A 72,089-nucleotide genomic window follows, 5' to 3' on the forward strand; every position below is an offset into this window, starting at 1 on the left:
ATGTATTTAAAAATTGCTATCATATGGTGTCATTTTTGTCTAAATACAATCAGTGCTTCAAGGCTAGGTGTCAGACTTATTCTAAAGACTAACTTTCCAACCACAATGTATCACTAAAAATTTGAGTATTGAAAAAAGTACTCAAAGATAGCATTGACTGAGTTACATTCGTTGTCATGGTATCTGTATTAAAAATTTTCAAGAGCCTAAAACTGAAAACAACATGACCTTTAGGACTTCTTTAGTCGGCATAATTGTTTGACAAGATGAAGATTTTTTGGCATTAAGAAGGTTCTGCACTGCCAAAAGGGCATTTCATCCATCTATCCACACTTCGGCTATTGATTCTGGTCTGGGCTGGGATGGCAGCCTGCTTAAACTTAGTTCATACTCAAAAAGTAACCGGTCATCCCAATACGTCACAAGGCAAAAGGTTTTACAGCTGTTACAAGCGGCCACACTCAAAGTTGGAGGGAAAAGTCTTCTGTCATAGAGAGGGACGTGACAAGTAACAAGAATATGGGGATAACTGCGCACATTTTTAGACAGTCTTTCCTGGAAGGACTCTATAAGTCCACTCACTGCTTGAAATGAACATTACTGTCAGACTGACGGTTTCATAAAGTTACAGAAATTTGTGGACACAGCCCTCTTAAATTCTGAGCCAGAGAGGTGTGAGGGGGAGGGGTCTCAGATGCTGTTCACTGTACTTTTAACATTTAAGAGCAGCAGCTTCACCCAAGCTCCTTTGAGATCTAAGACCTATCTGAGTTAAGAGTTAAAATATCAATCCCCAGTCATATATTTGTATGTCAATTATTCACCCTGTGTTACACTGCGTTCAAGCAAAATATCTTTTCTTTTTCTGGCATGCCTCCATGGTCAACAAAGAATCCAAAAAAGATGAACATATATGATGGATAGAAGTCACAGGGTTCCACATAAACAACAAAAAAAAATATATCAAAACATCATTGTCAAACACAACTCATTCAGTATAATCCAAGTCTTATTTATCCAACGGTATGCTCAGTACTTCCCCCTACACATGCAATGTCATTAAAAACTTACTTTTTTAAACACAAAAACAGTCTCATGCATGGACAAGTCCAACTCCTGCACTGTTAATTTAAAAAGTCTTTAAATATTACAGTTTTGACAAAAAACACTGAGCATACAACTGGATAAATGAGATCTGGAATTTGCTTAACAAGTTATGTTAGAGTCTGTAAACAAATGTTTTGATATAATTTTGCTCCTGGACTCCCATGACTTCAATGAACCTAGAATTTTTTTCCAGTTTTAGGTACTTCTGTCACCATGAAAGCATGCAAATTCAACACAAAGCAGGGTGTGAAATTGACATATAAGTGATTACTTGTAAGAGGAGGTATTCATTCAAAAACTAGACTGCGCTGACTTAAAACACTGATATATTTGTTTCAAGGATTTTTTTTTTATCTTGAGTCTCTTAGTTTTACTAGTTTGAGATTAGATAATATTAAATTGGCCTGAATTGTATGTCCATTGCCATTTTATACGATATTACTTTATATTGCACAGCATTTTTTGCAGTATTTTTTTCTGCACTGCAATCACAGGTCATGGCTATACTCTTGTGTCTTATCTCTCCTGTGAAGGTTTAGGAAAGAGGAGATTATGAAATACTCTGAAGCCGTTGAAGGTGAATGATATAGGGAATGCTGGAAAGACAGAGAACAGAGAGAAAAGGGCTATATATGTTTTTTTTCTTTTCTCTCACTCTGTCTCCTTCTCTCCTGAAGTCCAGCCGGTTTCCTGCTTTCCCAGAATAATGCACAGTTTATGAGGCAAGCAGAGGGCCATGCTTTATAAATGGCACTGTCGAAACCCCTATGCGTTCTTTCTCTCTCTCTCTCCTGCTTTGTCGCCCTCCTCCACTCTCTATAGCAGTCCATGGCATTTGTGTGCATGCCTGAAACGTTCTGTCTACTGTGGATATGCAGAGGCAGGGAGGTGTTGGGTCGAAGTGGCACAGGCATTCAGTCGTGGTGGATCTTTTACATTTTGAGGCCTTTTTGCATTCCTACCATATTAATCTCCTCCTTTGCCTCATGTCAGCACTTTGGTAGAACTGTCACACTTCCCTTCTCACCCCCCTCAGCTTGCCGTGAAAGGGTGACTGGCAAATTGTCACCCTCTCCTTGAAAAGTTCCCTCTTAACACTTCTCCGAATATGAAGGTTATTCCGTGGAAGAGTTCGCAAATCTTCAGACGACCTCTGTCTCGTCTTACTCAGGTTACACCTAGACCAGTACGTTTGCATTTTAAAACAATATTTTAACACGAAAACAATCTCCTTACTCACAAAGGTTTTAGCGCAATTTAAGAATTAGTCTCTGTCTATTCTAACACACCTGAAACACATATCACATGACCATCTTGTAACCTGGGGATGCGTGCACTGGTGCAAGGAGCAGAATCTACTCTACTACTCTATTGGAACAGTTATTTTTGCATTTCTATTGTAAAAAGTTGTGGCTGGTACCAATACAACTGTCATCCCTCTGCTGAGGTACAGGTGGAGCTGGAAACACTGCAGTGTGTTGATGGTTGAGAGAGAATCATCAGCCTTGCTCTTCAGTGCACAACCTGTTTTTTCTAAACATGGATTTTGACAGAGACTATCAAGACTGAAGCCTGTTCTTGTTTTGTTCTGAAAATGTCTGAAAATTTTCAAAGGGTGATCAAATAGGTGCAGACCCTTTGCATCAGCAAGAGCTGAATGAAGCAGTGAGAAACAACAACCCCGTCTATATTTTAGTTAGTTATTTTAGATATTTTAGAGTTGTTCTGAGGTGGAAATGCTAAAGAAATCTAGGGTTTAGGTACGTGTCCATACAGGTTATGTACTCATTCTAAGGGTACTACACCAAAAGTGTTTGGTGGAAGCCAAAATATGACAGAGAGGGCAAGTTCTTCACTTGGACTGACGATGAGGTAGACCTGTTACTGGTCAAGACGGCAGAAAACAGATTTGGAGTTGCTGCAAACCAAATGCGGCAACATACTAGAGCGGTAGTGGGAGCATTATTCATAGCTGGAGGAAGCCATGGGAAAAGACAAGCACAAACAAGCAGAATGCAGTCACAAAAGATATGTAGACCAAATTATGATATTTTTGGCTGGACACACTGACTCCATCGGGAACCGAAATGTGGGTGCCTGCCTCATCGCTTCCAGAAGTCTCCCTTGTCACCCATCCAGATTAATAGGCAACCTTAAAATATTTATTCTAAAATGGGGTCACTAGCATTTTCAAAGGTCTTTGTTTGGGCTGCAGCAGTATACCAGTTTTAAGGTACACAGTGGAATAAACATTGACGGTTATCATACCATTTACGTTTGCTTATCTACGGTATTTTAAAAAAAAATACACCTAGACGGAGAATCTCAGCTTTATTTTTTAAAAGGGGGACTTTTTACGAATACTTGAATAAAAAAGATTCCAAGTTTTAATTTTAATTTCCAAGTTTTAACCAAGTTTTAACTGAGTTTTTTCCAAGTTTTTGTTTGTTTTGTTTGTACAACCCACAAAACGCCTTCTATTTAAATTCAAGGGCCATTGTAACTGATTCTAATGAGAATTGTTTAATACCATGTACCATGATACCATGAAACCATGATATTTTCTATGACAGTAATTGCACCGTGAAACACTCATACCGTTGCAACCCTTGTCACCATTTAAGGGGTTCCAAAACACCTAAGTAGTGGACGCTAGCGGCTAACATAGCAACAGTTAAAAACAAAAACAAAAACTCATTGGTGTGGATACAGATAGAGTGTTTGCCTTGTTTCTTACCCTGCCGTCAGTTAGCTCTCACCCTTTCCTTTCTTTTCTCTTTTTAAACTGTCTCGTCTTTGTTGGGTGACTAACTTCTTGGAGAATGAGGGTGGAAAAAATGCTTAACCATCCTTAATGAATATCAGAGTCGGGTGTGTCACATGTTTGTGATTCATATCCTCTGTTATCTCAAAGGCTCTATTCAACACTACACGAATCCCAAACATGATGAAGAAGAATGAAAGAAGGCTAGTCTGAGGTTTGGCCAGGACCTCTGCTCTCAGTTGGAAGAACTGAACTGAAAAGGATTCAGCTTGACAGTAACTTCCTAAAGTTCATTTATTACAAGTCAAGTAGGCTATACTTAAATTCATCACAGCTTATCATTCTGCCAATTAATCTTTTTTGTGCTGTCTTTCGTTTTTCTTTTTAATTATTCCAAGCAGCCATTTGTTTACATTCATTTCCGCAAGTTATAAAAATTCATTAAGCAACTTGCTTTTGTTGTATAGTCCATCACAGAGATCAAGCCACACATAACTGCAGACTTCTCAAATCATCCTCCAATTAAACTTGACAAATCTATTCTCAAAGCACTGCCACTTGACTGCCCTCAGTGTCAAATGATGATGTTTCAGGCGTTAATATGCATCAATATGCTTCAATATACATCAAATGCAGTTTGTTGAACAGCATCTGAAAACGCCTTCGCAACACTTTTTTTTATTATTCATCACTCAACTACTTCCATCACTTGCAACATAATGAATGCCTTTGAAGAGAGACTGTCAGACACTCTTCGCCATTATCTCCAATTGAACAATTATCACGTCTTGTCCATAATTTCGAGTGTGGCAATTTAGAACATCCATAAACACTTTTCCCTTTGGATGTGGTTGACCAACACTTATAAAAGTACGATCGTATTACATATTAACTGGCTGTATTTCTTAAGGAAACTTAGGAAAGCAAAATTCCCCTGCCAGGTTCTTGTTAACTTTTACAGAGGAGCTACAGAAAGCATCCTGACAGGAATCATTTCAAACTGGGATGTGCACGGCTCAGGACAAGAGGGTCCAACTGCGCATAATTAAAAGCACCCAGAGCATCATAGGTACCCATCTAACGAACATCGGTAATATCGGTGAGATACCTGTGCAGAGCCCAAAGGACACTAAAAGACAACATCCACCCAAACAAAAGCCTGTTCACTCTACTGTTGCCAGAGAAGCAAAACAGTATCCACTGTTGTATCACCAAACTACCCAGTTTGTGAAACTCCTTAACTCATCTTTCCTCCATAACTAAAATTACTGGTTGCATGCCTCAATGAACCAGTCAAGTTGCAGTTACAGTTTACATTCATGTCTTTAAAATCATGGATGTTTAGCACACATTTCCCCCCCGACAACACAGAAGAGCCGAACAATCAGCACAGTTTCAAGGTGGACACCCAATTCAGTATCTAACTAAATAGATATGGTGGAGAGATATGGTGTTGAATAACGGGGGGGGGGGGGGATTCAGAACATTATGATGTCAAAGTGAAGCTGATCCTGAACCTTTTGATATAAAATGTCATCCTATTAGACATTTGTGTGAAATTTTGTCATCATTAGGCAGTGAATTTCTTTGCGAGGTTACACTAACCTTGAACTTGGCCTTTGACCATCAGGCCTTTTTGAGATATCAGGCTCACGAAATGAGATGGAGGCACAGTCACACTGACCTCGAACTCTGACCATCAAATTCTAATCAGTTCATCTCTGAGTCCAAGTGGATGTTTGTGCCAAGGTTATAATGTATTTCATAAGGTCTATAAACATATATCTGCATATCAATATAAATCTGTGGGCAACAGTTCAAGATTGTGTTATCAGATTAGCTCTGATTTATGTTTGTTGTCCATGTCTTATAAACCAATCACATTTGAGTGGCCTATGGTCACCTGCAGTCAGAGCAAAAGAAGCAGAACGCACTGGCTAAAATGCAATCTTGGTACCCATTGGCTATCATCTGAAATGGCTGCTTTCTAATTCATCTGAATTCATATGCTCATCTGTTTATAGAGATTTAACCGGTTTTTGTATTCATGTTACAGAACCCGGAAGTTTCACTTAAACTCGGCTCTCGAAACACGTTAGGCAGTTAAAACTTGGTATGGTCCTTCAGTTATGACAAACACCACAAACAACATCCCAGGCATTCTCTCACCAAAAAACCCTCAAGAGCATGCAGGCATGCAGCACACTCATGTAACCAATGAGAGGAATGTGTGCACACTCATCTGAGAACACACACACACACACACACACACACACACACTCCAAAATCAAAGCAGGCATGCATCACACATACAGTGACTGAGTGGAATGACGTGTTAGGTAAGAGCTACAGCGTCCTGTGGTCCTGCTGCGGAACATAATAAAACGCACTTTGATTACATTCCTCAGTGACCGTTTGTATCCCACTTTCCATTCTCCTTACCGCCAACGAGTGTTTTATGCACAGCTGCTCTGTTTTCATGATGCAGGGCAGCGATCTGGAGCCGGTGGGGGTGACTCACCCATGATGCATCCTTTTGATGTCCTGAGCCCAAGACCTCCCAACATTTTATGTCCCACCTGCCACTTAGGTTAGAGGTGGGGGTGGTGGAGCACAGATCAGAGAGGAGGGGGTGGGGGTATTAAAATAAAGACATATAAAGAAGGCTGCAGAATCGAGGGGGACATGGAATAACGTTATGTGTGGCTAACGTGTTTAATGATCTGTGAATTATTGCATGTACATGTTTAACGAGGAAGGGTTAACCCTTTGATGGCCGCAGTCCAGGTAGGTGCTGTGTCTGACACAAAAGCACGGAGGAGTTGCATCATCTCATCAGAGCTTAGACATGTCCTCAACTGTCCCTGGACTGGGAGAACTGGAGCCACAAACTGGGAGATGCATGGAGAGCCCTTCCTTTGTATCTGCTAGTACTACTGTGGGCAACTAAGTTGAAATGCTTTGCAGAAATGTTTTTTTCTAATATGTTTCAAATGTATTCTATGTATTTCCCCTCCTTTTCTGAGTCATTTGTGGTTTTAATTTTTTTTTTTTTTTCCATTTCTACTGCCTTGTTCTTTTCTTTAATCTTTTTTCCTATTCTTTTTGTTATGTGTGGTACTGTTTGTTTTGGTTTGTGGAATATAGTCATGCTGCCATTTTGGCCAGAATGCTCTTGGGAGAAGAAAAAGAAATCTCAAGAGACCACCCTCGTTAAATTTATGGTTACATAAATTAAGGCAACCGTGTTTTATAAATTTGAAACGACTTTTTCTAGCTTTGCAGGCAACCAATGGTTTCAGTTGTTTCTTTTCCCTTAATTTTATTTTCTTCTTTTGTGTCTTAACTGGTTCATGCAGTATAATCGTGCTCAGCAGGACTCTCTCGGAAAGAGATTCACATCTCAAGAGAAGGCTTAAGTTACTGTTTAAATAAAATACTTATGTCATTCAAAAATTCATCTCCTTTCCTTACTTTTCTTCATTTGTGGTGGGTGGTGGTGTTTGGACCATTAAGGTTATTGTGAAATAAATAAATGCAAATGTCTTTTTTATAAACTTAAACTTTATTTTCGCTAACGTTCAGGCTGCTATTGGCTTCCATCCATGTCTTTTCTAAACGTTTTCCTCTTTTATTCTTTCCCTTCCTCATTTTTTAAAATGTCATGTCATTTTCATGTCAAGAGATTTAGATCAAACAGACTGTCCTGGTGAAAATGTATACTCAAATAAATCAATGCCAAAGTGTTTTATTTTGATTTATTTATGATTTTCTCCTTTCATTAAATCAGCCACAATGCTTTTTAAATGTAACCCACTTTGTTTTGTACCGGTGCATGCACCTTGGTGGGCAGGACTGTCTTAAGAAAGACATCTTGCAGATCTCATGTGGCCATCCTGGTTAAAATCAAGGTCAAATACATAGTATAAAACAAACAAATGCATCACCTAGTATTTAGCTAATATTTAGCTAATCTAAACTGCATCGTGACAGCTTAAACACCAGTCATTTGTCAGTCCCCTCTGCTGCATTTTGGTGGAAAGAATTGAGGAGTAAAATAAGCTTGGCTGTTCTCTGTTCGATCAAGCTACCAGATGATTTGACCATAATGAATTTCTTTTTAACCCTTTGACTGCACAGCTTAGAAGGCAGGGCTTCAGCCCATCTGCAGAGTAAGCCATTGGTTGTGATTAGATGACTGACAGACTGCACGGCTGAGCAGTGATTGGCTGCTGAAACCTCCTGATCTGTCTCAACCAGTCCGTGCTGGTCAGGTGACTGTGACACTGCAAAATCAATGTTATCAATCTATCCTCACAATCAGCAGGACCACCGCTAATGGGGAAATGAAATGTATCAATGCAATAAATATTTCCTTTTTCTCTCCTATAGAAAAAAGACGAATTTTACCTCCTGCAGCTTGTTTGTAGTTTATTGTGGATTTGATTCATCATAAGGCAGCTTGGGGATCGAATGGGTTTTGAGCTCTTTAAGTTTCCTTTTAACTCTTGGCCTCATAAACACTGAGCCATTATTGAACAGACATGATCGTCACAAAGTACTGCAGAGGCACAAACTGCAGGTTTCTGATGCCTCTAATTTCAGTCTGACTCACAAACGTCATCAGATGACGTTCTCTCTCCTGTCTCTCGTCTTTTGTCAGCAAAATCAAGCCTAATAAAGCAAAAGTACCTTGTAAATAAAGTTGTTTTGACACTATTTGACGGGAAAAGAACCTCCACTTGTTTGGCAGTGTGTATGTGAATATGTGTCCGTGTGCGTCTGGGTGACGTGAAACGTCTTTTATCACATCCTGATACTGCAGAATTTGTGGTTTCTTGAACAATGAAGAGGATGTTTTATCACATCTAGAAATCTGTGTTACTCAGACCTCTTACTGTTTATCCCTCTCTGCACTGACTCACACACATACACACACACGCACGCACGCACACACACACACACACACACACACACACACACACACACACACACACACACACAGTACTGAGGTTAACCTATCACTTCAGTTCTCTGATAACATGACTATTCTGTAAGACTATGTATGGGTATGTACGGAAAATTACAAATATTTGAAGCCATAGGAGCCCAACACACAATTACTGTGGTTACATGCATAAAATTGAAGGAGACAGACCTAAAGTGGAAAAATAAGTTTCAGCTCCCGGTTATGCAGGTATAGCACAAGGGAAATTCAAGCTGTTACATGGCCCGAGGGACATTTGCATAAGACAAACAACTTAAAAACAGGGTTGATACCAATTTAAGGCGCAGAAACACAAAACCAACATCGGAGAACTAGCAGCAGTTGCACACACCAAAACCATAGTCAAACAGCATGTACGCTGCATCTACATGAGAGGAGATTCCCCTCCATACCAGAAGACGGCAGTAGTTTGTAATAGCTGTTCTAAAAGGGAAGCCAGAAGCTAAAAGACCATCTTGATGCTAGTTAGCCAGCTGGCACATTAACAACACAATCTAATGTTAAAGAACAAGGCATATTTACTATGCACCGATGAACAACAACACAAACCACCAGGAAACATTTTTTCTAAAGTGCTCAATGGCTAAAGAGAAACAGTCTTACCTTATATAACAAGCTTGTTTCGACCTCATTCCCTCCTGACTTTAGCTCTTTGTTTACTGTCCTCACTTCCGTTTCTCTTCTCGTGTGCTGAGCTGAATTGCCAATCAGAGCGATTTCACTCACCAATGGGCTCCCTCTGAAAAAAAAACAGACTAGTGTCAGTGAGTACCAACAGTGCAGCGATGACAGCAGAGACACTCACCAACGGCTGAACATCGACCGATGGCCAACGGTCAGCCTGGTGTATCAGGGTCTTTAGGTTGGCATGATGCATTGTTAAAATTCCTTGAAGCTACTAAGCCCTTAAGAATCATCTCTGTTCATCAAAATTTAAAAATGTTTTCCGTCAAAGAAAAAACTCCCATCACACCTTAAAAAGGCTTATATATAGCCTAACTCTATACCTTTGCCTTATTTGGTATGTGGATTTGGTGAGTGGATCTGTGAGTATTAAAATTAGTCCCGTCTTTATCTCCACTAACCCCTCAGTTGCTCACCTGTAAGCTGAAGTGCACCTGCTCTCCTTTGACTTATCACTTTCTACAACCTTAAAAACAGAACAATAGATACTTTAAAAAACGACTTAATCAAAGAGGTAATAATGTGTTGCCTTTGTTAGATAAACCTTGTTCCCCAATTGCCAGCTCATAATATGTCTGTTAACATATACATATATAAAAAAACAATACAAAGATGTTAACAAAGTAAAAAACTTGATTTTCATTGGGAGGGGATCTTTGGGAGGTCTGTCGTTTTTTTTGTCACCATCTGTGCCCTGTTAATGTATGTCCTCAGATAACCATAATTCCACTCTAAGTCAGTAAAAAATGTAAAATACTATCAACCAAGACAAAAAAATAAAAATAAAAATACAGTCTGCCTTCAGAAAAACAAAAAAGAAATTTTCCTTCAAAGGAGTACACTGCCTACAAAATGACAATTTTTGCATCAGTGAGTCACACCGTGTTACCTTGAATTTTTTAAGATAACTTTTCTTTTTTTCTTGCATGCCTGCACATTAAATGGCAAACATACTGATTAACTAATTGATTGGGGACCAGGTTCAACACACAGCAAAACTACACATGAATTTGAAAAGATTTAAAACTGAACTGAAACTTACCTATACTCTCTTCAAAACCAGAAAATGCATGTGTTTGGGAGGTACTGAGCAGACAACTGGTTACATGAGACTTGGATTATACTCCCAGAGTTGTGTGAAAGTTTGTAAAGGGATGTTTTGATGTAGTTTTACTGCTGTTTTACATGGCCCCCAATCAATCAATGAATCAATATGTTTGCAGTTTTCCATGGAGGCACACAAGAAAAACAGTTTCCTTCACGAATTCAAGGTATCACAGCATGACTGATAGATTTACACATGGTCTTTTTGTGGCTGAGGTTTTCCTTTAAAACGGCAAATGTAAGATCCCTGCATGGGCCACAGCACAACTCAAAGACAAAGAGCTAACAAGAGCTGACTAAAAGTAGATCAAATATCTCATGTCCTCTGTTAAAAGCTGCACTTGAAGACACAGACCTCAGCCAAAGACTGCATCCGCTGACTGCTGATATTCCAGCACGCTCTGTTCTTATGAGTCTTTGCAATTCAAAATGTCAATTCAAGAATACGTTTGATAAAAAATTTGCAACTGATACTGGAGTTTTTTTTGTATTTCCAGCCCACATTCTTTTTGCTTGCGGAAAAAGAAATGAAATGTCAGAGAAACAAAATAGAAACCACACAAAATGAGTGAATAAGCAAGTGGTGAGGGCCAGCTACAGCCAAAGTCAGGGATGCCGCAAGAACGGCAAGTGATGGTCGACGGCCACAGACGTCCAATGGCGGCCCATCGACTTGGTGTACCAGGCCCTCAACACATCGAGTCAAGTCGCTTTGGTTTTCAACAGGGAGGTAAGTGTTTTGTGAAAATCTGAAGTTACTTCTTGGTTAATTTACCCTGCTGCTCAATTCTAGCACACTTCCAGCCTCTCCAGCGAGTGCACCACCACAGACACAAACACACACACACAAATTCTGTTTTTGCACACGTTATGTTGACGTTGCAGCTTGGCCTCTTGGTGTGAAAGGCCTGGCTCCAGAGCACCATGTACTTTTGCGGCAACGAGCGGCACTTTCAACTTAATGAGGCCATGTACTGCCTGATTCATTTACTCCAAAATACATGTTGTGGGGACGAGAGCAGTGTGTCATTAGAAATCACTTGACTGGGACACCCGAAACAGAAATGTCTTCTTACTCTTTTTTTCTCATCCTCAGAGACAAAGGCAAAGGGAGACAGGAAGAGGGAGGGATGAGGAGGAGGATGAGGACTGAGAGGGGGTGAGGGGTGTCAAAAAAAGTGTGAACTCCTGCTCCTTTGTGACCTGTTAAAATCACTCAGTGAGCATTCAGGGTCAGTGAGGACGAAGGAGGGAGGGGAATCCGTTCTTTCTCTGCTCGGCAGGGAACAGCTCATGCTTGACTAACTCTTTGGATCCCCACTGAGTCAATCTATATGCTCTTTCTTCTCCCCTTGTATCTGATTCTGAAAGTGTGTCAAAGCCAATCATTATGTTTGTTTCAGATATCACTGACCTCTGTGTGTGCGCGCGCGGATCTGTGCGTGTTTGGAAGCTCCGGGCGTTTTTCTCATGCACCGACCGTTCAGCATCGTACCCAAACCGCATTGCAGAGTCTCTCTGGGAAGCACAGCGTTTCTGTCCAATGTGTTTTGCGCTGCATGCAGCTCCAGAGGTCTAATTATGCTCGGTTTGAAAGCACAGACACCCCCATGTCAAAGGCAGACTCTATAAATCACACACAGTCATTAGTGGGAAAATATGCTTTTTTTCTATTCTTTTGAGGGCTTGGCAATACAACATAAAGCCATGACAAATAAAAGCAATAAACTATTTATTGTCTCGGGGGTAGAAATGGTTACATCTCTCCACACAGACAGGAATGGCATTTACGCAAACGAATTGGCTGTAAACGCTTTTTATTTGAAACCCAGGATATAATTAGAAACTTGTGGCTTTCCAAGAAAGGATATGTATGTGTGTGTGTGTGTGTGTGTGTGTGTGTGTGTGTGTGTGTGTGTGTGTGTGTGTGTGTGTGTGTGTGTGTGAAAGCGTGTTTTTTTTTTTCTCTCTCTCACTCACTTTCGCGTCTTCATTATGTCAAGTAGCTCCCAAATATTTTGTGTCAGAAATAAAGTTCACATGAGAAATTTCACAGGTGGTCGTGGCAAAAATACATTAGACTATATGGTCAGGGGTAAATATGAATCTGACATGTACCAGTTGTTCAGCAAGAAAAGAAGCACTCAGGTTTTCTACCTGCAAAATAGTTATCTACTTTATGTGTAAATCTTAGCTGCAACTGCAGTTGCAATCACAATATTTTTTTCTGCAATTTTTAATACTAAAGACAAATTACTGGACATGAAGCCAGATCATATTTATGTTACACATTGTAGCAGGTGACAGCTGATACAAGCAATATGACTTCATTACTACTACATCAGACAATTGTTGTCCTTATATTTTTTATTAAAACTACACAATATGATGAATTTCTTTAAGACATACTGAAGTTGCTCTCCATCTGTTGCATTTCTGACGAAGTAGCTGCTCACGGTGTGTTTGCTGCCCCCAGTGGTCAGCACATTTCCACTCATTTTGAACTGGGACACAGGTGTAAACACAGGTGTTCCAACACAGCCCTCATCCAACAGCATCTTAAATCTCTTTTCAAAGAGGATGAAATTGGATGCAATATTTGTCTTCTCCGAAGTTTATTCTTCACACAACCACTCCCCACACTTTTTATGTCTAGAACCAAGAGGAAGTCCTTCAAGGGGTCCGCCATCATCTCAGAATGTACGCCACAACAAACACAAAGAAGTACAAAGTCATAAATGTAGGATTCTTATATATGTTGTACATGTATTATGATTTAGTTTATTTGAAGCAGACTGAGGCCGTGAGGATGGTAACTTTTACTAACTCTAAAACTGCAGTGTGAGCATAGTATAACCGATTTTTTGAATTTTTCTTGGCAATAAAGTGGAAAATATAGCATACTCTCAAGCTGTCTGTCTGACATTTATTTGACATTATTCCATCCAGCAGACCTGTGAGGTTTTGATACTGATAGTGGATGTACATGTACTGTGTTTTTAGTGGTGAAATGTCAGCATTGGTGGGCAAGGAAATTTCTGTTATACCAGCTCACCTTCACAGCAATTAAGGCAGACCACAAATGAGCTACAAACTTCCAAGTGACATAAACATATATCAGATCTATTTCAACTGCCAAATAAAAAAAAGATCATGCTCAAGACTATACAGGGGACTCCAGAAGGGCAAGACTGTTAATACCACACATATAAAACAAAAGTGGGAGAGGGAAAATAACACTTGTATCCCAGAAGTAGTTTGGACGACATATTGTGAATTTCAGTGGAGGACATCAAGCTCAACTGAATGGAGGACTTTTGGCTGGAAGAGTCTATAGATTTTTTATTACACCTGCTCAGAAGTCCTGCCACGCAGGCAATACCAGCTGCTGGAGGAAGTGTGGCTCCCAGGAAGCCAACCATTACCATTTGTTTTGGGCCTGTCCAAAAGCAAATGCTTTTTATCACAAGATTTATACACAATTTGTGACTATCTCCACATGGCAACTAGAAAACAGGATAAGTTGGACACTTTTTTTGACAATTTGAAGGGTTTGAAACATCTGTAACGCAATTCTGGAGAAAGATAATTGATTGTTGAGTCTAGGTTGTCAAATACAGACGACCTTGTGTTGGCGGTCTGACTGAACCAACAACCCAAGGTCATCAATATTTGACAACGTCAGAATGAGACTCAACAAAGATGACTGTATCTTTCTCCAGAATTACACACTGCACATTTAATTGATTGTGGGACCACGGACTACTTGATTGTTTTCTTTTTATAATGAATTTGTGGTCACGCAAGTCTCTGCTTTGTCTGCACGGGTTTGTTGTCTTTTAAACTAATGTGCAGCAGTTTGTTCACTGACATCTCAATCAGAAATCTGTTCTGTTTCCACAGGGTTGGTGTGAACACAGACTGACGGACTTCTTCCTTGTAGGCAGCTCTGCAGTGTTGTAATGCAGAGCAGGTGGAATGGAAACACAACCTATAGGAGGAGGCAGCTCTTCAGAGAGAAGTCTGCTCAGATGGTGATATTGCTTTCACTCTCGGCATCTCTATTACTGCTCCCCCCACTCCCCACAAATCAGATGATATGATGCACGCAATGAGCCCTTCCTCCCGTCTCCCCCGTCCCCCTCGTCATCCCTCTGCTGCCAGACTCTCACACAGCCTTCCCAGCACTGCGAGAGGACCGGGATGTGACCATGCATGAGTTACACAAGATTAATCTGCTGTTTGATGGGAAACGTGTTGTTCTCAACGTCTTGCAGGGGCAGATAGATTTAAAAGCTGGAGTGAGATTACATTTTCATTCTTCTCTCTTTTTCCATTGCTGAAAGAGGAGCAGTGTGTATTTACTTTACCAACCTACTTTACTGCCACTTCCCCCTCCGCCACACCACCACTGCTGCCTCACTCTACCGCTCTGTGAAGCGATAAGCAGGGGGAGCCATTAATTTCAACCCCACACACCCTCTTTCTCACTCTTCATTTAAACAATCTGCAGAGCTCAACATGCCCTTTACAGAATCACTGATGTGAGGAGCACCCTTACGTGTGTGTGTGTATATTCACATACAGTAAACACACACATACATTGGGTTATTTAAAGGAATAATCTACTGGAAACCCATTTCTGACTGTTAAACACTCACCAAGCAGTCTGTTTCCACTTCTCCTCTGTCCATTTGTATGCCCAGTATGTTCACAATACTCCTTACACAATAATACTAAATAAGGTTAAAAATAGAGCTTGAAACATATTACTGGCTTGGTTCACTGTTTACTGTGACTAAAGGCAGCATCGCAAAGTGTTCATACATGTAAAATATTGGGCATATTTTGTTAAAATATGGCTAAATATCCTCCTTTTCCATCTAAGTTAGTCTCAACATAGTTGCAGCCACAGAGTTAACTGGCTAACTTTTCTAGTGATAAAGCAGAAGCTGTATGTTTCTCCAATTTTGGCAAAAATATTTGGCAAAAATATTTGTTATGAATGTCCTGGGCTTATATAGAGACAGTGAAGAACTCAATTACACTGCAGGAGTGATGTTTGATTTTCAAAAAAGAGAAAAAAGGCTTTGAACTTTCTAAATCAACACGAGATAAGTATTGGATGCTAAAAACATCCAAGACAACTAATCATTTAGAGAATTAACTGCAGAAATTAGGGCCAAGACTTCCTTTTCCAAAAGATCAAGACATCATTTTAGATAATCTCTTGGAATAGATATTTGCATCTGAATGCAGATACATTAGAAAAAAACTCGTGGGGTGACCTCTCGCTCAACTGGTAGAGTATGCGCCCCCATATGACTGAGGCTTCTACAGCGGCCTGGGTTTGAGTCCGGCCTGTGGCCCTTAGCTGCATGTCATTCCCCCTTCTCTCTCCCACCTTTCCTTCCAATCTCAGACTGTCCTACCAATAAAGGGAAAATGCCCCAAAAAATAATCTTAAAAAAAAAAGAAAGGAAAAAACTCGTCATTAGATGGTAGCCAGTGGCTTACACGGTTGCTTTTCTGCCAATGTGTTCCGCCTCTTTTGCTCTTCACACAGACAGCTCTTTGTCAAACATGATTAGGCAATACAACTCAGACTACAAATGAAAACCAGAACACTTTCGATACCAAACTATTGTTCTGTTGCCTACAGATCTGCCCACACATGCACACATCTGTTTAAAGAGAGCGACAGAAAAATAAACTGACTGACTAATTTTGCTAATTCAACACGCATATCTGCAGCTTTAGTGCGTTTTTGTACCAATGTACTGAGAATGATGCTGTTGAGTAAAAAAAGCAATTATAGGCTCTGGTAAGTTGTTACACTTTATAGATTAACCACTGAGTAAAATGTTGGCTTCAGCCTAAATGACGAACATATCGCCTGAGCTGAAGGATCTGATAAATTGGGGGCCTGAAAGGTAGCTCCATACACCATCTTACATGTCGAACATCATGGCCACACCTAAGTTTTCCTATACAGCCTGTCACCCCCTTCACATGTACGACACAGAAGTCATCCATTAGGCCACAGCTAGGTGCTGCTCGGAGCAGCTCTTAGCTGCCTAAGTGCAGCATTTAAGGCACGTTGCGGTTGAAGGGCTCCACATCACGACCTAATCAGTCACCCGCAATCCAAACAGCACGTCAGGCGCGCAGGTTTAGCAGGCGGCGGGGTTCAGCCAGAGCCACTCTGCAGCTGGTGTGCAAGACATGCTGCCTTTTAGCCCATTCTGGCACACACCTGCTCAGTGTCAGGTCAGGCTCCAACATGTGTCAAAATATACAGGGGCTACATTCATACATAATGGGCTGTACTCTGGCCTTTTTGGCAGCGCTCTCCACAGCACTAACACCTGTCCCTTTATCAGGGAGAAAGAGAGAGAGGTTGTTTTCTTTTTAGCTTTCATCTTCTGATTTCAAATCCATAAGCTCCCTTTGCTTTTCATCATCCCCCCGTAATAACATTTTTTACATTACATGTATTGGCTAATGCTTTCACACAAAAAGAATTACAATAACTGCAGCCAACTGCATGGATACGACCCAAAACTGCAAGAATCCTGCAAGTTTTAAACAGACACTTATCCAAATGCCAAAAACAAAGAAAATTATACTGAGATAATTCTTTGTTAGCTTTTTCCTTTTTTGAGTCAAGTCTCAAGTCTTCACCATCAAACATCTTTCAAGTCTTTAAATGCTGCCCATTAATGAAGCAACTTTTTTTCTCTTTTTCTCTTATGTGTTATTAGTGAGGGGGTTTAACTGGGAACAACTCCTTTTGGTGCACATAGGCATAGGCGTGTAAGTTTGTCAGGCCTGGCTGGTGCTGTCTGTATTTTGTATTTTCCTATAAGGTAAGAACTAAACATAAATGGTTTTGCTCTCAGTTCTCAAATTAAGTCAAGTCTCAGAGTTACGTGTCTCAAGTAACTCTCACAGCAGTCAAGTTCATGTGGTCAGGTCTCCATCTATGTGACTTCATCCTGCATTATTTTACTGTGTTATTTGGCCACTGGGACACATTATCACTCAAAGCTGTTGTGATAAGCATGAGGGCAAACTGTCCAATACTTACATATCTAACAGACAATGAAATTTATGTGAAGACTTGTTTCTGTCCACCTGATGAATGTAAATCAAATACTCTGCTTTTAACCTCGTTTTGGTCTCTGCCAACTCCTGAGGGAAATATGAGGCTCTTTAGCTGCTAAATGCAACACTAAGTTCACTGGCTAATTGTTAACTTTGTCTGTTTGCAATTTGCTGCTTGACAGGTGGACACTTCCAGCCTTTACTAATTCACAACCACTCCTTGCCCTGTCTTTACCATCAGACAAGGGCGCCCCACGGTCCCTTGAGGTCACACTTACAGGAATGTGAGCTCAGAACTGGGGACACTTGATGAGAATCCACCTGCAAACACATAGTGACAGGGCTAACTGTTAGCATCACACAGCTACCAGTACTGACAAGTCGAGCTGTTTCCTGAATTTGTTGGTAAGTTTTAACAATTGCTTCTTTTTCAGCACATGCTAACCTGGCAGACATTTAACTGTCTGTTCACTGGCCTGGCAGGAGAGCACCTCTGGGGCTAGTCCTTTAGCCCTGTGTAATGGCAGACACAGAAAGTTCTCTCATCTGGAGGGGTGTCAGATGAGTTGGAACATCATATGAGTGTGTGGTCCTTTCAATGTGCCATAAGCATAGACCTCAAGACACACTGAGGAGATGTTTGGTGGATTCATACTTGTCCTTCAGCTGTCTACTTGTGACACCCAAGACACACACACACACATATATATATATATAGAGAGAGAGAGAAAAATGGAGTTGTGTAATAATTCTTTGCAGGTTTATCACCAAGAGCGACATGTTTAACATTGTATAAATATATATATGTATATATATATGTATATGTGTATATATATATATGCACACACATATTTAAGAACAACTCCAAGTTTGAAGTAAGTCTCTGCCTGTCTGTGAGCTACAGGATCTGGAGTACACGTCTAGCTCTCCGGAGGTGACATCACCACATGTGACATGCTTGGTGCAGGTGTCGTCACTCCAAGATTAGACACCTCTCTGTGTGTCTCTCCCCCACAGTGTCATGCTTTTCTTCTGTCTGCACTTCTTCCTTCAGTCTTTGGTTTTAATCTCAGTCCCAATTCCAATGCAATCCCTCGAAAGTCATTTCTATACAATCTGTACTAGTCAAATAGCCACTGTGCCCCAGCCCTGTGTAAGTGACAGAAAACAGATGGATCTATTCTAGTCTGTTAAAAGTTGTATGAACTGAATTGCTGGCCTTTTCTTGCTACCTACCTGTGGTTACAGTTAGACTTTGTGAGAGTTAGGTTTAAGATCTCAATCCTCTTAGTGAGGACTTTGTCTTTGCAGCAAAACTCTCTCTGATCCCGTCCACGCTGCAGGGCCGCGTGGCTTTTAGAAAGCATGGGAGCGTGTCAGAAGCGTCTGTGCCTGGTGAGCAGCGGGCCTGAAGATTTCTGAGTGGCGCTAGCTGGGTATGTGTGTCAGGACAGGAAGGGGAAACTGATCCTCTTAGCAGCCTGGAATTGGCCCACTCTCAGGAAAGTGTCACTTGAGTTGGTCAACCTGAGAGTGCCAGGCGAGATTGTCTAGCCTTGTATCTCCTTCCCATAGCAGCCTCTTCCTCAGCCCTGCCAGCCGTGGGAGGAGCGCTGACCTAAAGACAGTCTGGGACTGTGAGCACATGACTGTGATCTCTCCTCAGTATGCTGCTAAGTATGCCGTACCTGGCCTCCAGGCATGAGTTCAATCCAGAGTGCCACACTGCCTGTTTGACCAATTAGAGTGAGCCTCTGCTGGGCAGGGCTCAGGCCTCCTACTGAGAGCTGCCAGGCATATCTAACTGCAGCCCAAACAAACAGCGCAGGCTTCACCACAAACACATCATAACACAGGCTCGAACCCTAACCTCTTTGCTTCTCTTTGCTCCCACATGCAGCTGTCTTGATTAAAAACCTACAGCTAGTTAACATTTTTTTCTCTCTCTTTACCTATTTAGCTCAACACGTCCCTCCTTCTGTCTTCCTCTTCTTGCCTCCAGATGTTTCTCTCACCATGTCATGCAGACAGTGACAGAGAGCAGTCAGGTCATGTTCATTCCATCAATTTATTGAAAACAGATATAACAGGAAGAGTTCATTCCTGTAGAGCAGCCCCCCCCCCCCATTACAGCAATCAATAAAAGACGGGTGGTTTTAAAAGCCTGCGTAGAATTTGATAGATTTCAATGAAAGCTGCACCATTATCTCCAGGAAAGTGGTGACATGTGCTGTGTTAGTCTAAAACATTATAATGAGAACAAATCATTTCTGGAACATTTACTCAAATGTCAGTACTTTATTGTCCAAAAAGTACATACCCATGTCAGTATGATGGTCATTGAGGAAAATGTGGAAACTTTCAGGTTTAGCCAGGTTGGAAAACACATAAAAACTAAACAGGACTGTATTGACACAGTTGTTTACCTGCTTCATATCCACAGAAAACCTAAAGGGAAATTCCAACTCTTTCAGACACAGTTACAACAACAATCGGCCTTGAACTTTCTGGAAAGTGATTCAACTGTCAGTCCTAACCTCAAGACAGTCGAATTAATGGGGTCTGAGGATGGTGGTTAACAAGGCAGATGTCTACCACCCAAGTTGGCATCCTACATATGGTTACATCCCCTCTTCGTTGCTCTACTCAAGTGAAAAAAAAAACAGTCTAAAGCATTAGGTGGTAATACTAGATGTCAATTCTGACTATGATGGAAGCAGCAGATTTCCAACATCTATCAACTAATCCTCGTATTTTTGTACTGCAAGTTTACCAGATTTTACTACATGCTGTGTACAGTCTTGTCGTTTAAAGGCCCTAAAACCTCCCAGATGCAATTATCACCCTTCAGAAATGAACCCCGCTTCATTAGCCCATCTTCATGTTCCCCCATGACGGAGGAGGCCTGTCCTCGCTGTCAGCACCCCGGCTGAGTTAAGGAGCACCAAATGATTTTCCTCAACACGAAGTTGACAGAACACATTATTTATGCTTTTTTTCCCTTGAAAGCCACAGTCAACATCATTCAACAAAACTGCATTTTAATCATTCTCCTGATCGGAAAAGCAAGCCAACTGTGGACAATAAAAGCAGTGAGACACAAAGCAGACTATCTAGAAACATTTGGGCTGCGTTATGAGGATGTTTACCAAATTGAAATGGATTCTGTTGATAAGAAAGGCCTTCGTTTGGCTGCTTGAAGGAATGTTTAATTAATTTCAAATCTGTCAGCCTCTTGGAATGTGCTGAATCCTGTACGGAAATATCTTTAAAAGAAAACATATGATGAAGCAGTCAACAATTTTTTTAAAAACCTTGTTGACTGTGAACATCCATCAAAGTTAAACGGAGCCACTTCCTGCTTCAACTTTGACTTCTATTAACATAGTTGTCTGCACACTTTTCCTGTGCACTAAAGAATTATTGAGTTTTTGTGTGCACTGTCTGGATAGAGTTGCTTCACTGTCTGAGATCACCATGTTCTTACAACTCTGCAATAATTACCTATCATAAATCAGAGAATTTAGGAGTGTGAAAATTTAACAAAAAAAATCTTTAAGGAATACTTCAGCCACAAAATGACCATTTGTTTATCAAGTGGTATCAAGACTCTTTAGGCGGCCAAAATGTTACAACTAACTTCAATGAATTGCAAATACACTGAAATAGCGACTGCTACGCCAACGCATATACTCTGTGAATGTGGGCTTACGCCATGGTTATCTTACCTAACCAAAGTTATTGCCATGGTAGTGACTGGTAAACAGACAGCACCCAACTGTCACTCAATGCGGCCATGGTTCTAATAATACATAACTTTAATCCTTAACAACAGTTGAACAGGTGATTTATGTAAAAATGATTCCCTATATAGTTGACATAAACATGGAAATTAACCAAAGTTGGGCATTTTAACATGAGAGTCTTCGTGGAATGACTTATTCTCTCTTGGACCCTCAAGTGGCCATTCGAGGAACTGCAGTTTTTGGCCCCATCATTTTTGTATGAGTCTGTTAAGGTTGCAGCTTGATAGATTCATACAAAAGGAATCACTCTCAACCATCACATATGACCAGCTACAAGTGTATGATGGTGCAGTTATCTGCAGAGACCCTGCCCTCTGCCTGTGTTTGCTGTGTTTGGGACGTTCGTGGGCACAGTGTACAGGCGTTTTTGAGACTTTGTAAAAAGGTAATGACTAGATACAAGACCATAAGCAGCACTCATCAAAGAGGAAACTAAGAAAAATCTCAGACATGGCACTGAAAAATGCAAATATAAAGAGGTGAAACGGCAAAACCTTAAGCAGGGGTTGGCTTTCACTTTTGTTGGCAATACTGAACAGTAGCCACAGTACACCTTTAACTCGTGATTACTTACTGGTTATTTTCTTAAGTTTTAAGCCTCATGTCACAGTGCTAATCAGCAGATTAGGTTTGCTCTTTTGTTTCTAGGGCTAAGCGATATGACTTTAAAATAATATTGTGATATGTTAAGACTATATCATGAAACACAATGTATTTCTAGATGATGTTAAATTCTCCAGTTCATATGCTGCAAAAATTTGCAGTTTGCACTGGTGCTCCATGGTTGCAAAATGTGACCAAATAGTCATGGTCAGAAGCTCTGCAAGAGCCCTTCTTTTTGTGTGTGTGTCTGTGGTAGGCAGAGAGCTGTACAAGAGAGCAAGACAACCAAAATGCTGATGGATTATAAAAATGACTTAACAATTTATATTTGCTGTTTGTGATATAGTCATTTTATATATCACACATGGAACAAGCCACAATACCTTGAGTATGTTCAATATATCACCCATCCCTAGTTGTCTCTCATGCCTTCCTTAGGCCACATGATGACAACTAAGCTATTTCCAAGACAACAAGGCAAACTCTGTCCATTTATGAAGACTGTGAGATTTTGTTAAAAGTTCTAGAAAACGCTAGTTGACCTTCAGTTAAGATTTTTTTGTTCAAAGAAAGAAATGATGACCAAAATTACAAAAGTATGATCCATAAATAGAAAACAAAACATTAATTCATGCATTAGCTGTAACTGCTTATCCCATTAAGAGGGTTGGGCTGGAGCCTATCCCTGCTGACATTGGGCAAGTACACACAGGTACACCCTGGACAGGCTATCCGCTGCTATCACAGCGCTGAGGCATAGAGACACACAACCATTCATGCTCACATCCACTCTAAAATCAACCAACAAAACAATTTTCTGTCAGTTGACTAATATATTAACACTGAGTGAATAGCTGTTATATAAAATCAAATGCCAAAGCAAGATCCACTGTAAGCAAACCATAGACCAACTGTAACACATTGCAGTAAACTTGAAAGTCGTCCAACTGTCTAAACACTAAATAACAGTGCTGTCAACATGATGCATGATGTGTAGCATGTAAAGTGGCTGTTTTTTGTATGAAGGGATACGCAGTTCATAACGTGGTCAGCGAGCGCGGCGCGTGTCGACGGTATAGCTCACATATGAATACAGCATATGTTGACAGCAAGAAAATTTGCTGCTCGAATCACTCGTGGAGGAAGGAAACAAATAAATCTGTCCAGATCCTTTCGTTCCCACAAAACCTCAAATTATAAAGTGCATTGTGCCAGTGTTACTGAGGACCGTCATCGACTTTGGGTTTCCAATTAATGATTTATGGCCTGAAATGTGCTGCATTGTGGGAATGTAATGCAAAGGAATGTTGACGGAGAAAGAGACGCTGTAACGAAGGAGAGATTAATAACTAGACAATATCAGTTTCCTTGAGGGGGAGAAGACAGACGGGGTGAGAGACAAAGGTGCACATGCATGATGAAGACAAGATCGTTGAGTAAGACAAATAGTATCTCTTATTGCACTTCGCTGAGACGATGCGATGCAGCTGGGTTAAACATGTGGTTTGGGAAATGAGACGTGTGGGTTTGTGCCAGCAGTTGTCTGATTTCATTTTGTCTTTGCATTATACCCAAACTGTCCTGAGGCAAATGTCAACACATGCCATTCTGACCCTAAAATCTGAAGGAGGCCAATAGATGTGCAGGACAAGATAAATGTTATGTTATGTCCCCATTGTTTGATTTTTACCACATGCTATCTCTTCTGCGTTGCATGAAATTTGATCAAGCGAAATTGTCATAAATCTTGAAAATGTCATGCATTGAGGCTGTTTATATATTGTCTGCAGACTGGTTTAGCAGCTATCTTCAATGAGGGAAACAAGAACAGCACATCAGGATGAACCCTGTCACCTTTATGGTGTGACAAAATAAACTTTGATAGCCCTGTATTCACACAAAGGAAGCACAGTCTCTCAAATGTGCCTTTTTGCTGAATTCGTTTAAATAGTAAGGTCGCTTTAGGTAAATCATACCCTGGACGGACGGGCAGACAATAAACAAGCCAAAGGTCAGAAGCTGAATATTTCAGACATGAAAAAATGCAGAAAGAGAAAAAAAATGTCAAGTAATAAGAAAACTAATCTTAGCCGGAGACGTTTTCTTGCTATTCCGGGGGTGTTTCCTTACCCTCTGCTTGTTTTTCATAATGCAGTCTCAACACTTTTTCTGCTTCTGTGGTGGAAATCACACAATGGCCGATACTGATTGCTTTATTTTCTCAATGTGTACCCCCCTCTCGCGTTTGTTATTGTAGAACAGGAGGATATGCCGGACAGGGGGGCAATGCTGAGCCTGCAGAATCTGAACATTTTCTTTCTAATAATTTGAAATGCTGCAGGGTCGAGGGGGGCCATACAGGAGGGAAGGTGCAGGGGGTCTGGATGCTTGCCGGTGGGACTCATAGGAGGGGAGGGAGGGGGCAGGGGGAGCTGGCGCAAAGTGCCAGATCACCAGGTCTGCTTGGGGTATGTGAAAGGTGAGCAGGCTTCTGAAACTACTTGGGCGAAAGGGTCAGGTATGCAGTCTGGCCTGCACGTGCGCGGGAGCCGTGGCTGGTGTTCTGACTGACATGTGCATCCGAAACACTGCAGCTTCCACAACCCAGAACAGTAAAGCAATACCTTGCTGGCTGCACCCACCACTAAGCATGTGGTCTCACATACACACAAAAACACACAAGTTATATGCAAAGAAATTATTGTTTTAGTGGGTTAACATGGAGGCCACCTACACACCTGCCCAGAGGAATGTTTTATCAGTATTGCATGTGGGGGGTAATGCCAATGGCATTCACTCACATACCTTTGATGCCTGCAGGGGATGTGGCCAGTGGTGTGGAAACCTCTGCAGGGTTGAAAACAGTCAACTGAGAAAAAATCTCTCCTGGTGCAGCACATTTCTCTTCTGGTGGAAATCTGCATGCATGCGTCTTATCTGTAACATAAAATATATTAATATTACTCTGAGGAGAAATATAACCAACACATTCATGCTAAATGCCATCTGCAGCTCACTTTACTTGCCTTTATTTTGACAAGAGGCCACATTTCCAGACATACACATTTGCATTGTTATCAGAACAGGGTAAGGATGAAAGATTAACAGTCCTCAGTAATTTGTTATAAGGGATTGAACGAGTTGAGCGTTTGAGCGGCTCTCTCTTCAGACTGGATGTAGCGGTCCCTCATATCGGGGCTCTCCGTTTACATTATTCATACGGAGGAGGGTGTGACTTGTTGGCTCTTTTTTCCGCCTGTATAAAACGAGAAGTTCGCGTAAAAGAAAATACAGATGGAGAAGGCTAGCCGGCTCGCTGTGTCACAGAGAGTCCCCTTAAGCCTACGTGACAACTCACATACTGTCCCTTTGTGACCAGCTTAATCGGCAGAATGCCCGCTCTCTGCGTGCTTTGTCTCGCCGCCGCGCTGGCTGCGTTCACCCGGCTCGCCGGCACCGTGGGGCCGGTGGTCCGATGCGAGCCGTGCGACGCCGGGGCGCTCCTGCAGTGCAAGCCCTTGCCGAAGGACTGCGCGGAGCGTGTGAGGGAGCCCGGCTGCGGCTGCTGCATGACGTGCGCCCTGGCCGAGGGACTGGCTTGTGGAGTGTACACGGCGCGCTGTGGCTCCGGCTTAGCCTGCCAGCACCAGCCGAGGGAGATCCGACCCCTGCAAGCTCTGCTGGAGGGACGGGGAGTGTGCTCCAGGGCCGCGTCCAAAAAGCTCAACAGCATTCTTATACCGCCGCAAAAACCAGGTGAGAAGCGGTGTTTTGGTTTGCGCTTATCATGATTCATAATGTTGTTGCTGTTTTTAGTGCGTGTGTTATTTAGTGGCTCTGACAGGAGCCCTCCAATGAGATGTTGCTGTGAGCTGCCCGGGGAGTTCCCTGCTTATGGACAAAAAAAAAACAACGATGAAGTGCATTATAATGATAGTGGATGAGATGCTTAAACGGATTTACCAGAGATATAAGGCAAAAATAAACATGCACAAAATGTATTGTGTGGGTTGTTCAGCAGCCTGCCACAATGTAAAACATAATACCTAGCCGTGGGGTTTTAGAGGGGAGGCTTGACATTGCACAGTGATGTGCTCGCCTGGGTTAAACAAATCCCATAGGCTCCTGAAAGTTTGAGTGGATAACACCGGCAATGGCTTGGAGGTTTACGCAGCAATTAATCGCTGCTTTCCCACCAGGCGGCCACTTCTTTTTCCATGTGCGCACAGCTCTGGACCATCGTGCGTAAAATGTAAAATGAAATTTAAGGAATTAAAAGATTGTCGTTTTGGGCTTTACAAATTGTTTGTTTTAAGAGAAGCACAACACTGCTCCTTCTCTTTCTCCCTAACACACACTCCTCCAAGCACACATACACACAGCCTGGCTCCTTCAAACCAATAGTTAAGGAATGCCACATACATACTGTAAGTATACAGTATTTAACTGAGGCTGAGCGCAGACCATGTCCTTGTCTTCTGTAATGTCCTTATTTTTCTTCAAGTAAAGCTCGTGGATTTTTGTACACAGCATGAAAATATGTGCTGCTGCTTTCCTGGTCTAGGATGTGGGCCAAAACATCTTGGGTGTGTGGCAAAGGGGGGGATCATTTCCCTACAAACAATCAACATTCAAAATCATCAGTAGCAATGAGCCCAAACTGCATATGTCCTCCATGAGTGTCTATGCTTATAATAAGAGACCTCATAATATCTGCATGGTGTTTTGTGTGAATGGATGCACACTGCTCACACTGGTGAAACGGCACACATGCCACTTACATGTGAATACACACTGTTGTGTGTTTAGGCACTGCTGACGTCAGGCCTCCAGGAGCCTCTGTGTGTGTTTTCTTCTTCCTGGTTATTTGGTTTGGCCACAGTAATGTGTGGTGTGCAAGCACTCAGCAGTCACATTGTCACACACACACACACACACACACACACACACACTCACACACTCACACACACACACACACACACACACACACACACACTTATGCATCCAACAGCATGTGCATGCACATACACACTCGCAGTCTTACTTTTTCTATTCCTGTCACATAGTCTGTATGTTTCTCTTTTTATTTCCTCTCATCCTCTCTGTGTCATTTGTGTTTATCTCTGTTTAAAAAAAAATCCAATGTGGGAGCAAAGAGATCAGTCTGACATCACCTCTCACCTGTTAAGCAGAACACAATAGATAACAACAGTGAGGCAGGTATCAATGCATGCCTAATTCCAGTATCTCCACTACTGCAGATCTGAAAAATTGTGGGAAATGATCCAGAGCGCCCCTGTTGGACAGAGTACGTAAATGCAGCCTAGTGGTTTCCACCACCATCAGTCCCCAGCTCCAGAGCAGCCTCTCCTCCCAGACATTAACAAGCTCTCCTCACCGCAGTTTGTGCTGTTTACCCCTGTGCCATTATACAAACAAATTGCGTAATGTGTTTATCTAAAACGCCCCACACTTCCTAGAAAGGTTATATAAAAGTTTATATTGACAATAAAAATTAATGCTTTCAGGAATCTTAAAAAGGGCTCAATATTTTTGTCCTCGGTTATAGACATTTACGGACAGTCATGGACATTTTTTCAGTGATCAGGAAAAAAAAAGTGTGGAGGTTGTATCAGGTTAAAGAGCATCTGCTGGTTTTTGACGTTGTTGCTGACATCCATGTTGTTATTCTAAGTTCTGGAGGGCCTGGGAGACTGTGGAGCCCCACCACGTCACTAATTGATCAGGTGGTCACGGAGAAAGGGTGGGCTGCCAGCCTGCCTGCCCGCACGAGCTACACCCCTACATGCCCGTCCGCAGCCCTCACCGCAGCTCTCAAACACAAAATCTGCTTTGAGTTAACGGTTTAAAACTGTGTTTGGGTGTGTGTAAGCCGCTGCATGTGTGTTCCCATCGTCCCTCTGCCTCTTCGGGATATCTCTAAGATCAGTTAGCTCCCGCAACTGTGGCCTTGTGGTGGTGTGGCCAACCGGGTGGCACATGATGGGTAGTTTGGTCCTTTCCTATATTAGGGAGTGTTTGGAGCCCCCTCCTCTTTTCCTCTCGGTCAGAGGGTCCCCACTCTGTCTTTAACGATTTGACAGGAATCTTTGCCAGCACCACAGGCTATTAATATATCTGCTCCCTCATCTCCCACTTTACCTCTTAGTGCCCTAACCTCCTCCTCTTTTAGCCCCAATCCCCTATTCCCCCACCCAACATATATACACACATACACAACATTTTCTCCTTCACAGCATCCTTAAAAAGTCTTGTTTACACTCAGTTCCTCTCTGTGACTATCGCTTGGTCTGCATGCTGTGGAAATTTGTGGATATGAAATCGTCATGTTTCTGTTTATTACTTGGCTTCAGCTCTGTCTCCAAACAGCCCACAAGGCAATGAGCTAACTTTATTTTGTCTCTTTCAAACAGGCCTTACTTAGACAGTCAAGAATTCTCTGTTGGATTAAGAGAAGCAGGCACTACTGGCATTGCAGTGTCTTATCGGAGTAGTAAACTAAACTACACTCAACAAAAAAAAGGAAACAGCAAAATAAGACAATACAAGCAGAGGGCAGACTCTCTGCAGATAAATACACTGCCACACACTTCCAGTGGGTCATCAGTGATTATTGAGAAGGATAAGTCAATACTTTTTTGGCATAACCAACCCCCCCCCCCCCCTCGAAAAAAACACTGAAAACTGATGACTTACGTTTACCTCTTCAGAGAATGCTGGAAATCAGGTAGAAGAAGGCTATGCCAACGTGACCGCAGCGATGACAGTGTTGCCTGGCATGGCGACCGTGAGGGGTGGGCACAGCCGGGGCTCGATGGACACTAGGCCTCCTCTGCACAACAAGCTGATCCAGAAAGAACAGAACAGGAAGACTCAGAGCTACAAGGTGGAATCGGTGTCCGGAGGAGCCAACATGGACATGCACAACTTCTCCCTGGAAAACAAGAGGGAGACCGAGTATGTAAGTTACACACAGAAGCAATGATATTTCTGTTAAAAATGGCATTAGGCAAAAACAGTGAGTCAGCAGAGGTTCATAAAGACATTGACCCGAGCCCCTCTTCCCCACAACCAATAAATTAAAAAGAAAAAGCTTTAAGCTAACATTTATGTTACCTCTGGTGCAACAACATTACCTCAAATAGCAACATTTATGTTAATGTCAATATCTTCCATGGTCCTTTACAAGTAATAGGCGTCCTGATTTCTATTAAAACAAAATTATGTTATGTAGGCTGCCAATCACACTTTTTTGAAAATCGTGAACCAAACAAACAGAAGAGAAGAGAAGAGATTGTCTGGGCTGAAAACAGTTAACGTTAGATTGCTTGTTATTTTGCTTGCTAACGTTGGCTGAGCTAACTAAGTAGCCTAACTAACTTACCTTACAGTTATTCCTCAAGCTTCTTTGCATTTTTGTAATACTATTTATAAGTGATGACAATAAATACTACAGCACATTTCAGCTTGATATTTTTACCCTTTTGAAAACAGAAATTATGAACGTTATTACCCTAGAATAAGAAAAGCACTAAACAGCTAAAGCCGTTAGCATAGGGTAATGTCAGTTTTTCTGTTAGCTAGTTATCTCTCTTTCTTTACCTGCATTGTATTTTCTACATTTAACTTTAGAGAACGTACATTGTAAGTTAATAAAATTGGCCAAATGAAAACTAAAATGATAAAAATAACATACCCGGGGAGAAGAAGAGAGCCATGGAGAGGCTTAACATAGACAGGTTTTTAGCTAGCTTGTAAACACTAGCTCTCTAGCTCAGTCACCTTGTATTTTGTACGCCGTACCTATTTCAAATTCAAATTTGAAACTATTCAGGTTGGCCTTTTGATAAAAATATTGTATCACATGCTCAGTGGGAAAAGAAAAGAGCCTGTGTCTGTCTAGTTAGTTAGCTCACTAATGTTAGCTATCAGTAGGCTAATTACTAAATTTGGACAAAGCCAGCAAACCCGCTGACTAGTTAGCTTTCTAGTTTCAATTGCTAGCTAGTTTGCTCGTCGGCTAACTTGTAGAGTTTTCATCTTTGGACAAGTTCCTGTTTGTTACCTTAAGTTTTAGCAGCCAATTTCAGCTCTTCAGTGCAGTCTGTGTCTTTGCATTTGTGAGACTGTTGTTTGGATTCTAATGGACAGCAGACAGGACAGGTCATAGTAGGAAACGCACAGGTGTAATTAATTTCATTAAAGATGACTGGGTTCCATTAAGTGTCCCAGTAAACTTTTCCACTGAGCCAAAATGCACAAGACCAGGACCTCACTTAAATGGAATGCAGCCATAATTAATGTTGATAAATACGCCTGTGCTTTTCCTACTCTGACAAGTCAAAATGTCTGCTGTGAAAAGGCTCTTTTAACCAGTTTAAACTGCCTTTATGAACCTTTGCTACTGAAGCTGAACATGCTGCTAGTGTTATAATATTTCAAAAAACGATTTAAAGGTACCCATGGTGTTTTAGTTGAGGAGGCACCAGAGCAGTTGTCAGGCACCCAGTATAAACTATTGAAAGAAGCATATTTGGTACATTTTCTGTCTCTTAAAACATTTTCAAAGCTTTGTTAATGTCAGTTTGGCCGATATTTTTATTACTGCCTACTTTATGATCTCTTTTTTCTCTAATTACCACCAACCTCTGTTGATAGGCATCACCACCATATGCTTAAGAGAGACAGCAGTCTGCAACCTTTTCATTTGATGCCTGTGATAAATAGCTGTTAGAAAAGAAATTTCACTAAACAGGAGAGAGAGAGATGGACATGCAATAAAGGTCCATGGCTGGTGTTGCATTTTATGGTCAGCGCTAGGGATTTTAGTTTCGGTTTATTTTGCTTTCAATAGGCCGACGTGCATAAACCGTTAACTAACCCGTTAATTCTTAAGAAAAAAGAAAGAAAAAAGACATGGATTACAACACAGCCTTTGCTTTTAGTCTGTAGTTCCCTTTACCCAGTGATCTTAAATGCTGCATTTCCAAGCACTATCTGTTTTGAGGTGCTTAGATTTTAGTATTTTGTGATGATGATGTCTTGAATTAATTTTCATTTGGCTTTGCTGAAAGAAACATGTCTAATGCAGAAACATGTCTACTTCCCTCCACTGGTTCCTTGGCTGCTCTGCACTGCACACCACCCATGTTGGGTGGGAGCTACCATTGGCTAGCTAGCTGTGTATTCAGTGATTAGCAGGTAACGCTGTACCGATTGCTGAGGGAACATCATCCCCACCCTCTGGTCCACTTTCAGTGAACTGGGGGGATAAGAGGATGAGCACAATGTTTCCACAGCAACGCTTTTGGGTCGGGACGGTGCTATCAGTGGTAACCACCAAATCAGCTGTGCTAGCTAATATTAGCTCCCACGAGACCCGGATGGGGTGCAGTGCAGTACACTGAGAAGATGCAAAATTAAGATATGTGTAACTGGTCAAAAATATTCTCAGCAGTTAATGGTTAACCGTTGACACAGTCAGCGCCTTCATTATAAAGCCATCAGGACGAATCAGTCCGCACGTTTGTTTTTATTTCAATCCAGCACTCCACCCACTGACTAACACTTCTAGGAGAGGGGGAGAGCTCGTAAGGGAAATCACCTGCTGAGGCAATTTGCTGGAATTAAGCCCTACAGACTGCTGACTCTCTGTGGCACATGGATGCAGTTGGCAAGAATGCATATTGCTGTCAACCTGTGGTATGAGGTAGGCATGTGCAGACTCATGCACGTGCAGGAAAAAGGCAAGATACAAACAGTCGGTGGAATCTCTCAACAAAACATTGCTCTCCACACCACTTTGTGGTCAAAAACTACACAGGGTACCTTCAAGTTATCTTCTGTTATTTCAACATAATTTTGGTTGTGTACAACTTTTTCAAGAAAGGTGGTGTCTCAGTTTGGGACTTAATTTTTCTGATGTTCACCATGAACTCCTGTAACTGCATGAACACTCCTCATGTTCTTCATGTTTGTGATTGTGGAAGGATGCGTGTGTAATACTGGCGTCGCCGGGGTGTGTTTGCCGTGTTGCTAGGGGCCGTGTCGGAGGGAGATGGAGAGCATCCTGAGCAGTCTTAAAATCAGCAACGTGCTCAACCCAAGAGGCTTCCGCATACCCAACTGTGACAGAAAGGGCTTCTACAAGAAAAAACAGGTGAATGGCTCTCCCTGCTGTTTCATTTCTCTTTTTTCTCTCACACACTTAAACACCCACACACCTGTGGACATGCAGATAGCCCCACCGCATGCCTGAACACTTCCAAAGAATCCTCACCGACTCATCCCACCCACCCACACATGCACAATCCCCTTTTTTGCAGCTTGGGTTGCCTTGACAGCCACATCAACACTATATTATCAGAATGGCTAATAACTATGTATTACTCCGGTAAATGCACTGCAGCCGTCTGACTCATGCCTCACAGGAAATGAAGTCGGTCAGGTGTGTTTGTGGGTGTGTGGTGTGGGAGAGTGTGGGGGGTAGGGATGTAAGAATGTGGTCTGGGAGTGTGTGTGGCACGGTAGATGTGGCGGCAAGGGAGTATATGTATGGCGCTTGTTTGATGGCGGTAGTTTTGGTGAGGGTGTGTAGGTGTGGGGTGCTGTTGGTGAGGTAAAAAAAACAAACAGGCTGTCACTGGTTTAGTTTTTCTTGTCCGTGGTACAGCAGACTCGGGCCACCCATGGCCTGCTCATTTGTAAGACGGGGAAAACACGAGGAAGCTAAAATTCATTTGGAGTGGTTTGGTGGGTGATGTGCTGACCTTAGGAGAGGACGGGTGAGGCAGGGAATGGGGCAGATGGATGGGAGGGGTGATGGGGCATTGCTGAGACACACGACGTATCAAATAAATACCACCATCCCATTTCCTAAAGGTTGTGAGCCTTATCGGAGGGATTCCACGAAGCTAGAGCCCGTTCTGAGAAACGCATGAGTCACCAAACCCCCCCCCCCCCCCCAATGAGCACCATGAGTCAGAGACCAGCTCGAGCCATAACACACACACACACGCGCACACACACACACACACACACACACACACACACACACACACAGACAAATCATCCTCTCAGATTCTTACCTCAGTCTTTCCCCACAAAGTGCGATTTCATTGCTTCTTTTATTAAAATCAGACCATTACTTGTTCTTTTCCTGGTTTTCATCAAAAGATATCATCTAGAAAACTGTCAGTTCTGGTCTAAGTGTGTGTGTGTGTGTGTGTGTGTGTGTGTGTGTGTGTGTGTGTGTAGCAGTGTGCCAGCCCTTGTTGCCCTTTTCTCAGCGAGCTGGTGGGGTGCAGGGTGTTGTGTTAAATCCATCCGAAGGGATGTGCCTTCACGGTGTGTTGCAGAGATTTATGACCGGAAACACAGCGAAGAGGAGACCGTGTGAACCGTCTAGGGTGACAATACTGTGAAAAGGAGGGAGCAGGGGGGGGGGGGGGGGTGAATGGGTGAAGAACTGAGCAGGGGAAAAGGGGGCATAACTATACACATGATGCACAAGCTGACATAGTATCTTGAAGTGATACCCCAAAAATCTTTATGTGCCAAATACTCACAAACTGTTGAAAGGTTTCTAAAGGTGTTAGTTTCATCTTTCAGATGGATCTTTTCCCAGAAATAATACTAAGAATTAGACTGAGAACTAACCTGGCTTTTCAGCCAAGTGCTTCTAGGATCAAAGGATCAATAGTAAGTAAAATTAGACCTATACAAAAATCCCTTTTGTTCATTTTTGATAACTGATTAGATTTGATCTATTTATTAATTTATGGTTTATTTAATAGGGACAGATACAGCATACATAGACAAACTGAAAAGCCTATCCAATGTAAGTTAACCCTTTGAACCCAAGCAAATTGGCTTGATTTTTTTCAAAAACATGGAAAGATGCCAATAAGCAACTTAACAAGAAATGATACCAAAATAAGCAAGAAATTAGGAAAAAGTTGCAAGGAAATAACTTTGAATTTATTTTTTCAAGTGAAAAAGAAAAGACAAAACACAGGAAATTATCTGGATTAAAAATATAATAATTCTGTTTAAAAATCTGGAATTCTAATAATTATACATGAAGTCTTTCCCCAGCTTTTGTCCCTAGACATTTTTCCCTAGCTTTTTAAAAATAATCTTCTAAATTTACTATTTACTTGCAATCTGTGGAACATTTCTTAACAAGAAGCTAATTGTCTTTTTCACCATGTTTTTAAAAGAATATGCACCAATTTTCTCAGGTTTAAAAGATTGAAATACTTGTGAAAGGCATCTGAAAGCAGCACAAGAAAAGTGGTGTCGCTCCGTGTTTCAAAGGCTTAAGTATCATAGTGTTTATAGCAGATACCTAGTTTGCAACATCTGTCCCAAGAAGGGATATTTAGGCCCTGACACACCAGGCCAATAGTCAGTTGACGGTGCTAATCCTCTGTTTTTCTGCAGATTCAGCATGTTGAATCAGCGTGGAGTTAAGTGGGTGGGTGAATTAAGTCACTGACTGGCAGTTCGGCAAAGCGCACAAGAAGAAAAACGGAAGTGAGAAAAGTAAACAAATGGCTAAAGTCAAGAGGGAGTGAGGTCAAAACAAACTTATCACAATATCATGAAAGATTATTATTCTTTAGCCATTGAGCTCTTCAGAAGAAAGACTTCCTGGTGACTTGCGCTTCGACAGTCTTCTGGTTTCCCCTTTTTGAAAGAAGATCATAGACTGCCACTGTCTACTGGTATAGAGGGGTATTTCCTCTCACACAGAAGCAGAACGTATGTGTCGGTTTAGTGTGTTCACGTGGAACCCTCTAGGCAAGAAACAGGCAACATGAGTCCATGCCACAGGCGGTTTTCATTGCCGCTAGTTTTTCTAATGTTGGTTGTCTGTGTGTTGTATGTGTCTGGGTTCCTTTTTTACAGTTCGGTAAAAAAGGTGAATTGAATACACTAAGATATTATAATGCACACATTTAATCAGTAAATTTAAAAATAAGACCAAAATTTGGTAGCTCTCTTAAAAGTGGTGTTGTTTGCATCAGATTTCAAGTAAACAAGTAGTGAGTTCCAGGACTATTTTCCTTTCCCAGATAAAGCTGTGTAATCGAAAGATGTTTTGCTGAGTGGAGACCTACAACTGCTACTTGAAGTTGCTCAATAATAATATAATAGTAGATAACAGGGAACTGTTTTCACACACAAAGAAACAATGTCATAAAGTCAATGTGTGAGACGTGCCGGAGTGGAAAATCTTTTGCTCGATTTTTAGGCTAGAATCAGGAATTCAGCCACTATTGTTTTAATCACATCCATATTCCACATGGTGGTATTAGCAACAGCCACTTCTTGCTTTTACTTCAAACGAATACAGTGCAGATGTTGAAGCAGTTTAGAGGCTTGTGTTTGATTAATGAGACCAGTGCAGATACGTTCTGCAGACTCTGCACTGATAGTTGCAGGGCCACCAGAACAAAGACTGGAAAAAAGACTGTAAACAGGTTTGTCTGGTAAAAAACAGAAAATGTCCTAGAAAAGGTATTCTATTTCTTAGAAAGCTTCCTGGGTTCCTGGAAAAGTCTGTCACTGAAAAGGGAAACCGTGGTCAGGTAGCTATAGAACAGAAACTATGGTCAGGTTAGATTCATGTCATTCACAATGGAGTCCCTTGATGATAGGTTTTCACAGCCGAAGAAAGGGATCTTTATTACCATAGGAACTTCCGAAACCACTTAAGCAGCACTGTCCCCTCCACATACTATGTTCAATATGTTGCAAACATATTGTGATCCACCAAAGTATGGCTGTACACACTGCTGTTATTTGAAGATCAAAAACATTTGCACTTGTGTACGGGCTGTAACCGTCTCAGAATTACGTCTGTCGAATCAGATTTGTTAGTTTTAAAACAAATATTAATGATTAGCTTTTTTATTCCATACAAATTTTAAAGTTTTGTATGGGCCTAGCAGGATGTGCAGTGTGACAGCAGCATTCACTTAATAGAGTAAACAAGCCAACTACACTAAAGACAGGTCAGAAATATGCAACAACTGCTTGCGCTCACTCCGCAGCAAAATCTGGGGACCAAAGCATCACCAAAGGTAAACTTGGGGCAATCTCAGTTAAATGAGTTTCCAACCAATGATTAGAATCTCCGACTTTCAAGGCGCAGCCTTACACCTGTGACTATGATGGCTGAATGGGTCATCAAGCCGCTAACTTTGCATGCTTTTATTCAGTCATGTTTTGGGAAAAAGATGACTATTTGAACATACTGAGCAAACATGGATTTTGGAGAAGTGGATGAAGGCTGGGTTAATATAATCTTTTGTTTGACAGTCTGAAGTGATAAGGGTTTTGTTGCTATTCAGAGTGCCCACACTCAAAGACTGCCTCATCTCTGCAAACCTCATCAATTGCTTTGTGAAATGGATTTGATTTGGAAAGTTATAGGAATTGTCAGCTGCTTTTTTACCCAGAACCATAGACTGTAGAAAAAGAGTAGAGTTAGCCACTGTGACGTCACCCATTGGTTTGTGGACTACAGTTTTGAAGCCTCGAGTTTGGCATTTTGGCTGTTGTCATCTTGGTTATTCTGGAGCCAGACCTGACCATAATTGGATAAGAGGGTGGAGCTGTGGAGGAGTGAGGGGAGCCAGAGGACACCGCCATGGTATCAACTTGTCAATCACAAGGTAGCCATGCCCAGACATACCCTGCTTTATCATCTATTTTACTCTAAATGGGACCATAATTTACAAAATGAGCATCCTGCTTTATTGAAGAAGACTTGAAATTAGTGACTGAGACCAAAAACTCATCAGGAAAATGTCTACTGAAGTAAAAAAAAATATCGAGTAAGAGGTTGGGTCATTTTCTCTTTGACTTGCACAATGCGACTTCTTTTGCAACCAGTGGAGTTGCCCCATGTTGGCCATTAAGAAAGAATTCACGTGTTAGGCATTTCTGCATTGGAAAGGGCTAAAATCAAGAAGGCATGAAATAGCAAAAAATTATATATAAGGTAAGATTGTTTTGCTTTAGCTATTAAACTCTTCAGCAGAAATGTTTTGTGAAGGTTTGTGTTATTGTTTACTGGTGCATGGTAAATGTGCTTTGTTCTTTCAACTTTGGAAGGTGTTGATCATGTGCTAACTAGCAAACTAGCGTCAAGACGGTCCTCAGGTTTCCGTCTTTGAATGATGATTACAGATGGCTGCCGTATGTGGCATGGAGGGGTACTTCCTCTCACACAGAAGCAGAACATACATGCCGGTTGGCCATTGGTTTGGTGTGTTCATGTGTAAATTTTTGAGTGAGACATAGGCGACATGAGGCCATGCCACAGGCGGCTTTCATTGCCACTAGTTCTCTGATGTCAGTTTGGTGTGTCTGGGCCTTTAGTGACTCGAGATTACAACAGTTAAGTAAAAAAAGTTTTTTGCTGAATTCACTAGGATTTAGTAGCTGTCTTAGAATTGGTGACAATTGCATCAAATTTCAAGTGAACAAGTAGTTCCAGGACTTTCTGATGAAAAAATGTTTTGCAGAAGTAGAGAATCTTTTGCTCATCAGAAATTCAGCTACTATTGTTTTAATCACATCTGTATTCCACATGTTGATATTAGCACCAGCCACTTCTTGCTTTTATACTTTGAATGAATACAGTATGGATATTTAGGCAGTTTCATGGCTCTTTTTTTAATTAAAGAGACCAGTATGTGATATTAAGTTCTGCAGAATCTGCACTGACAGTTGCAATGCCACCAGAGAGTACTAAGGATTGTGGAGGGGAAGGACAAAGACTGAAAAGACTGTCTGGTCAAAAAAGCAAAAACTTCCTTGAAAGGACATTCTAGTTCCTAAAAAGCTTTCTGGGTTCCTGGAAAAGTCTGTTATTGAACAGAGTTACTATAGAACAGAAACTGCGGTCAGGTTAGATTCATGTCATTTATGATGGATTCCAGGTTTTCACATCAGAAGAAAAGGATTATAATTACTATACGAACTTCCGAAACCACTTGTGCAGCACTGTCCTCTACACATACTATGTTCAGTATGACGTAAACATATTGTGTTTCACCAAAGTATGGCTGTGCACACTGCTGTCATTTGAAGATCCAGAACATCTGGCACTTGTGTAGGCCTGTGGCCGATTGGAATTGTGTCAGCTGAATCAGATTCGGCTGTTTAATTAAAATATTTTATGACTCGCGTTTTAACAAGGCTCAGCAGGATGTTCAGTTTAACAGTGGCGACGGGTCAGAAATATGCAACATTTTTTGATGACACTCTATATCAAAAAAAAGCCAGAGACTGTGTTTTATTGCTGTGAGTTGTAAATTCACCATTTCTAAGAGGAGGGGAGAAAATAATGTTATCTCAGAGCGTTTCAGTGCTGTATCATGTCCGCAGCTGTCTGTACCAAAGACTAGTGAGAAAATCAGGAGTGCTTACTCCAAAGCAAAATCTGGGGACCAAGGACATCAGCAGGAGTACACTGAAGTACACAGAAAAAAAAATGACTGCTTGACTTCAAGCATTCTCAGTTGAGTAACGGGTACCCGACAGATGATTTTAATCTTGTAACTATGATAGCTAAATGGACTGTAAAGTCGCTAACTGTGCACACTTTTATTTGGCCATGTTTTGGGGAAAAGATGACTATTTGAACATACTGAGCAACAGATGGATTGTAGAGAAGTGAATGACAGCTCGGTTCATGTGATGTCTTGTCCGACCCATCGGAGGTGATAAGGGTTTTGTACCTGCACAGAACGGGCATACTCAAAGACTGCCTCATCTCCACAAATCTGATCAATTGCAATGTGAAGCGGATGTGATTTTCAGTTTTGGAAAGTTGTAGAAAATGTCAGACATCTGGCAGTAAATATGCTTTGTTTCTTTAACACTGGATGGTGTTGTTCATGTGCTAACTGGCTAACTAGGTTCATTGCAGTCTTCCAGTTTCCCTTCTTGAATGGCGATTACAGAGGACCTCTGTCTGCTGGCTGGGAGGGTTATTTCCTCTCACACAAAAGCAGAACACACTTGATTAGCCATCAGTTTAGTGTGTTCATATGAAACCTTTTGGGTGAGACACATTCGACATGAGGCCATGCCACAACGGTTGTTGCTGAATTAATGAGGATTTGGTAGCTGCCCTAAATGTGGTAACATTAGCATCAGATTTCAAGTGAACAAGTAGTTATGCAATAGTAAATAATAGTAGATAACAGGTAACAGCACTCGCACACAAAGAAACAATGACGTAGATTGTGGAGAATCTCTTGCTCATTTTTAGGCCACGGTCAGGGATTCAGGTTCTGTTGTTTTAATCACATTTATACTTCACATGGTGATATTAGTACCAGCCACTTCTTGCTTTTACTTTTAATGAAAACAGTACAGATGTTAAAGCAGTTTTGAGACTTGTGTTTGATCAGTGTAACCAGGATATTAAATTCTGCAGACTCTGCACCGATAGTTGCAAGGCCACCGGTAAGTACTATCTCCAGAGACGGGACTTTTGGCAGGAAGTGACAAAAACTGGAAACAGGTTTGTCAGATCAAATGGTAGAAAATGTCCTAGAAAGAGCATCCGATATCCCAGAACGCTTTCTGGGTTCCTGGAAAAGACTGTTGTCAAAAAGGGAAACTTCAGAAGAGAAACTGCTGTCAGGTTAGATTCATGTAGGTTACAATGGATTTCAGTGATGATAGGTTTTCGCAGCCGAAGAAAGGGATCGTAATTACTACAGGAATGTCTGAAACCACTCATGAAGCGCTGTCTTCTCTATATACTATGTTCAGTATATTGCAAACATATTGTGGTCTGCAAAAATATGGCTGGACACGCTGCTGTCATGTGAAGATCAAGCACATCTGGCACTTGAGTAGGGCTGTAACCGATTCAGAATTTTGTCTGTTGAATCAGATTTGACTGTTTAACACGAATATTTGATTTGTTTTCATCTATTCCATACAAGTTTTAAAGTTTGTACAGGCTAAGCGGGATGTTTAGTGTGACAGCAGCATTCACTTAATGTAGTAAAAAAGCCAACTGCGCAAAGGACGGAACATCAGAAATATGCAACATTTTTTACAGACACTAGATATCAAACAAAAGCCAGAGGCTGTGTCGCATTAAGTTGCTGTGTCGCATTAGGCTTTTTGAGTTGTCAGACACTTTTCTACTCAGAACCATAGACTGTATAAAATAAGTTGATGCAGCCACTGTGACATCACCCATTGGTTTGTGGACTACTGTTTTAAGGCCTCAAATTTGATATTTGGCTGGCTGAACAAGAAGGTCGAGCTATGGAGGAGTGAGTGGAGCCAGAGAACTTGGTAACAAGTTGCCAATCACAAACGAGCAATGCACAGACATACCCTGCTTTGACGGCATTTCTACTCTAAATGGGATCATCATTTACAAAATGAACATCATGCTTTATTGAAGAAGACTTGAAAATGTTTACTTAAGTATTAAATCAAGTAAGAAGGTGGGTCATTTTCTCATCGATTGGACTAATTTTTGTTACCAGTGCAGTTTCCCCCTGCTGTCCATTACTAAAGAATGCAAGTTTAAAGGCACTTCTGTATTGGCTTCATTTTCCAGATCCGTTGATAAGTTCAGAATACTTGTCACTTTTGGAATCCTATTTACTCTACATGAAGGACACGAGTACCAACTTTAAACAGCCACTTTTTAAAGACTTCAGTCTAGAAAGATTGATTAGGGCTAGAATGTTGTTTGATAGGTTAACTGTCACAAAGAAAAAGTCAGAAGCATGTATTTGTATGTATGTGTGTTTGTTTCAGTGTATATGTTGCTGGTAATATGAGAGCCCCAGCACTGTAGGAGAGGGTTGAGCCGTGTTCGCCCTACCTCGGCTACAGAGAAACCTATTTTTAGCAGCAGTAATATGAATTGGCCCAGTATCCCAGTTCAGGCCATGCATACCCAACACTGACCCACTCATTACACCCCATCAAAGTCTCACACTCACTCTCACTTTCCCTCTCTCTCTCACTGTCACTCTCAGGCTCTCTCTCTGATTCATCATTTCACCCACCCATCATTACCCCCATTGTGCCCTGTCTACAGTCATCCACCCATCTTTTGTTCTGCCTGCCCGCTCCATCATTCTGTCCATCCTGCCCTTCCGCCCACCTGGCTTTTCCTTCCTTGTTTGGCCAGGAATCACCCCGCAGAGGGTTGTGAATGGGATGACAGTGTCTGCGTCTCTCTATGTACTCTTTCAGAGTTTAGTGTGTGTGTTGAGAGGAAGAGGAGGAGGAGGAGGAGGAGAAAGAGGCAGTGGGTTAAGGATGTGAGCCAGGTGCCTGTGTACCCTTATCCCTCCTCCCTCGCTGGGTCCTGACAGTGCCAGGCCCATAAGGACTGACTTATTGAGCGTGACTCAGAAGGATCTGTGGAAACGTACACACCAACCACAATGGCTTTATAATAACTGGTCAACCTTCGGGGACCCAGACAGCTATTTTAACTCTGTCTCTCTCCATCGTTCTGCTTCTTCTCTGGATTTCTAATCCACATCGCCTTCTTTCTCACTTGGGGATTTTTTTTTTTGCTATTGCTGTTGCATAATAGATAGAGCAATAGTTTTCAATAATTGTGCCAATGTGGTGCCAAAGTTTTGGCACTGATAACAAAACCATTCATTGTCAATACCTTATTGAGAACATGTTTTCTGTAAAAACCCTTATTTTATTTGACCGGATTACAATGCATCGTGGTATAGTGTCTAAACACTGGGGCTGTGCAATTAATCGAATTTCAATTTCAATTATGATTTTGCCTTCGAGATAAAAACGATTTTGCATGGCATGATAAGTCTAACAATGTTGCTCCCATTTTGTCCTTTATTTTTTAAATCAAGTGCACCCTTTCTTGTGGATGTTCTCGGCCCGTCCCCCAAAAGTCCAAACAGAAATTTCAGCATGGGTTGAAAACAGGGAGCCACAGTGAACGTGAAAAAACTGCAGTAATGTGCAAGATGTGTGTGCCTGCACCACAAAGCTTTTACTGTTTTTCAGTTCACTTGTATTTAAAGTTAAAGGACATTAAAATTATGAATGTTAATGTGTTAATGTTCAAGAATATGCATAATGTTCTGAAGGCCAATGAGTAATCATGTTAAAATAATTGTGAAATAATCGTGATTTAAATATCAATCAAAATAATCATCATTATTATTTTTGTCATAATTGAGTAGCCTTGCTCAACACAAGCAACTGTGCAAGGTCTTAAAAATTTTAAAAAATCAGTAAGTAATGGCCAAGCATTCAGTTTCAACTTTGAATATTGATCAATGCATGACTTTACAGAAATATTTCAATGTATATCCAAAAAATATTGAGGTTTGATTGATGAATTTAAGGCTTCAGCTAACTACCACTTTCACTATTGATTAATTTGTAGCTGTTTATTTCTTCTATCGCTAGACGACGGATTATACATGTCTTTGTCTCTCATGTCTCTTTACATGTGCGTGCCTACAAGGGTTGTCATAATCATGGCAACTGTTTGAACATGTAAGTGTCAGAGGTTGCCTTAATCGAATATTTTCCATTGTTGACTGATTTTATTTTTTTAATTTATTTTTTAATTACAGAAAAATCTGAAGGCAATCTGTAATTTGGATATATTAGAACACTTTGGGCCTGGTACCTTATAGTAACTTACACCCCTGGTGTGTCGCATGCGCAAATTAATGAACTAATGTTTAGTTTTTTCTTTTATCACACATATATGATCTCTATATGATATTATCTAGCTTGCTTTAGCCAAAGAGGTTACCTCAGGTTGCCCCTTTGCTTTAGCCATTGCATTGGTAGGTCGTATTGTACATACCATTGCAAAATATTAAGGCAGCTGAGTGTCTCTCTAAACAACTTAAAAAACAACAACTGCTAAAGTCCGACATGGTTCCACATCCTAACAAACTCACACTGATACCAAAAGGGCGTGACTCTGTGGACAACCTTTACTGCTTGCTGTGTGTCGCTAAGAGTTAGCCCCAACTCTGTGTGCGTGAGGATAACCTCTCACAAACCATCCCTTGCATGGAGCTCACACTCCAGCAGCAGTGTGATGATATACCACTGTTGATTACTAACTTCAACAGCCATAACGGATTGTGATGAAATGCTACGATCCTGTCCACCAAAATAATGTACAGCAAGAAAATTTAACACAATCTCAAGTCTGTACAGACACCCAGTGTAGTAAAAAGACTGTGTATTTGAGCCCTATCATCTCAAATAAAAAAATAAAATAAAAATAAAATAAAATAAAAATTAAAAAATTAAAAAATAATTCCCTTCACAAGTTAGCGGATCCCAAATTCAAATCTTCAGATTGTTTCTGTTTTTTGTCATCAGTTGATTTATTGTAAAATAATATGAAATTGAGCGAAGCAACTTACATTAGTTAAGTTTTAAGATGTAAATATTTGGAAGTTGTTAGTTTTAGTTAATAAATTACTTAGGTGGTAATCATACTTGCCATTGATACATTTTCTGTTCATAGATAACTGACTATGTCATGCAATCTGTCTCTAAAAAGTCTTTCAGCATATTCACTGCTTATATTGATTCTTTAGGCTCCTATTTTAAGGTTTGTGTGGTTCTATTCTTCTAAAACAAACACAAATTATTCTGGAGCTGAACTCATTGGGAGTCTCATTAAACATTTTTTTTTTTTTTTTTAGAAAAAGTAATATCCTGCAGCTACTCCCAGTGCACTTACAAACACACACGCAGATGCACCCTCTCTAGACAAATACATATATGTGTGCCCCTATACACACAAACACATAACATTTTATGAGCTTGTGTTTATCCTGTGGTCGGACCAGGCTCTTTTTAATGTCCGTGAAGCCCAGTGGCGCTGCTATTAGCTATAAAGACCGACATCACAAGAGCACGCATTCATACACACAACACACATGCATACACACCCCATAAAGGTAGCATTATGAATGTGCGGGATGGATGAAATGGGCTTTTTTAGTGACGACCATGTGGATCACGCAGGGCCGGTGTTAGGGCTGTAAGGCTGAGAATATGGGGCATGAGGTCTGAGCTGACCCCAGAGCTGAGGTTCAGGATCTGCGCTTCAGGGTGATAGGATTAGTGAGCACCTTGTAGTGCTTCTCCAAGAAAATGTCTGTTTTTAGTATCAGCTGCTCACTTCACTGTGCTCGAAAGGTTCAGAAAGGTTTGCAGCAACCTAGTATTATTGTAGAAAAAGAAAGAAACTAAATATCCATAGAAACTTTAAAAACTACTTATGATACTGCAGCATAATTCACTTCTCTGTCTGTTTGTGTTTCCTTAAGAATAACTTGGTTGGAACTTGTAGTAAGCAAATTCAAAAGAAGTATCTTTAGATACCCACGCAGTATAAATCTCAGAAACTTCAAGAGATCCTTATTAGAGCTAGTATCATATAAAAAATTACAATACCAGTACCAATACCAGTATCCTTAAAGTGATACCAATACCCATAGTATAGATATTTCATACAGATACATACGTTCGGCACCTGTGGTGTGAATTGAGTGGCGTGTAGTACAGCCACACAAACGTCTTGGTGGCATCCATGCTGAACTGGCAGCTCTGTCAAACACACCATGCTTGACTTCACTACACCACAGAGTGATGTGTGAGCTCTATGGTGGAGACAGTTATGAGGGTCCAGCAGGCCTCACACACACAGGCAGTGACTGGACTAACTGTTAGCATCACACCTCAGTGTTTTAAACTCTTCGATAGGTCGGGCACTGCTTCCAAACATTTAAGTTCTCACCAAAACAGGCCTGACACAGTTTGCTGCTCACTCAGTTAGCTCTTTCATTTGTAACTATGTTTTCACAAATACCAAACATAAGCAGCTAATCATGCTAGCAAAAAGTGAAAGCTGTGTATCCATCCATATTCTGACGCCACACGCTGGATATTTAGTGATGTTTTGGTGCAACTATGAATATTTGGAACACAGTGATTAGACAAAGGACAAATGGAATAGGCAGCACTGATGTTTTGAAAAAGTTTCTACTAATGTTTTTTTTAATTCTTTGTTTTTTACTATGAAGTTGTGTCACTGTTGAAATCTATTGTAGCCGTCATGAATCAAAGAAAACCACAAACTTATCAGAGCCACCTTTAGGTGGTTAACACAGATGGACTGTTGTTGTTTTCTTCCTTTAAACTGCCAAGATTATTGAATATTTTAAATAGAAACCAGTGCACTGCATTAATATTATACACTGCAAAACTATCTGTCATAGGTAGTTGTAAAGTGACATTTAGTCCTCGGCGACAGTTTGGCTGTCTGTGGCATTCTCCTACAGTATGTGTGTGTGTGTGTGTGTGTGTGTGTGTGTGTGTGTGTGTGTGTAGATTGAAGCAGTAAAGAAAGGATTGCTTGAGATGACTGCTAATAGTTCACAGATGAAAGAGAGACTGAGCGGAAATTCAAAGGTAGCCAAGCAACAGGGGAATGCACACATGCACATTTTGCTCTTCCTCTCCCTTCCGCCTCTCCTTTGGCTTTTCAACTCTCCCATACACACACACACACACACACACACACACACACACACACACACACACACACACCACACACACACACACACACACACACACACACACACACACACACACACACACGCCACATACTGGACTCCATCATCATTAACCAGAGCACAGGAACACAATGTTAAGCTCCTCTCCGCAGTCTCGTCCACTGGGTCAGGGCGAAAATAGAAGCTGGCCGCAGACTCAGACGATGGCACCGTGAGGGGGAATGAAGGGAGGATAGGAGAGCGAGACAGAAAACAGAGTAAGACAGAAGAGGAGGAAGAGAGATTGGTAGGAGAAAAAGAATCTCTCGATGATGTTAGTGTGTGAGAATGGGGCGTGTCGGGCTGCGTACTTGCCCCAAGACTGCCGCGGTAGTTGTTGGCGAGGTATTTTAATGGGCCTCTGTCTCTATAAAGCTGCCTTTGATCATGCACTCAGGCTGCACGTGGATGTTGAGTACGCCGGAAACAGACACCTGGTCACACTCCAAAGCCTGTCTGTCTGTCTGCCTCTGGGTCGCTGCACAGCTGCCTACAATGCAGTGCGTAAGTATTAAGAGAGTTTTGTCTTGGCTCAGTATTCCTCAGTGTTGGAATTTAAATTAAAAACAACAAAAAAAAGACTTTGCCATTTCAGATTTAATTTGAAGGTGTTTACATCCACATCATGATATCATGATAAACTGAGTAGAAATTATAGTCCTTCAAAATAAAAGGCACAACAAATCCTACGCTGTTCATCTTGTATGTACAGTTCTTATTCCTTAACTGTAACCGTTTTATAGTACTATATACGCCTGTTCCAGTTGTATTGGTATTATGTTGTATACCACCTTCAAATGGTTAAGGTGTAGTCCAGTCAACCAAAACTACAGTAGTTGGTTAAGATCTTAGAAATTGTTGTCATGGTCAAATGTGACTATGTTTTGGGAAATGTCTCCCAAGGAACCATTACAGCATGTAACTTCCTGTGAAACGACAAATCATGAAGCCTTTTTACATAAAGCTCACACTACAGGGCCGCTTCGAAGTCCCTTCTTTGCACCACTTTTGCATGTTTGCACAGAACCAAAATCTGGAGCTGGACTTTAGACAGCATGTCAGCATTGCAGAAGCAAAACAGATATGATGGGTGTTACATTTAACACAACACAATGACATAACATGGCAATAACAATCTTTTACCATTCCTGGTATATAATAGCTGAACTTGTCCTCTGCTCAGAGACTAAGGAGCTCCAGAATCCACTGGAGGCCAGTGGCCACTGTTCCTCTTGTTTGAGTTAGCTGGTAACTGCTGCTAGCTGCTTTTAATCTCCACTGCGCCCATGGTCTCATCCTGCCAGCTGTCCCTGTTACACAGACACAGTTTAGGGGCTGTTAGTACTGTTAGTGTTGCTGGTTTAAAGGCGGGAAAACTCTGCCCCTCCACTTCACGATCGTACCTTTTATACAGAACAGTGAGGCGGCATAACAGAGCAATATTCCCACCTTATACTTGCAGTGTTAGTAAACATGTCAAGTGAGCTTTAGAGGTGCTGGTAGGTCTAACTTTGGAAATAGCCAGGTTGGTTGTCGCCCTTTGCTTCTAGTCTTTATGCTAAACTAGGCCTGCAATCTCCTGGATACAGCTCCATACGGATCGCACAGACATGAAAGTGGTATTGATCTTATGTAATTCTTATAAGGAAAGTGAAAAAAACAACAAAACCAATGTTGACTGTTGAAGTCGCACACTTTGTATGCCCAAGCATCCACCCAGACTTCGTCTTGTAAACACCAACACACACTAGCGGGGTAAGATGCTTGTCAAAGAACCCTCAAGTCTTAATATCAATGTAAGGCAACACACCAGTGGCATCGTGACATGTCATCACAAGTTGCCATTTGTCAGCATGAACCACTGTCCTATTTCCCAATGTCAAAGTTCATCATCCCTTCAGAAAATCCAATCCAGTGTGTGCTAAATGACGCAACACTGCCTGTGTGATTTGTACTTGTGCAAATACTGTCATGCTTCCAAGTTGGTGGTTTGATTCCCAGCTCCTCCTGTCTACAGGGGGAAGTTTCCGAGAGCATGGCATTGAATCACATTGCTCCTAATGTGTGCAAATGTGACAGTATAAATAATGCGCTATGTAAAAAAGCAACAACACTAATTGTTTGCACAGGCACAACAGGTTGTGCCAATAGTGACCGTGAATACTGATTGTTATAAGCATTTAACAAAGTTATTGGTTAAATATTACCATACATACCAGTGGTGTTCGGGTTTTAGATCCATACCTACAAAAATCATGTTTACATTACATTTTTGCTGATTTTCAAATACATCAGCTTAAGATTTATAATGTAGTTTAGCTTTATCAAACCTGGCAGCCAATTGTTTCCTTTCATTTCTGCAGGATATGAAAATGAAGTACTCACGTGAAACTTGCTCCAACTGATCTAGTCTGCCTTAGGTATTTATCACTGTTAGGTCCTCTTCACATCTGGCAGTAAAATGCGTCTCTGCATGTGTCTCGAATAACCACTTGTGATTGGATCTCATTTTCCCACTCCATATGCAAATAAAAATGTACACAATTTCCCATTGCAAAGTCAAAATATGTTGTTTTAAAGCTGCTATGCACTTTCCATGACTGAAATTAAAAGAAGGAATATAAAAAAATACAGACTGGGTCTATTCCTTGGCGTGTTCCGGCCAAGATGTTAGCTGCACTCTTTGGCCTAAATGGAAATCAGTCTGGGTGTTTTATATATACTCCATTTTGCCCGTTTGTTGTCACCTGTTGTGACTAGCATGCGAATAGGTACGTACACTGCTAAAGAATATGGCCATATGTGGCCAAGACCACTTTCCAAATGTGGTCTGAGTGATCTTAATGTGTCTTGGGTGCATTCACACTTGTACTTAGAGCTGTCCAGCACTATCGCCTCAGATGCATGTTAATACCAGGTGTGAAGAGACCTTAGAGTTTCATTGGAAGTTCTCAACTGCATAACAATATTGTAACTTTACAACAATAATAAATGTAGCCTTCACATGTTTTATGGATTGTAGAAATCAATTAGGTGTAAAGGTTCCGGAAATGGATTTTCATAGCGTACCACAACCAAAGGTTTCTTAATGAGGCAGAAAAAGTACCTCCAAGTTTCCAGGGTCATTTGCTGGTATGTAGGAAAAACAATGCAGAACCACTGGTTTAGTCCTGTAATGCCCACATTTAAACCTCTGAGCCATTATTTCAATGGACAGTGCCAAATATAGTATATACTGTATATATACTCATGGACTGCATGTCCTCTACTTTCAGACTGCACCACCAGAGACACAGACAGGCGTGTCTCACTCAGCCCTGGCTGGTCACCTCTCAGCTCTGTCACTGCCCCCCCCGGGAGGGAGGTGACGGTTAGGAGGAGAAGTATTCTCAGCCAGAGTTTAGCCTGGCCCGACTGATTATGTCGTTTCATATGTACCCCAAATGGAGCTCATAAAGTTGCCACTCTACAAAGGCTGGTCCCCTCTGGGTCATCTGATAGTACTGCGTACGTGTGTGAGTGTGTGTGTAAGCAGGTGGGGGATATGTATATGTACAGTAGATACAACTCTTGTTTGTGTGCGCCTACATGTTTGCTGATGTGTGTTTATGTGCGCACACGCACGTCTGCTCGTGCACACACTGGCCATAATCAGCTCCAGATGATTTTGAGTGTCTGCCAGTTTCCCAGAATAGCAGCGCTGGTTTCCTTGCAGCCCTCCAACTGGCCTTGGCAAATATTTTAGCAACTCCATGTTTACCTTCACACTCCTTCACTCTCACTCAGTCAGTTCGTCCCTCATTCCCTGCCCCTCTCTATCGAAAATAATCTGCTTTTTCATCATTCACCCCCACTGGTCAGAAGCACATAAGCCTAATAAATAAACAGCTCATAGATGGGACGAACTCTGCAGCATGCTGGCTGCACGTGGATGCCTGAGCGAGGCTCTCCTGCTCCGATAGTGATACATTTATTGTCGTCTTTCAAGAGGCGAGCAGCTGCATCATCTGCAGTGTTTATCTCTGAGTGTCTCACAAGAAGTATGAGGCAGCTCCAGACAGCAGAGCATTACCTCTCGATGTGATCAATGAGATGTTCTGCTGAAGCATGACCTGGCCTCCTGACAAGCACCCAAAATCTAAAAGCCAACAGAGAGAGATAGAGTCTTATTATAATATACACATGCACCTTGAAGATGGTGTTGATAAAGCTTTGTCGGGGTAATGCCTCACCTTGGAAACGCTAATCTGTTTTCACAATGTGTCTCAAAGTCCTTCTAATATATTCACCCTGCCGTCTGTAAACCAGTGGTTCCCAACTGGTGGGTTGCAGTCCAAAAGTGGCTCGCAGGTCCATTCTGATGGAGCCAAAGTGACTCACAGCCATGTCAAGTTTGTGAAAAACACACTCTTTATTTAAGTACAGTGAATTGGCCGCAAAGAGCTTTTATTTTTAAGTGCAATTTCCTGCTATAGTGTATGATATTTGTTTCATTTCTAAAAAACAGTAACTAGTTTATTATGTGGCCATTTTTAATAAGATTAGGGATAAAGAACTGCTTTTTAATTATCAGTGAAGGGGGGTGGCTGGGTATTCTTTTTGACCCTCCCCAAAGCTACAAATATTTTTCTTGTCTTTCTAGTCTTGCTCATTGATGCAGAGAAAACGCATGCAGCATTTTTACCCTCATGATGTGATTAAGGAACATCGGAAGTTAAAGACCCATTGATAATTTCTGGATTTACAGTTTCTAGCTGTGATAAATGGTGTCACTGGTCATTGTGGCAATTTTTATTTTGGTGGGTTCATGGGTTTGGAAGGCATGTTTTCATTAAAAATGATCAAATATGTTAGAAAGAAAAACAATCTCGAAAACTTTTTCGAGAAAAAAAATCCCAATGCCAAAAAAAAAAAAAGAATTAACAAAAATGTAAAAAAAAAAAAAAAAAAAAAAAAAAAAAAAAAATCACCAAAACTTTTTAAAAATAACTAAAAGTTTTTAAAAATCACCAAAGGTTTTAAAAAATCACCAAAAATTTTAGGTCATGTAAGCCCTCAATGTCTTGAAATCCTAGAAACACCCCTGGTTTTGACTAAATGCACTTTATTCATGCAAATGTTATATGTTATACGATACTAAGTCCACTTGTTATCTACATTTTGTCAAATAAAATTGTATATGTGGTAATTTCTCTTATATGCCGACTGTGAACTAATGACTAAGGAGAAATGTGACCCAGCGGCTGCACCAGTTGGAAACCACTGCTCTAAACTACAGATGGAAGTCTGAGCTAGCTGTCCTGCTGGTGCCACCTGTCTGTTTTCTTGTTAAAGAACGCACATGTTAATCTTCACATTGTGTTTACTTAAAGCAAACAAGAAGCACACTAATGCTTTTTCTCTACCTCTTTTCGCAGTGCCGTCCATCCAAAGGAAGGAGGCGGGGCTACTGCTGGTGCGTAGACAAATACGGGCAGCCTCTGCCGGGCTACGACGGCAGGGAGCGGGGCGAGACACAGTGCTACAACCTGGAGAGCAAATGAGAGGGACGACGAGTGGACGGAGAGAGGAAGACAGAGAATACAAGGGGGGGCGGGGGAGAAAGAAGGAGAGAGAAAGCCTACTTTGCTCTTGCATGTAGTTTTATGTAAACATTTGAAGGGGCTCTGGACCTTTGATTTCAGGTCCCATTTTTGTCAGAGTTAGGGAGAGGGGAGGGGGAAGGGGTGGAGCACAGCCTCGGCGACTGGCCAAGCCTCCTGTCCATCACAGCTATCTGTCCTGTGCTTAGGGAACTTTTATCCTTTCTTTAAAAAAAAAACAACTAAGCTGAAAGCTAAGAGAAAATGGGAAGAGAGGGAGAATCCTACCATCTGCACTATTCTTTTAGAGAGAGAAAGGAGGGACTTTTCCACTCACTTTAAAGAGGACTCGATTGTGACTGTGACCCAAAAAACCGCACCACCACCATTTCTATTGTGTGTCTGTCTGTGAGTGTGTAGCCGCAAGTCTGTGTCTGTGTGTGTGTGTGTGTGTGTGTGTGTCTTAAGGTGTGAGCACCTGCATAACATACGTGTGCACAGCTGCATGTCTGTGCAAGATGGCGTGCGAGTGAGTGCTTTCCAAAAAGTGTTTATTTGTGTAAATACTGTATGTTACTAAGCTCGGTTTAGAGACCGCCCGTCCCCAGCCCCCTGCTCCATTAAACAATGCAGAAAATAAAAAAATGCTCTCTGGCTCAGGGTCCATTTTGAAGTGAAGGATTATGGGATGGCAGGGCTTTGACTTTTTATCAAGCAACAAGGGCCCTCCTTGCTGCCTCTGGCTTGTCCCTCGCCCCCGCTACTGGGAAGGGAATCGAGGCTGCCATGCAGTTACAGTGCCTTAAAACCAGATCTTTCCACGCCTACCCTCCCCTTCACCCCCTGTAGTCCTCGAATAAGGGAATACTTCACTAAAATGTATCTTCTGATTATCAAATACTCATCCCACGCAGCGTTGAAATGTGGCTCTGAAAGACTTGCTTATATATGTTGGACAGCAGCTGCAGTTTATTAGGATTAACAACAGCCACGGTGAATGTAAAGGGTGATCAAGCAAAAATGGCATTAAAACATAAAAAAAACTTCTGAAACCACCCCATGTGCAAAAAATGCAGGTGTAGAAAGTGTGAAGTAAAAGTTATGTTTTGTGCTATGTTTTGGAACATACTGAAGAAATGGGTCGACAAAGGACATAAAGATGAAAAATTGACAGCTATAAAAATAACAATTTAATCAATCTAGGAAATGTTGTATTACTTATCCAAGCATCTGCTATCACAGCTTCCATTCAACCAAAAGAAAGATGCAACTCATCGGTTTGTGCAAAATTACTTCAAATAACAGCTAACATGAACACATCAGGTTGAATAATGAAGCAAATGTGAAACAGGAATTTATTCGGCTATCCGGCAATCCAATTATGGCTAAAGGTGCAGCCACTTTGCATAAAGATGGACATCTTGCGCTTTTGGAGCAACAGTTTGCACTGTAACAATTAGGACAGTAGAGCTACATTATCAATTTCCCACCCTCTGCACCTCTCCGACCCCATCACGAGCAGCACCGTTGATCATTGGCACACATATTAGCACACACAGTTGTCAATCATGATGCCACACTCCCATTTTATAGCATCAAATTAGAACTCAAACAAACTTCAAGGTGATGTTTTTTTGACATCTACTTGAGTATTTAGTTTGGCCTATGTCCCATCCACTAACATGGGAGGGGGCGGGGTTTATGACCTGCAGCCAGCCACCAAGGGGCGATCGAGATGTTTTGGCATCCCTTTCAGAAAGCTGTCATGTTCATCTTTATGCAGAGTAATTTTGGAACAGCTTTAATTGTTGTTAGCATGGTTAGCTGTTAATGTTTGCAGTTGCAAATGACCAACAGCTCAAAGTTGCACATTTTGCCATGTTTTGGCAACACTGTAAAAAGAAACTATTTGTTTTAACCTTAAAAAGGTAGCTGCTGATATGAATGTGTGGAACATAACAATCATACAGATGGACAGTGGAGAGGTGGATTATGCTGCTGCAGTGGTTTGACAAGTTTCCATGGACATTTTGATACTTCTGTGTGACTACAGCTGCCATTCTCGGTGAAAGAGAGAGTTACAACTTTTTCAGAGCCACTTTTTAAGCTGACGGGGGAGTATTTCAAATTCAAAGGGTAGATTGTTGGTGGAGTATTATTATAAGGTGCTCACATGCCTCCCTGCTGTCTTCGGGATCAGTTTAGTGTTCTGTCTCTTTCCCACTACCTACTGTTCCTGTCCACATCCCTGTCCAAGTTCTGCTGTAGCTCTAACCTGCTCTCCTTTGTCCGCTTTCCCGTCCTTGTCCGTCATGCAGCTCCAGTGCTGAGGTCTTCCAGTCCTTCATGTCTGTGCCCCCTGTCTTAAAATTTGTCCTTGTCTGTGTGCCTGATCCCATGTCCAACCCACTAACCCGAGCTGTCAGTCCCCACCCCAGCACTCCGCCCCACCTCCGGTCCTCTTCCTGTCAGTGGTGCAACCTGGTGTAGGCTTGTTTGAACGGGGCGAGCCTGGTGTGACCGCCCGCCCTGCCGCAGGTGCCAGCTGCCCCTATGCTTCAAGCCCAAGCACAAGCACTTAAAGCACTTTAGCTGCGCCGCTACTCGTCAATGCATGCAGTTAAAGACAATTGGACCTATCTGGATCTGCATACCTTTCCTTCGAGGTAATGTCAGATGAAACAGTGTGATACTGTAAGAAAACAATAATAAACCAGGGAGGAGGGGGAAAAAAAGAAACACGAAGCTACACCAGGACTTCTGACAGCAAACTTAGCGAACACCCCTCAGAAAATTTTCCATTCAATGCAACTATTTTCTTTTTTGTTGTTGTTGTTTTTGTTTCTTTGAAAAATGCTTGTATGATCGTATGCCAACAAATCTCCACAAGGTGGACACAGCACCAAATATGCATTCACACAAGTGGTAGGGGGTCTGAGGGAGGAGGCGGGGTACTCCCCGAGGAGCTTCCTGCCCGATGCTCTCCCACATCCTGTGTAAAGACTTGAAAAGTGGAGAGCGTGCCGACAAAGAATGCTTGCCCAGTAGCTTGGTAGCATGAAATCGGCTGTACACTTCCTTTAATAGAGAGCAGCAACTTACAACCAACCTGTTGGTGCTATATCCCATCTATTCAAAGACTTGATGTAAGGGGAGGAACATACATACAAATATGTTTAAGCTATTCCCTCCCTAATATTTGTAAGTGTGTCTTTTTATATTATTCATCTTATTACTGGGAAAGGATACAGCACCAACAGGTTGGTTGTAATTTGTATTATTATTATTATTATTATTATTATTATTATTATTATTAGTATTATTATTATTATTTCCTGGCCAGCTATGTGTCTGACTAGACATCATGTACAGTACTTAAAACTAAAAATTATTTATCTGAGAAAGAATTATAAGCTGATCCAAACTAGGTTTTCTTATGAACAATTCAGTGACTCACCGATTGCACAGCAAAGTCTATTTGATTCAGTGTATTTTGGGGAATATAATCACTAATGAATGTTTTATTTTGTAATGAACCGTTTCCTTCTGTTGCTCAGCAGGGTCATTTGTAAGCTCTGTGCCCAGCAGGCCAGTTTCAGCCTCGGGGCAAAAACAAAATTGTGTCAGTCAGGCACTCAGGTCTCTGGTCATGTTAGTTTACTGCTTCTTAAAGGGATAGTTTGGATTTTTTTAAGTGGGGTCTAATGGGGCATGTATTCATAGTCAATGTATAATCAACGTAGGTGTCAGTCGGCATGCGCCCAGTTTTGTAGGCCGTTAACAGCTTCAGTTCCCCATGTATGCTTCTGTCAAAGCCACCGGATTTGATTGAGAAAAAACGTAATTTTAGCTTGCTGAACACAGGGGCTGCTGGTGGACGGCTGCTTTGATCACTTCGTTATTTGGTGTTATTGTGTGACTTCGTTGAATCCCAATTAACCATCTTAAAGACAAGAGTCACACGATAACAAACTGATTAACTGATGGAGGCAGCGGTAGACCAGCAGCTAATGTGTTCAGTGATGTTAAATCACTGATTTTACTAATGGAAACTGGCTTCAAAAGAGCAATAAATGGCTTTGTTTTCCCACTGGGAATCACTTCCTGACAACTAGGTAAAGCAGGCATACACTTTAACTGATATTGATTATTTTAGTAGGGACTTTTGTTAATGTGGTTAAAATATGTTTTTTTGGACCTCTCCACAGCAGTACATTGCTCAGCTTCCCTGTCAGACTCCTGCCTGATTCTCCAAACTGAGGGCATGCCGACTGACATCTATTGTAATTTACTGACTGTGTACCCTATATAACCCCACTTAAAAAAAAATGAACTGTCCCTTTAAGGCCAGTGAACCTCTCACCTCTCAGTGAGTCACTTCTCTCCGTGCATACCCAGCCATCCCGCCTCAGTCTGTTAGTGCAGAGCCAGGGTCACACTAATGTAACGTCACTTTTGATTTTTTTTTTTTTTTTAATCTTTTTCCCTGCTGGTCATGTTAAGAATCTCTCTGTTCACGGGTAAATGTATTTTGTTTTTCTTTTCAAGTTTATCCTTCAAAGAGTTTTTTTTTTTGATTCAAGCTTTTCATGATACTAAACTAGAAATCACACAGCTATTATTTTCTCTGAGAAAGGAAATGATTTTGATTCAAAATATAATTTGTATTTAATGTCTTTTTTTAAATAAAAAGTGAACACATTTTAAGATACTGTCTCCGATGTTTTTCATACTTTTAACATCACTGGGAAGGAGCTGGCTTGTGTTGTCATCAGCAGCTAATAGGCCCCAGCTTCATTTTCTGCAGGCAATCAGAACACAAATTTGCTCCTGTTGAAGTCCTTGAATGCAATCAGGCTCCCCTCAGTCTTGGGATGTGTCAATAAGGATAAAGCAAAGGTTCAATTTGTAAAGAATAAAAATAAATCTGGTGGTGCCAGGCAGGCTGGCAGTGGGCACGAGAGGTTGAAGTGAATTCCTGTGCCCGACCAAAGCAAACAGAGAGCGGGTCAAAAGGCAGCGTGGAGCTGCATGTCCCCGCGAACCGCCCTAAAGTTAGACAAGGACCTCCACTTTAGATCACCGTGATAACACTGCACACAAACACGCCTAATATAGAAAATGTGGAGTGCATCCACACACAGGCTTTCATAATCAGATGAAGTTGTTATGATTCTTGTGTTTTGCCACCTATGGATGTTTGTGCTTGAGGTGAAAGAGAGGCCACGAGCACATAGCTGAGGTTAATGTTTTTATTAAATATATCACTTTTTTTCTTCTTACATTACATCTCAATTACAAAAGTGTACATACACACGTGTGAGCAGTTAGTCACTTTGGAATAGACTCACATAAACAATAATTCTCTCTCCAACAGCAGCATGTAGATAGAGCGGAGGCGTCACGCGTCATTGCGCGACTCGCTCTTTGTGGTCATGTGTTCTTGGTCAGAGAGAACAGCAACATGTAAAGTAAAATAGCAAGTCTTTTGTCTTTTTTTTGACGGATACAACAATACATGTGACAGTAGACACATAAATATCGGAGGTAGGTAAATGTAGAAATACCCGTCTGAGAGGCGCCTGTCATGCTATCTGCAGCCCCATGGAATCATGGGAAATGTTTTCTGAGTACTGTTTTAAGGATTCCCGACTGAGAGTTTTGCATTCACGGACAAGATCATGTGTAACATTAGGAAAAAAAAATAACAATAACAAAACAAAATTAACAATGGCAACAATGTGAAAATAAATCCTAAAAACAACATTTAGAAATACTTCTAAATGACATTTGGTCACTCAGTGCTTTTGTTCTTGCTTGGTTTGTCACAAACCAAACCTCCAGACAACTCCTTTAAGGGTAGAGCGAGCTCAACTCAGCAGTGGAGTTACTCAGGGCCAAGATACATATATACACTTTATACACCCATAAAAATAACAATATAATAACAATAAGGCAAAAACAAATTATATAAATACTCAAAAAATAATTACAAATAACAAATGAAATAAAGTTGAAATAAATAAGGCTGAAGAGTAATAGTAAATTCATCAATATTCAAATCTTTTTTCAGAAAAACAAAAATAGATTTTTTTTCTCTTTGGGACGGGTGTTTGAAGAGGAGGGAGGGAAGGGTTCAGGGTGGTTGCAATGACAGTGTACCTGAATTAAACACCACCATGGACATGATCAATAAATAAACAGCTATCAAAAAGGGGAAAAATCAGTGGCTTGCTTCTTCTTCTTATTTTTGTGAGATCTGCATCAGTGGTTGATCGCTTTAAGGGCACTCAGCATCTGCAGGCAGGTCGGTCGAACCTATAATTTTCTTGCCGTTCCAGGAGCTTACACACCAGCATCTACCCCTCTGTCCGTCCAGAGAGGATTCACACTGCAAGAGGGAACAGAAAGAGATTTTTTTATTATTATTTTAATGCTTTCATTTTTATTCCAGATGTCACATGTATGGACATGCAGCTGGGTGACATCACACACTCACTGCTACAATCAGTTTAAAGCTGTGGTTGACACAATCTTGGCTCACACACAGACACACACACACAAGTTGGTGAGATTCTTTCAGTGGAGTCATGAATACACACTGCTGAGAGACACCCACCTGTTTGGGTTTATAAAGCCCGTGTTTGTCACAGTTGGGGAGGTAGAATCTCGTTAATTTGTCTCCTAGTTTCTGCTGGGATTTGGCAATTTTGTCCAAGGCTCTCTGCAGCTCCACATGACAGGGCCCCTGCACAGAGGGTGACAGAAGAGTTAACTGCGCTCCATTCCAACACACAGAAATAATAATCAACATCACTTTTTTTTATCAGCAAGCACGTGGGCTGACATCAAAACTTGTAATAACAAGCGTCCCCATTCTCTCTCGCTCTCTCTACACCCTCTCCTCAAGTAGGACACGAGCTCCCCCTTGTGGTACACGCGTCCTCTTCCACTTAAACCTCCCCCAAAAACTTTTAGTAACATATTACACACTGGATTTCACAGATTCCACACAATGATGCTGGATCAGCGTTTGGGACTCACCTGTTCCACCAGTTTCTTGCGGATGGCGACGAGTTTAGCTTTCATGCTCTCCTGAGCGTCGGCTGCAGCCCGCGGGTCGTAGGGCTTAGTGTGGCCGGGGAGGTAGTGGCTGGAGCCGGGGTCCGAGACGATGGCTGTGTTCTCCATCTCAGCCTCTGGCTCTCCCTGATCTGGAGAAAGAAATGAATGAATATGAAGCAGAACTGCCTGGATGTGACTGTTTTAGAGCAGTCGTGTGTTTTTTTTTATTTAAAGAAAGAAAGATTTGCTGGAACACATGGGTAAATTTGGAGGTTTATAGGCCTACCTTGTGTCTGGGGTTCGGGGGTCGGCTCGGGCGCACTGCTCGCCGTGCACACCGCTTGTCCCCGGGTGAGGGAGTGCAGAGGCCGGGGGTCGCCGGGTCTCGGGGTGCACCTCAGTCCGGAGCCGCACGGTGCCGTGTAGATCCCGCACAGCTCATCAGCCTTCAGGGCGCAGGCGAGGCAGCATCCACAGCCGGGCTCCCGCAACACCTCGGCGCATCCGGGCGCCACCGCTGGACACTGGCTCAGCTTCTCCGGAGAACACTGCGCGCATCGGATCGGCTCCGGGCTCACCACCGGGGACCCCAGCGTTCCTGTGGCCAGCACGGAGCACACCGCTGCCACTACGACGTGCTTCAAATATAATCCATCCATGGCCAACATGGTGAGCTGGATATTAAATATAGGCTATAAAAATGTAGAGCAAGGTTTGATCAGCAGGCAGAAAAAGCCGGATTCCCACGGTTCTTGCTCAGTTGTGTCTTTCGTTTGATTTTGGGAAAATGTCTAACTGTGCGTTGCGCGCAGCCGTATTTATAGCCGGGTCCTCTGTGAGTGTTTGACGCATCGGCGTTATGAATGATTTCTGAAAAGAAGGTGTGATGATACGATGGGCTCTGATTGGCCGCCTATGGCCGGTCATCCAGCTCATTTGAATACAACAATCACGTCAATATTTATTTTGGAACAGGCAGTGCTTGCACGTATCGCCGACGAGTGACGACACCAGTGTTTGATGTTGCAGTCAAGGACCCCCCTTTTCTCACCCGGGTGCTACACTAAACTACTTTACCCCTCAGTGTCAGCTACAACACAGGCAGTGAGTTTCTGTTTGTCTCCACGAGTTGAGACGAGAACAAATCCACACAGCGTCACTGGACCTCGTTTAAATCGATTTCAGAGGTGAACCGGCTCCTTGTTTCCTGACACAAACAAGCGCCCCTATTTTGGAACAACGTTGTCTATTCATTGCCCTCCCTCCCCCCCGAACTTCTTACACAACTTTGTGGGAAAAGTAATAATGAGCGCAAATTACGCACGCCCACGCCGCGCGCAAAGAGCGTGGGCCCGCTGGGAGCAAACTGGCGGCTCTTAATTTGAAAAGAAGGAAGCATCCGTGCGTCGCAGAGGGATCATAAAAACAAACTTTCAGAAAGAGCTGCGCGAAAGAGGGTCACCGTTTACGCCAGTGAGTGCAGGGCTCGGGACTCTGTGGTATGTGATCCTTGTGTGTCCCTCGCGCGCGCACACTGAAGCCGGCTTTGGGCTCAATCCAGGAGACGTCCCGTTGTAATTACCCGTTTCCTGGGATAATAATAGCTCAGAGCTTTGAATGGGGGCTGCGCTGACATGGCCGCAGACACGTCCCTCTGCCTGGCCGCTCTCCGGGGGGTTTGATGGTCCCACGCTGGACTACATGCACGTTTTCGCGGCTTTCTGCAAAGCATTTGGTGTCCTGTCACTGCTGACCCCCATGTGGACATGTGATAATGTTCCCCTCATTTGTGACTCAAAAAGACTCCAAGAACTCTGATCCCAGTGTAGTAATATTCATATTTTTAATGCTTCCACTTCTCAGTTTTGACATTTTAATCAATGACCTGGACTTTTTTTTCTGATACAAGGGGCTGCACAGTGTCATCGGCCCCGCGCAATATCTTTATAGTGTTGCATCATCTGTCAATGGTGTTAACAGTCACTCTCACGTGATGCTCAGATTTGTATTCCTCAAAGCCCCGGGCTAAATAAAGCTTATAGTGTAATCTGATGTGGCGTCAGAGCGTTTTCCCACTGCCCCTCAAGGCACGCAGCCATCTTCACGTGTGTGTGAAAGTGTATTCCGTCCAATTACACAATTGTGCAGATTGTGCACGTTACTAACAGTGGTGGGAAGTAATTAAGTACATCTACTCAAATACAGCTACTTAATTACCTTGAGCATTCTCATTTTCTGCCATTTTCACCCCTTGAAACCTGAGCAAATTTGCTTGATTTCTTTCAAAAACATGGAAGGAGGGCAACAAGCAACTTTACAAGACATGGCCCAAAAATTAACAAGAAATTAGTAAAAAGTTACAGGAAAATTAGCATAAAATATGCAGAAAAATGTAAAAAAAAAAAAAAAATTCTCTGTAATATAATTTTATAGTTAGATTTTTCTTACATTTCACTTGTTTGACCGTATCTACTAATCCTCCCTTTTTAATTTCCACATTATTTCCTTGTTAATGTTTCCTTTTTTGTTTTGTTTTCTCGCTGTTTGCAGGACATTTCATGCCAAGTTGCTCTTTGTGTTTTTTTTCCTGTAATTGAAAAGAAATCTAACATATTGTCTCAGGTTTCAGGGTTTAAATGCTAGTAAAAGGTGCTTCAGTATCATTCAGAGGCAACTTGTGCTTCACATTTGCCTGGTACTTACTTGGAAGGTTCTGATTTTGATTGCAAAGATCTGATTAGTTTATACAATGATACATTATTAAATATTTGTTTATGAAAATTAATGCACTCCATCTCAACAAAAGACAACATTAAAATTTTTCGTACATGTTTATAATTCAATAACAATAATATTGAGTCATTTTGCATGATGATTAATTCAATTTGAAAGGCTAATTTAAGTATGTTTAGTTGTTGGAATAATTTACACACTGTTGGGCAGTTAAATCTGCATCAATGCATCGTGTTTTAAAAGGTCATCATGGCTTTTTTGTAAAATCTTGATTTAATTATGCTTTATTTCAATATTTCTTTAATCATCTTCCAGACTACTGTTTACTTCAGAGTCCACAGCACATTTTTATATTTTTAATATGAGTTAAAATATAGTAAATAACAGAAAATAAGTTTAAAAAAGAAACAAAAGGAAAAGGAGAAGGTATGGGTTGAAGAAGGTGAGGGCATTTTGGGATTAAGGGGGAGCAGATATCATGAGTAAAATGATAGAGAAAATAAAATATAATATCAGAATGAGACACTGGCACAGGAATTCAGACTTTCGACCCTGTAAGAGAGAGTAAGGAAGAGAGAAGGGTGAGACTGAGAGGAGAAAGAATTAGAGGAATGAGATAAACTGGTGTTTTGTTTTGTGAATGGCATTGAGTGAGCCCACTATCCTAAATAAGGTCCCACCCAAAATCCACAAGTCTCCTCAGCAGAGTGGACACATGCGGATTGACGGTTGTTGACTGGTGACTTTGGTAGTTTTCTTTGATATGGTTTTGCTCTGTTCAGCCTCTCTTAAGAGTTCATTCCAATGAAGAGCCTGAAAGATTATAGTAGAGTTTCTTCAGACACTGAGTAGAAATCAAGCTAACTCACTCAGGTTAACGACACATTTAAATGCAGCAAATGTATAGATGTGCAATAGCCTGTCATCAAAAAGGTGATAAAAATACATGTTTTACTGAAATAATCTAACCTTTAGATGAAATTGAATGTGCGTGGGCTTCTTGGGCTGCATTTCCTCACACATGACGTGGCTCTCAAGACATACCATCCAGCGCTGAATACAGCCTCCCAACATTTTACCTGAAACTTATAAGAATGTTCTTAAGTTAAATGTATGGGTTTTTAGTCAATTTTTGAAATGAATTGTGTTGATAGGCGTCATGCGCAGTACTGGTTAAGAAACCTTATTATTTTTAATTCATTCTGAATCCTCTGTCCATCTGTCTCTATAGTACCTGACACAAAAACTGGTGTAAGGCCATGTGACCACGCGAAGAGTCTGCTTGTAAAAACAGATATCTCCAGTTCTGCTATTTAAAAATACATGGTTGGATATATGACTACCTTGCCATAAATTTTAAGTTTGCACTGCTAAATTACCATCCAATGACCAGCATGCACTGAAGTCTTACTCTCACCTTAACTGTTGAAATATCATTCATAGACCATAAAAGGTTTACGCTGTCAAGACTAACAATATCCTTCAATTCCCTGACAAAATACATGTGCTCACACATTAAATTAGACATTAAATAAAATTAACTCTGTGTGTTGTCTGATAAAAAGGGAATCATCTTCGAAATTCTAGCTAGCTACTTGATCCTTCTGTCATGACGTGCACATATTTAGATATTCAAACACACTGAACACATAACTGAAAACTGTACACTCATTTCTGAATTAAATAAAATTGCTACTCACCGAATAATTAGTAAGATGGAGATAGATGAAGAAAATAGTGGATCCAGCTTCACATGTGTAGTTTGGATGACATTGCTCCTCCCAAAATTAAAAAAAAATACTGCATGATACTGTTACTTTAGATACCTTAGACAATTGCTTCTCAGTAGTGCTGCATTTAGGAAGACGTTGCAGTCCTTATAAAAATGGTCATTGTGAAATATGGATAACAGAAAGGTTTGTTTGCTGCACATTCTTCTATTGGTGGCAAAAAAAGGAAAAAAAAGAAAAAAAAGAAAATGCTATCTTGGCTCAAACCTTGTGTAGTAACTTTTAACTGTTGCACTTTGTTAGGTGGTAGTTTGAATAATGAATACTTTTACTCTAGCAAATAAGTACAGCTCTCAGGTAAATGTGCAGAAAGCACACTTTTGAAGTATAAGTGTAAGTAGTGGTAGTGTAGTTGTGGAAATGCTCAAGTCAGGTAAAAGCACCTTAAGTTTGCCCTTAAGTACAGTACTTGAACAAATGCACTTACTTTCCACCATTGCACTGGGAACAGGTTTTTTTTAGGGCACTACTTATTAAGCACATTATGCTGATAACACTTTTGTGCTTTTACTTTTCATGGAGTATATTATCATTGTGTCATTACTTTTTTTACTCAGCAGAGAATTTGTTCACTTTTTCTACTACAGGTTACAAAAAGCAGTCAATAGATGCCTAAAGGGCTACTCTGTTTATTTAATCATATCAATTACAGATATGATGCAAAAGTGGAAGTTATTGGAAAAATTTTAGGAGATTAGGTTTGCTGTCTAGTGTTACATTGTGTTTTGAAAGTCCCATCATTTATTTTGGGGGTCATATTAAGTGTGCTATTGCCCACTAATATCAATCGATCAGCCCCATGTATTTCCCCTTCAGGGGGTTGGGGTTAATGTAAAATCATTTTATCTCACACTGTTTGACTGCATTATATATATATATATATATATATATATTATGTCTTATCTTGTTCAAGCTCACCATTTAAGTTACATGATGCACACACTGAGTGAAATATTCAAATATACACGAGTTTATGGCTGTACCATTAAAGTGAAATATTTTGCATAATTTTTCACACATTCCACTAAACTTGCCACTAAAATGCAGAGTAAAGCGGTTAGGGTTCGAACAAAGTTTGGTGGCACAGGATGAGTGTAAAATGACTGAGCTGGAGTTGAAGGGTTTTATTTAGTCCATTCTATAAATAATGCACATGATGGCTGCACATGTGCAGCCAATGGAGCATGTCCCTACAGGATGTCCAAATGTTTGTTCTTTCCCACTCTCACTGAACAGGAAGTCCTTGCATGCATAACTAAACAGCCCCATGCTCATCCTGAAAACACTAGTTAGCAGGAGGAAGAGGAACTTGTATTACAATTAGGTAATATAACAAATAATGACATAATACCCTGACAGTGGTAGGGGAAGTGTTTAGATACTTTCCTTTAAAAGTAAAAGTAGAAAAATAACAGTGTAAAAATATTACAAGGTACAGTCTGCCAAAGACTGCATTCAAAATATTAGTAAAAGTTTAGAAGTATAATTGGCAAAAAAACCCATAAATATTTCAAAATAAAAGAACTCAGCAGGGATTAAGTACGTAATTTTTCAAAAATCTTAATGAGCAAACAGCTTTAGCCGTCAGAAAAATTAGTAAAATGTATTTTTCCTCTTAAAATCTTGTGAAGTAGAAGTATTACATAGCCATAAAATGAAAATACTCAATTAAAGTACAATCACCTTTAAATCTACTTTAATTGTGCTTCTCACCTGCACGCTGCAGGGTGCTAGTCTGCAGACTTTTACATCATAGTGAAGTGTATATTGTGGTTGGCAACTGTCTACTTTTACTTCACCAGAACTTTGAATGCACTGCACTGGAGGCTGGAGCCAATCCCAGCTGTCAAGGCAGGCATCTCTCCAGCCAAAATCTCCAACAATCGCCACCAAAACAATCTAGATTGATAAATAGCACAACAGGTAAGACTGTCCCTTTAAGAAAAGAATCATAACACTAGTTCCACCACTGCTAATTCATCTACTAAAATCATAGACTGTCAGTGAAGGGTTTAAAGTTTACATTTCACAGTCACCCACTGCAAGTTTCCTGATGTAAATGCAGCATAACATGTGCTGCATTGACTCAGTCTGTCCTCAGATGAACTGTGATTTAAGGATGCACTCTGTGTCCCTGTGAGGGCATGTGGACTCCGTGGCCGCTGGGAGCTGAAATGTGGATTTGGCACTGCGTGGCAGGACATGTATTCTCATTTCACCCCAAATGTTCAGCTCTACTTTTTATGAGCTACTCTCCTTAACTCTAAAAATCTTAAAAATAGGCCTCCACTCCTGTGAAAAGCCTGTCTGTATATTATGATATGGCCTCATATGGCTGACTGAGTGCTTATGAAAAGCACAGCATGGGATCGTCTCTGTGCGTAATTAGCAGGTTGATGTAAACACGGGGAGACATGAGGGATTAAAACGTGAAGTGTTCTCCTAGAGGAGCCACATGTGGTAGCTGACAGCTTTTTGTTTTTTTATGCTGTCAGATCAGAGAGTGGTCAGACAGAACAGAGTTATCTCAGGTCAGGGACAGACCTACTTTTTCAAAAACAAATGTACACAGCGGGATCCATCAGAGCCCCAAGATCCCGACAGGAAAACCACAAAGCTCTTGTATATGGCTGCTGCCGGGTTTGTGTTTGAGAGAGTGAAGATAAGGGAGGTTTGTAGGGTGGGTGGGGGGAAGGTGTGGGGGGTGGGTCCATCTCTCTCAGATGTCACATGATGGACATCAAACGGCGCTTGGCATTGAACGTCCCAAGACTGGAATGTTTACCTTTGACAAGAGCACCGGGAAAAACAGTCTTGTTGTCTCAGGAGCTGCTCACGCCCACACACTCACACACTCACACACACATGCGCACGCACACGCATGCACGCACACACACGCACACACACACACACACACACACACACACACACACACACACACACACACACACACACACACACACACACACACCCTCCAGGTCCCAGTTATGGTGATTTAAACCTTGCCCTTTGGTGGGCGTCAGAAGGGGGGTATCTACAACAGATGAGCTCAGAAAAACAGAGTTGTTTGAAATCACACCCACAGAAAGAATGCACACCTGTGTGAGTAATACACAGGCCGACACCCAGAGGCAATCTGAGGTTAACATATACATAAGGAGATGTTCAACTTATAGTATTACACCTTGAGCCAGGTGTAATGCTAGAGAGGTTATTAAACAAGATGCCGGTAGCAGAGGCAACAGAAGGAGAGGAGGACATAAACGCAGATAATCACACAAGACAGGAACCATTCAGAGACTAAAGTGAGCATATGGAAGCTCACAGGCAAGCAGGTACAGGTTCCAGGGTCAACGTGTCAGGTTCAGGTTCAGGTACAGGAACTTGTTGCCAGTGGCGCACTCAGGCTGTCTGAGGAGCAGGGGTGAAAAAAATCAAAGGGGCACCAGCTGCATGTGGTGGGAAGCCTGCATGCAGAAAGTTTTCTATGGCACTGCATCATGTTTTCTCAAATTTGAAGGGCACTTTATCATGTTTTATCTGCCATCCAAGAGGACACCTTTCTTTTTACCATGCGGGCACCAGTCACCCACAATGCCCTAACCTCACCTAACCTTACCCCTACCCTCCGAGTCCAACAGTGTACGTGCCAGGGTTAAAGATGCAGGTTGCAGATTCGTGTGGCATGAAAGCAAAAGCATGTAATAACAATGAGAATCTGAGTGGGGGAAATAGGTTGGTATATGTACTCACGGGCTAAACAAGAGAAATGGAGACCAGGTGAGCAGGTGAAAGATCAGTTGATGGGAATGGCACGTAAGGGGGTTATTTCAGGTCAGGGAGTGGCTGGTTGTGTGTGTCAGGTGATTGGAACAGGTGGGAAAGTGTGAGGGACAGGTAGAGAATAGCAGTGAAGGAGCCCGGGGAGGTGGGAGTGTGGCTGGAAGAAGGGAAAGCTTTTTTAAGCACAGATGGGAGTGCCTCATTTATGTCACACTTTAAAGTAGTGGTTCCCAACTGGTCCAGCCACTGGGTCCAGATTTCTTCTTAGTCATTAGTTCAAGGTTCACCCATAAGAGAAACTACCACATAATCAATTTTATTTTCTCAAAAAACTTTCTTAAAAAAAACCTTTGCAACTTTATGGCAATGATTTTTTCCTTTGAAAGTTTTTGGTGATTTTTCCTCTTTTTTCCATTATTTTATTAAAATGTTTTGGCGATTTTTATTAATTTTATCTTTTTTTAATATTTGTTGATTTTGGTGACTAAAATGACACCATTTATCACAGCCAGAAACTGTAAAACAGAAAATATCATTGGATTTTCAAATTTCCGACATTCCTTGAACACATCATGTCAGATGAACATCAACCCCTTAGGCCTCTTCTTATTTTTGAAAAGAAAAAAAACAAGCCACATAATACCACAGGGCAATAAAAAAGTTACTATTCTTAAAAAAAACATTTCAATTCCACATATAATTGCTGAGTTTTCAACTGAAATTGCTAACTTTAGACAACAGCACTAGCACTGATGACACATTGTAATTCCTGCGACACAAAATTTCTCTAAGTTGTCGTTCTTAACAGGACAGATGCTTTTTATGGGGCCACAGTTTGATGCAGCAGCCAGGATGTGTATTAAGTTTAAGCTATTGATAGTGAAAGTATTAATATGGATCATGGAAGACTAAAACATAATGTATGCATGTCATGTCACATTGACAGGCCACATTCAGTTTCTGCAGGCTATAACTATAACTATGTTATACAGTAGTGAGTCGTCAGGTCAGCAGTTATTAGAGCTCTAAATGTGGGACTTGGACTTCAGTCAGACTTCTGTGATACTTTACTTATATAAGATTTGTTGCCCAGCAGCCTGTTGCCCCAGCTGTCTGTAGGTTATCTCTCAAGTTAGGGTGCAAAGTCAACACTAAATGATATGCTGACACTATTTAGTTTGACACTAAAGCTGTGTGGACGTTTGGTTGTGCTATGGAGACGTAAGGTTCATCTCAGTTACTCTCGCCAAACTAACCAAAGTATCGTTGCAGCAAATGACATTGCCACTTTCTGTGGTCAATCAGTGAAAAGCACTATTCTTGATGTGGTGTTTGTTGGTGGGCTATGTTGAAACATTGTCCCAGTCTGTCAGCGCATTTTACATCATGGCTAACAAAATTAACTCAGAGCACTGTTCCTATTCGTTATATGTTGTAATTCAAAGGTAAGTTGAATTATTTTTTGCATCTCTGCTCGGCGAGATCAGAATCAAGAGTGCATATCAACACCATCATAAATATCAACAGGATGCGGTCTGTCATGCAGAATGCACTGCCAGGGTAAATGAGGAAGAAAGTGGTCGTCATCATCATAATCATTATCATACAAAAAACTCTCTCCAAACCATGTAGTCATTACGCAAGTATGATTTTGCATCTAGTAGAGGGTAGGTGTAAATTCTCAGTTGTATCTTAGCCTTATATCGGAACTAACTCACATGATGCAACCGTATGAATCACCCCCTACATTATAACTTCGGCTACATTTGAACTTTTGCACAGCTAGTGCAACAGGCTGCTAAAGAACTGATTTTTCCTCAGACGCAAGAGCTCAATCATTACAGAGCTAAGCCCACACATCTACAACATATGGTCATTGTAAAGGAAAATGTTCATATTTTTATTTCAAATTTATTTCAAGGGTTACCCATGTAGTTTTTGACCACTAGCAGCATCAGCCCCTGTGCCAGGGCTTATCTGTAAAGAGAGCATGTGATTTAGTTGGGGGGGTAGTCACAAAATTATCACAACAGATACACATTTAAACCTAACAGCAGCAACAGGTGCATTTGTTGCTAGAACCAGGCGCACAGTTGTGCGTTGCAAATACCATCTGAGCATGACCAATAATCAACAACACAGAGTAAAGACTAACGCTGCACATAAATATGCACAATCCAACACAATAGCATGACCAGTAGCGCTGCATAAAAGGGCAGAAATAGGCACAAATAAATAACAGCTGAACAGCATGACCAGTAACACTGCGTGAAGTTGCATAATTAAACAGCAGCATGGCCCAAACCATTACGTAACGGCAAACGCACCAAAAACCACCACAACAAAAGTTTTGTTTAGGCCCCACACTTGCCCAACCAGCTGACCATGGGCAAAAAATGCACAATACAGAGAAACAACACTATAATCTACAGCAGTGAACAGCAGACATGAGACAAACACGAAAACAGTTGCACCAACCCTCCGAGTCAGTGCTGCTCCGCTCTTTATTTATGCAAGGACATAATAATATATTTTTTTTAGTTTACATAACTGCTCCAGTCTCCACCTGTTTGAAGACTTGCACATCAGCTGGGCAGGCAGAGACGTCAAATGGCCCAGTCAGGCGTGCCCTTTATGCTGGGCCTACACAGCATTATGGCGTTTGTATCATGCACACACATAAAGATGCACTCTTTATATCTCGCAGTTTCCAGTCCAGCCACTAGAGGAAAATCTTAGCATATAACATTTCTGCTAACCCTTGATACAATGCATGTGCACATTTCATATGAATCATGTCAACATCTCTAAAGCTATACAGTATATGATGTTTTTCTTTAGGAGGTGGAGGGTATTGAGCATTGCATGACACCTATGGTGACACCTGCCAAGCTGCAGACCACTGTTCAAGACATACAAATAATGAAACTCGTTGATTTTTTTAGTGAGTCATCGCAACATTTTCAGAGGCTTTTAGCATCAACAAAGTGGGTGTTTATCCAGCTGAGATAGTGCCACAAAAAGAGTCTGTTTTTTTTTTTATCAAGACGTCACTGCTTTTCCAGTTGGAATTTGTCCACCAAAACTGGGTATTTTATGCTAAACCATGATCTTTTCTAACTTTGAAGTGATTTTTGTGCCTAAACCTAACCACATTAACCACAACGTTCTTTTTATTTATTTTACCTATTTTATCTATTTTTTATTTATTTTATGTCCTTTTATTTGTGGTTGCATCTTAAGGTTTATAACCGTGTAAAAGCTTGTAATGGGACAGGTAGATTGTTTGGGAAGGGAAAACAAGGCTTTTTCTGGACTTGGCCCAAAAGTGTTTCAGGATTTAATTTACATGAAACAACTTTAAATATGAATATTTAAAGCTGATGTAATGGTGCTGATGGGAACTCTGGTCTTTGTGAGTGAGCCAGTGTCGTCTCCGGTCCCAGGACACGTCGGTGCTGTGGTCTGGCTAAACAGTGTCCTCTCCCAGGGCTGAGAATCAGCAGCCAGGAATGTGATGTGAGTGGGCACAATGACGCTAATCCCCAGCAAAGTTGTTCTTTTTCTTCTCCTCTCCTTCTCACAAGATTTCCTTAATCGGATAATCCATGTCTTATTAAACAGGCAACGCAGATCATAGATTGAGGTCTGGGAGAAAAACACTGAAACAGAGCCGGGGTCATTGATGGCAGAGGAGTCCCGGGACACTTTCACTGCTTTAATATGGTGAATGGGGAGATGGATTTATACGTTCGACCCCAGCATCTTGGCATGTTGTAAGATGGTTCGCATTTGTGTGTGTGCCTGTTTGTTTTGGTGTGTTTTCAAACAAGTGTATATGTTTGTGAGCTTGTGATTGTACACTTGTGTGTGGGAAACCCAGGAAATCTAGGCTCCCATGAGCCAGCATCCATTGTGTTTAGTTTCCTCCTCTCTCTCTCTCTCTCTCTCTCTCTCTCTCTCTCTGTCTGAGTGTGTGTGTGTGTGTGTGTGTGCGCGCGTGTGCGTTTAACTGCAGTGCGTCCCTCTCGTCGTGGCTCTAATGAGAAGTAGGAGGAAGTCCGAGCCAGAGGATTGCACTTGGCAAAGTTAACTGGAAACAATCTCATGAATGGGTCAGGAGAGCTGTGCTGGTAGGATTTAACATTATTATGTCCCCATGCAAGAAAATGCAGTTTTCCATCCAGACCCACTGTTACTTTACTCTCCCTCCTTTTCCTTCCATCTGATCTGTGTCTGAAGATCCGTTCTGCGTTCACAATAGAACAGCCTGTCCAGAACATCCACATCAGAGAGATCTCTGCAGTAAATAAAGCCTGAGAGATCATATACAGCGAGGAAGAGCTACAGTCGCCACTCTTTGTTATGTTGACTGGATTGACTCACTTTGGCTCCGCTTCACTTCACTTTCAACATTGTCCCCATGAGGAACAGATAATTGTGCAGCATGGAATTACAGTACAGTACATGCAGGAGCAGCGTGTTTTTGTACTGACGAGAACCGTTTTCACAGATCATAACAAACACATAATGAGCTTCAGATGAATGTTTAAACCACCATAGAGGTAAAAAATTATGTCCTACAGTTCAGTCAGTTCATGCAAATAACAAAAAGACTTATTTTCCCTCACATGTAATGTATGGCAGCCTGTTTTCTATTCCACCTCGTCATATCCAACAGCTTGGTCGGTGGTCTTATGGCTTAACCCTTTGAAACTTGGAGCAACTTCACTTTCCTTGTGTTGCTTTCAGACACTTTTTACAAGTATTTAATTCTTTGAACCCTGAGGTGCGATTTCTTACAAAAACATGGGAAAAAGGCAACTTGATAATAAATAAAAAAGAGGAGGATTTGCAAAATTATTTTTTAAAAAGCCATGGAAAACTGTTAAGAAAAAAAGAAAAAATCTTGGGAAAATCTATATGTATAATTATAATAATTACATATTCAAATTTTTTTTAAAACAAATATATGTTTAAAAAGGGCATATCTGTGTTGTGTCTTTGTTTTCTCTTTCTTTTTTTAACTTTTTTTTTCAGGTAATTTTCTTGGTTTTTTTTTACTTTTTTCTTGCAAATTTTTGGGTCATTTCATTTTTAGTGCTCATTGCCTTTTTCCCATATTTTTGAAAGAAATTAAGCCAATTTGGTCAGTGTTCAAAGGGTTAAAATAAGATGCTGTTCTTAAAGAGAGCAAAAGAAGAAGGCAGTTGGCAGTGCCAGCACGTCCATATAGGCGAAGTGGGTAGTTGCCTGCAGCAGCACTTTGGCAAGGGCAGCGAAATGT

At 41.3% G+C, this 72,089-nt stretch overlaps 2 protein-coding genes across 2 annotated transcripts; one reads left to right on the forward strand and one right to left on the reverse strand.

Moving 5' to 3' along the window:
* Positions 1 to 25,497: 25,497 nt before the first annotated feature.
* On the forward strand, positions 25,498 to 54,650 carry igfbp3 (insulin-like growth factor binding protein 3). The gene is made up of 4 exons (XM_042483852.1): positions 25,498 to 25,939; positions 28,915 to 29,165; positions 32,244 to 32,363; positions 51,267 to 54,650. Exons 1-4 carry the CDS (start codon positions 25,576 to 25,578, stop codon positions 51,390 to 51,392), a joined length of 861 nt encoding a protein of 286 aa, XP_042339786.1. The 5' UTR covers positions 25,498 to 25,575; the 3' UTR covers positions 51,393 to 54,650.
* Positions 54,651 to 56,669: 2,019 nt separating this feature from the next.
* LOC121962715 (insulin-like growth factor-binding protein 1) lies at positions 56,670 to 59,320 on the reverse strand. The gene is made up of 4 exons (XM_042512976.1): positions 58,783 to 59,320; positions 58,476 to 58,645; positions 58,051 to 58,179; positions 56,670 to 57,822 (listed from the first exon to the last, which is right to left on the reverse strand). The coding sequence occupies exons 1-4, from the start codon at positions 59,162 to 59,164 to the stop codon at positions 57,712 to 57,714; spliced, it is 792 nt and encodes a 263-aa protein (XP_042368910.1). The 5' UTR covers positions 59,165 to 59,320; the 3' UTR covers positions 56,670 to 57,711.
* Positions 59,321 to 72,089: the final 12,769 nt, after the last annotated feature.

The sequence above is a fragment of the Plectropomus leopardus genome, chromosome 3 (genome assembly GCF_008729295.1).
Source record: "Plectropomus leopardus isolate mb chromosome 3, YSFRI_Pleo_2.0, whole genome shotgun sequence".
NCBI lineage: Eukaryota > Metazoa > Chordata > Actinopteri > Perciformes > Serranidae > Plectropomus > Plectropomus leopardus.

Excerpts from the sequence above, each read along its gene's own strand:
- igfbp3 (XM_042483852.1), top strand. The coding sequence starts at position 25,576 with ATGCCCGCTCTCTGCGTGCTTTGTCTCGCCGCCGCGCTGGCTGCGTTC. Across the intron at positions 25,940-28,914 it reads TATACCGCCGCAAAAACCAG|AGAATGCTGGAAATCAGGTA; the intron begins GTGAGAAGCGGT and ends TTACCTCTTCAG. Across the intron at positions 29,166-32,243 it reads ACAAGAGGGAGACCGAGTAT|GGGCCGTGTCGGAGGGAGAT; the intron begins GTAAGTTACACA and ends CCGTGTTGCTAG.
- LOC121962715 (XM_042512976.1), bottom strand. The coding sequence starts at position 59,164 with ATGTTGGCCATGGATGGATTATATTTGAAGCACGTCGTAGTGGCAGCG. Across the intron at positions 58,180-58,475 it reads GCAAGAAACTGGTGGAACAG|GGGCCCTGTCATGTGGAGCT; the intron begins GTGAGTCCCAAA and ends CCCTCTGTGCAG. Across the intron at positions 57,823-58,050 it reads GGCTTTATAAACCCAAACAG|TGTGAATCCTCTCTGGACGG; the intron begins GTGGGTGTCTCT and ends TCCCTCTTGCAG.